The sequence below is a fragment of the Taudactylus pleione genome, unplaced genomic scaffold, assembly GCF_031769625.1.
Source record: "Taudactylus pleione unplaced genomic scaffold, aTauple2 ptg000214l, whole genome shotgun sequence".
NCBI lineage: Eukaryota > Metazoa > Chordata > Amphibia > Anura > Myobatrachidae > Taudactylus > Taudactylus pleione.
The window spans coordinates 7,907,306-7,979,394 of record NW_028284616.1 but is presented as its reverse complement, the minus strand read 5'-3'; the positions used below and the strand labels follow the sequence as shown (position 1 = coordinate 7,979,394).

Below are 72,089 nucleotides of genomic sequence, written 5' to 3'. Positions count from 1 at the left end.
GGCGTCACTGCACACATTAACTCACTAGTCACTTCCAGTGGCAGATATCTTCCACGGCTGCCCGGGCTATTAGCACTGATATGTGCTAAATAGAAGCACTGGGACCTGACCCCTGTCTCTCTCCTCCCCTTCACTATCCTCCGTTCCACCGGGAGAAGCCGAAGAGCGATCTGCCAGACGGGGCTGAGAATATATTAACAGATTGGTGCGAACATCACAATGGTTAGTAAGTAACTGTACTCGTATATAGGTTGTACTGCAGTGTAGGTTTGTAGATATGCATACTGTATTTTCACAAGAGCATTCTTCTGGCATAGTGGCCTGCACAGACAGTAAACAGAAATAGAGACTACCCTTGCAGAGAGATACAGTATTGGGAGGTTTGAACAAACAATACCTGATAAACAATACACACTCTGTTTTCTCTCTCTCTCTCTCTCTCTCTCTCTCTCTCTCTCTGTGATGTGCTTTTTGTCCGAAAGACTTCATAAAGCTGTGTTGAAGGACTTTCATTCCTCTAAGGCAGGGTGTCATCCTGGCATTTCTAGAACTCTTGAACTTCTGTCTCGAACTATGTGGTGGCCGTCCATGTCTAGAGACATTCATGAGTTCGGCCTGGCCTGTGATGTATGTCCTAGAAATAAGACCCTCAGGACTACTCCGGAAGGTCTGTTGTGTCCTCTTCCAACGCCCTCTAAACCAAGGACCCACATTGCGATGGACTTTGTCGTGGACTTTCCGTCTCGTTGTACGGTCATCTGGACCATCGTAGACCATTTTTTTAAAATGGTGCATTGCATTCCTCTCGTTAAGTTACCATCTGCCAAGGAGTTGTCTGCACTGTTCCTACAGCATGTCTTCAGGCTCCATGGGCTTCCAGTGGAGGTGCTTTTGTGCTGACCTGGGCATCAAGGTCAGCCTGTCATTAGGGTATCACCCACAGTCCAGTGGTCAGATGGAGTGGGCAAATTAGTCCCTGGAACAGTACCTCTTCTGTTTCATCTCAAATGACTGCAGCACAGCTTCCACAATGGGAATAATTATCTACATATACAGACAAAATGCTGCTTTGCTGAGCAGCTGCATTCTGAATATAAATGAAGATCCTTAATTCTACCCAAAACCAGTAACTCAACATGCTAAATTCAGACTTGAACAAGAGGCCCAGCACCTTCTTGAATTACATTGGTGCACTTGCATCCTGCATCTCTAAAGCCACCATTACACGTTGCGATATGCACCTTGGACGCGACCTGTGATCCGGCGGCCTGCATATCGGGTGGTCCCCACACACGGAGCAATCGGGTGGCCAACTGCCCGATATGCCGACACCCCCTCCCCCACCCGCATAGCGCTGCATGGGAAAGTACATCGCATCCCCAGATTAAGTGAACGTGCAGTAAGATCTGGAGGTGCTATATATGACCCCAAGGGAGAGCGCACTGTCCAATATCATGCCCACACACGGTACGATATAGCAGCGATATCATACCAGTCCGTCGGATCGGCTGCGATATTGCATCGTGTATGGGCACGTTCAAGCCCAATTTGTGTATGCAAATGCTGAATATGCACAAGTACATAGTCAGATCTGGCAAAAGTAGCTATCAGACATCATAGCCTACTGCAGTATAATAGTGATGAGTTTCATTTGTGGAAGCAGCTGTGTTACCTGAGACACAGAGGTCTCTTCCCAACAGTCAAAACTGCCACACATAACCTAATTAAAACACCAGCTTTTGACATTTCAAAACTATTTTATTCTTGTTAGGGCTGCTGCAATGCCAGTATAATTGGGTGTGGGCACACCTGAAGCATTGGTTTACGGCATTATATGTGGGCAAAGGAAGCTTAAATCAACTTGTGTCTTTAATGTTGGCTGGCATAATCATGTGCGGCACAGTTGATATTATCATGTACAGAATGGGCATGGTTTCTTTATTGATGTGGGGCAGGGTTTGTATTGTTATGTAAGCATAATTAATGCAGGAAGTTAGGGGTATAAGTTCATATTATGAATCTAGAGGTGGGATAGTTGTTGGTGCTTCCTGCCCCTCCGCTCGTATTCACTACCAATGCCAGCAGCACTCAGATACACATTCCCACTAAAAATCATTCACTACCAACATCCAGCAGCACCTAGTCACACCACCCACACATTCACTACTAACACACCATCAGCACCCAAACATACATCCCTCCCCACCTTCACTGCCAACACCCAAGCAGCACCCAGAATCATAATCTCCTCCCCCTGCAATCACTTACAGCAGTACCCAGACACACACCCTCCCCTCTGCATTCTTTTCCAACACCCCAGCATCACTCAGACATGTACTCTCCTCCCCCAACAACACTCCAGGAGCACCTAGACACTGATCTCCCCCCATCTTCATTGAATGCTACCTCAGCAGCATCCAGACACAAACTCTCCTCCCCTACATTCACTGCCAACACTCCACTAATACCCTCCTTCCTGATTTTACTGCTAACACCCTAACAGCACCCAGACACAAACTCTCCTCCCCCTACATTCACTCCAGCAGGACCCGGGCAGACACCCTCCCCCCTGCTTTCACTACTACCTCCCCAGCAGCACCCCAACACACACTCTCTTCCCCCTGCATTCATTGCCAACACTCTAGTGGCACCCAAACACACACTCTAACACGCGTCTATGCATGCACAATACCCATTCTGAGCATGTGCAGAATGGCTCCTGTGATCACGGTCACAGTGCATCCTGAGCCATAGCCTGATTGACAGACTGTCGCCATTTGGGGGTGAGGAGCGGGTGGCGCTGGACTATGTTCCTGGAAATGAAGGAGGCTAGGCTGCTCTCGGATCGCAGATACATGCAGGAGGTGTCTATTCCAGGGAGCTCCACAAAGCTGGTGAGTGTTAACTATAAAAATTATTACAATAAATAAAGAGGTTTATAAGTTATAAATATCTTTGTATTATTTTAATAATTTTTATATCAAATCTCAGGAATATGACTGCACGTCCCTGTACTGAACGGAACATACACCTGATGGCAGAGCATATGTTGCATGTTTTCCCACTGCACATGCTCCAGACCAAAGTGCACCTGAATATGAAGATGCAGAATCATGCACATTCCAGTTGCTTCTCCACCTAAGACTGAAGAGGTGTATCTTCGCTGTAGCAAATCCAAGCATACATGTGAATATACACATTTTGTTCTGTACATGCATGAGCGGGGACATATTAGGAAACATACCTTAGACAATGTGTGAAATATCTAAAAGATCCTAGACAGATGCTAGTGTCAACCAATCCCAACTAGGGGGAGATGTACTAAGCCTTGGAGAGTGATAAAGTACCAACCAATCAGCTCTTAACTGTCAGTTTACAGGGTGTGTTTGAAAAATGACAGTTAGGAGCTGATTGGTTGATACTTTATCACTATCCAAGGCTTAGTACATCTCATCACTAATAATTGCATGTGTGTAGTCATAGAAACCTATTCAAACTGGATCTCTCTCTTTACTAGTCTTTAGTCCAAATTATGTGATGTGCCATATGTTATCATTCACCTGACTGGAATTAGTCAATGATGATATCTCCATTTCCTACTCAGATGCTCTAGCATATCTCCCAACATGTCCCATTCCAGGAGGTACAAAATGCTCTGTTCCTGGACTTCCCTCTTAAATTTGTATGATTTATGATAACTAAATTCAATTATCTGGTGGGCTACCAGCTTGACTTTATCTGTTCTAACACCTCACAATATTTTTCCAATCTATACTATTGATACCCCTGATGAAGTCTCATGTGGAGATGAAACACGTAAGGTAAAATAAGCTATAATATCCATTGTGAGGAACCACAATTGAAGGGCAGCACCCTTCCATTAGGGACGATATGTAATATGTTTACAACTCTGCTATTGTGTGAAATTTTAATTTTTGTAGTAAAGTTTATAATCCTTATATTATCCTGTGGCCACAGGCCTGAATATATTTGGTGTCGATAAAGGTTCAAGTCTAAAACCCATAGATAGACTAGTTACTAAAGGAATCAATTGGAGATTAGTCCATATTGGAATAAGTAATTTTAGCTCTTTTAAGATATACTCATTTTTATCACTTTTATCACAGTCAACACTCACCCCTGATTTTTGCACACTCTCGCAGTGGATATTTGAAGCAGCTGGCACCAATGAGCATCAGGTAAAGGCCAACAAACAGATGACATAATAAACATGTGACTGTAATCAACTCAGAGTAACAAGACATACTGCGGGATGCATGATGCATCGCATTAAGGATGGCAAGCATCCCGCATTAACAAAATCACAAAGGACAGCTCTTTCGGTAAAAGCTGTCCTTTGCACATGCGCAGAATGACACATGCTCCACAGGGGGTGTAGGGAGGGATCCGATTGGATCCCTCTCACAGCACTCTCTGGATAGAAGCCCAAAGACTTCTGTGGCTTCTATAGGGTAACGCCATCTGTTACCCACCGCATCCATATGAGAAATGCGGTCAAGCCGCATTTTTGGGATTTGACCGCATTTCTCCCTTTGCTGCATCCTGCCAATAGAATGCAGTAGAAACAGCACTAGCTAAAGTATAGGGATTGCCATTGGTGTTCACCATCACCATCGATAGTTCCATCCGTGATTACAATCGATGGCACTAAATAGTCTATGGTGAATAATTGATGGTTTGTACTTCTCGAATGCCACCGCTGCAAGGGGGTTCGACATGCCGCAGGCCAATCAGCATCGGGTGTGTGGCAAAGCTCCGTGACGTCAGAAACAAGAAAAAAAACATTGGGTCCCAGTGTGTCATTGATGGCAGAGAACCATTGGATCTCTGCCATTAATGTGCCAGGATAACTGGGCTTCACTGTTGCCCTTTGCAGAATTTGCCTATAACAACTCCTGCCATTCTGCTTCCTTCATCTCTCCCTTCTTCCGCAATTCTGGGATGCATCCTAGGAGCAATTCTTTTGAGCCCTCGACAACCAGAACACCTTCTTCTCCATTAGTTTCTAGACTATGATCAGTTTGGAGAAAGGTGCATCAGTCTCTCCTTCAAGCATCAGGCCGGTCGAAAAGGTGGGCTGACAAACATCGGAGGCCCTGTAATTTCAAAATAGGAGACTTGGTCTGGCTGTCAAGTAAAAACTTGACAGCCACACTACTAGCAGTAAGCTGCACAGAAAGAGAGCTAATAGAGGCATGCCTCTGAGAATGGGGGGTGTGCCTTGAGCACTGATGGACACCTTGGATGTGTCATGTGACCAGGAAGTGCACTGCAATGTTTAGAGAACGGACCTCAGTCAGACAGTAGCAGCAAGAGAACACAATGATGCAGGTAGGAGAATCAGAATGGGTATGTAATGCCGGCTGTCGGGATGCCTCCTGTCAGAATACCGACAGCGGCATCCCTTTTGTAAGTATACTGTACTTACCCTCCCCCCTTCTCCCCCTAACCCTCCCTTTTTGTAGCTTAACCCTAACCCTCCCCACCCCATAACCTCCCCAACACCTAACCCTAACCCCGCTACGCTCCCTAAACTTATCCCTCCCCTCCCCGCAGCTAACACTAAGTGCGCCCGGACTTACCTCGTTCGGGCTGGTGTCCTTCGGCGTTCCGGCGTCGGGATTAAGATAGGCGTTGGTATTTCGATGCCTATCTTAAGTCCCTTGTTGGGATGCCCCTGTCGGATAACTATATCCCAGAGAATCAATGGACACTGAAACTTAGTGTATTGAGGGGAGAGTTACAGTGAGTAGAGGGTGAGACAGGCTCCCAGCACTCAGACCCAACTCCATGTTTGCCTCCCCAGCCATTGACCTCACAGTCACTGGTTCAGTATCAGGCGCATTAGCTGCATATCCATATCACGTATACATTTATAATTGAAATAGAGCCTTTTTAAAGCAAACAGGAAGAAATTGCCATTGACATATTGTACAATACATTACAAAAGGATTGGCTCATCTGTAGCTATATGACTTCCAGGTGACCTCTGGAATGTACTATTACTAGTTTATGGATAACTTTTAGACACTTCTCTGCATAATTAAATGTGTTTTGGCTTAGTAATGTTCATTAATGCGAGCTAGTTTACATGTTCCTCCATCAATATTTAGTAACTATTGGACTTCTAGTATTTTAAAACATACAGGCCAGCAAGCAGCATAAAGCAAGTATTTCATTATATACTTGAAAGTCTATTTGATTCCTATGGGGTCCTGCTGTTCAGAAGGCCTGGCAGCCAGAGCACAACATGTATCTCTATAAGATCTATCCGTATAGCTACATATTGATTCATTCAGGCAGCAGAATATAAAAGAAGAGGTAGTTGAAATCCCAGTGGGATCTTCACTACTGCCGGTCTTCCGGCATCGGGATTTGAACATAGGTCCGGCAGTCATTCATACCGATCTCGTTGGGAGAAGTTGCTCTTGGAGGATGTTTTGGTACCATTCCTTATTCATGGCTGTGTTCTTCATCGAAATTTCGGGTGCATGGCCAGGAAAATCACCAGAACTTAATCTCATTGAGAATTTGTGGTCAATCCTCAAGAGGCGGGTGAACAATCAAAAACCCACAAATTCTGACAAACTCCAAGCACTGATTAGGCAAGAATAGGTGGCCATCAGTCAGTATGAGGCCCAGAAGTTGATTGACAACATGCCAGGGCAAATTGCAGAGGTCTTGAAAAGAAGGGTCAATGCTGCAAATATTGACTCTTTGCATAAACTTAATGTAATTGTCAATAGAAGCCTTTGACACTTATGAAATGCTTGTAATTTTACCTCAGTATACCATAGTAACATCTGCCAAAAAGGTCTAAACACTGAAGCAGCAAACTTTGTGAAAACCAATACTTGTGTCATTCACAAAACTTTTGGCCATGGCTGTATGTTTATCCTTTCAAATTTAAATGTGAATTGTCATGCTGGAAATTAATGTTAAAGTAATGCAAATAGAGGGCTGATAATTTATGTAATTGATTTATCTAATATTACAGATGGTGTTAATGAATGAAGTACTATCAGCTGGCGGTCAATCCGCTAGAAACCAATCAGAAACAGATATATATAGCACTCCTGATCATTATCTTCATGCCTATTTTTATATCCATGCCTGAGTCACAATTATGTGAACATGTCCTTATTGATCTTGGCCTACATTTGCCTACCCCTTCCCACCCCAAACCACCTCTCATAAATATAAGGATCCATAACAATCTTTACATGGATGTATGCGTGTTTTTTAGTGTAAATGCACCATAAGAAAATAGACATATATCCATTGATTTGATATGTATTTTTGTTAACAAAATATTGATGGAGCATTTTCTAAAATATCATACTTTAGCCAACATTGTAAGGCATACACAATAATAATGCAAAGTAAAAACAAAAACATTTGGCAGCAAAAATACATCGGGCAAATATATGGACATTGTATTGTTTTTCAATTTTAAAATGAAAAAAAATAAAAAATAAAAAAAATGTATCAGAAAATACAATAGGGTCCAAAAAAACAAACAAATCTCATGCCACAGAAATGTTTCCAGAATATGCTGAATGTGTTATGTTTAATATTGGCTTATACAAAATGAAAAAATTGCTAATATTTTTAAAAAAAAAATTCCTTTATTTTTGCAAAACACAGCAAGAAACATGATAATGAGGTTACATTAAAAAACAAACACTTGGTGTACACAATGAAAAACTTTTGTGAAAACAAAATCAAGAACTGTACAAAAAGGAGAAACACATGGTTGTTTAAGCCAGCAAAAGGGTTGTCGTTTATCCAAGCATAGACAAGGGCATTCATAATGTGTTATTTTTGTTTGTTGGTTGTTGTAATTGTGGTAGGGTATAGGGAAATAAAAAGAAAAGAACAAAATTAATAACATGTTGAAAATTTAAAACTCCCTAAAGTCAAAACAGAGAAACAATGATGAATATGACAGTTAGTTAATATTTTAAACAAAATCATTTTGCAATACATACCTAAAAAAATGAGCAACATCATTGCATCTGCCCCCCCAGACAGTCTCACACCACCTACCTCCTGGAGGCCATCCTCAGGCAAGGCATCCTCTGGCTGCATGGGCACTCGACTCCTTATGGCAATGTTATGAAAAATCCCACACAGGACCACGATATGTGAAACCATAACTGGCGAATACATTAGGGCACCACCAGAGTGGTGGAGACATCTGAACTGACCCTTCAATAGAAAAATACAGCGTTCCACCACCTGCCTGGTGGCAGTAAACGCAGCATTATATTGGGTTTGTGGCCCTAGTGTGGGGGACAAAAAAGGAGTCAGCAGCCAGGGCATGCAAGGATATCCACTTTCGCCTGTAGGGAAGGAGATTATTTTTAGTAATATATGTGTTTTTAAATTTTATTTAAAAAAACAACATTTTTTGAAAGCTAAAACAAAACAAAAGTTTAACTTACCCAGAAGCCATGCGTCACCAGCTTGCAGTGTTGTTAATTTTGGCCAAATCCCTGAATGTTGGATCACATATGCATCATGAGATATGCCAGGAAATTTTGTATTCAGGAAGAGGATCTGGAGGGAGGCAGCACATAGCACCATCACATTCATGGAATGGTAATGTTTACGGTTGTGATAGATGTGTTCCTTTCGTGCTGGAGGCTGAAGTGCTATGTGAGTGCCATCCACTACCCCTATGATGTGTGGGAAGCCAGCAATCTCAAAAAACTGCTGCTTTACCACAACAAGGGCTTTCTGATCCAAAGGCTTACTAGTATATTGTGTAATATTTTTAAAAAGAGCATTCATCACACGCCTCAGGATCCTGGAGAATGGTGGCTGTGATTTGCCACCCACCAGACCCACAGTGGTCTGGAAGGACCCTGAGGTGCAGAAATGTAACACCGCCAGCAACTGTGTCAGTGGTGATATTGATATAAGAATGTGTATTTGACTTTCGAGATCATTCTTTATTATTGAAAGAGTGTCTAGGATAATGGTGGGTGGTAGCCGGTAAGTAGTTAACACCTCATCATTAGCCATTCCAAAAAGGGTGACCCGTGTTCTAAATATCTTGGGCCTTGCACGCCTCCTATGTCTACGACGAGGAGGACTAGGTCGGATAGGTGGTTGAAGCATGGTGAGGATTAACTCACCCACGTCTCTCTGAAATGTGGGTTCATAGAAATTAGTAGGACTGATGAGACAAACAAACAAACACATAAATAACTTAACTTTGTCAGAATCAATCAGAAACTTACAGGGTAGGGTAGTGCCATCTTTCCAAAAACCTACATGTTTTTTTGTTAGTAAAAAAAAATATTTTCTGTAAATGCATTAAATGATGTCGGTGCACTAAACATTATTTACATTTTAAGTTACAAATTTTCAAGCTTTAAAAACAAATTTTTTAACGACTTTAGAAACCCAAAAATTAAATTAAAATTTTTTTTATAATTTACCTCAGACCACAATAAAGTGGGCTGGAACAATCCTCAAAATGCCAAAGAACACACTCCAAAACTACATTAGGGAAATAAAGATTAAAAACGTATTTAAAAAATAAATAAAAAATAAAAAAAATACACTAATGGCAGCAGGACTCTGATACACTTACCTCCGACCACACTAAAGTGGGGAGGAATATTCCTAAAAAAAAATAATTAAAAAACAAGATAAAAAACTTAAAAAAATATAAATAAAAAAATCATGACTCGAATACACTTACCTAACTCGCAAGCTGATGATGTTTTGTACAAATAACCCAAGACACTCCAACAAACTCCAACAACCACCAACAAAGCACAAGCAATGGACCATTTAGGTGGCCCTTAAATAGGAACATAACACAGCAGAAAATTGAACAATGTAGGTTAGATGTGCAATTTGCGCAGGGAAACAGGTATGTAGGCAACATGGATGCACGCACAACCAATTCAATGATGCGCTCACATCTCATTAAAGCCCACAATTAAGGGTAGGTGTGCAATTTGCGCAGGGAAACAGGGATGGACACAACATGGATGCACGCACAACCAATCCAATGATGCGCTCACAACTCATTAAAGCCCACAATTTAGGTTAGGTGTGCAATTTGCACAGGGAAACAGGGATGGACACAACATGGATGCACGCACAACCAATCCAATGATGCGCTCACATCTCATTAAAGCCCACAATTAAGGTTAGGTGTACAATTTGCGCAGGGAAACAGGGATGGACACAACATGGATGCACGCACAACCAATCCAAAGTTGTGCTCACATGTATAAAAATGTCTCAAAATCACATTAGTACTCTTGCTTTCTCAAAATTGACCATGGAGACAGAGGAGCATGGAAGCCAGAGTCAGCCATTAGAAAGTAAGTTTTATGACCAATTCCTTAAAAGTTGTATGTTAAATAAAGGCAAACATTTTTTTTTTTAAAATTACATGTAGGTGGACAACAGCAAGAAAGGAGGAGTGAGGAGGAGCCAGGCCCAAGCAGGAGAAGGGCCAGAAACCCTCCCTTTTCGAGGGCAGAGATGGAGGCCTTGGTGACTATGTGCATGGACAATATTGTCCATGCACCCAGAAATATGGGGGTGGACAAAAAGACAGGATCTGGGAGGAGATAGCCAGGGCTGTTAATTGTGTTGGGACGACGCACAGAACCAATATTGTTGTGCGTAAAAGGTACATATTTGCTAGTGTGAATGGTGGTTTATAAATGTTTTTAGAAATGTTGAAGGAAATACATGACTAAATTAACACTAAACATTGACAGATGGACAGAGTTCAAATATCGGCTGAAAAGGAAGCTAGGAAGTAGGGCGGACCATGCCAGGGGGACAGATGGTGGTCCCATCCCTGAGGAGCTGACCTTAACAGCTTTGGAAGAACAGGCTCAGGGGTCTATAGAGGAAGAGGAGTTAGTTGGCGTGTCCAATATGGACACTGACATGGCCGACTTGAACGCTCCACATGGCAGAGAAGGTAAATAATTATGAAAAAAAAAACACAATATCTCAGGAACATTTGCCGAACAAATCTCTTTCTTTACAGACCCCGAGGAAGAAGTGCCTGCTCCTGAGGTGATGGCTGGGCCCAGCACATATGAAAGCTCTGCAGGGGATGATCCAATATTTCCATCTGGGGACCCTGTGGAGCCCACTCCAGGGTCACCACCCATCCCAGCAGTGTCTCTCCTCACCGAGTTGGTCGACCAAACTCAGGAGAATAATTCTGTTCTCCTGAGGATGGAGACCACTCTGGTAAGGATAGATGGCAGATTGCTGAGGGTGGCGGAGGCCCTGGAGACATGTGCTGGGGCCCTGGTTCGATCGGCAGATGCCCAGGAGCAGGCAAACCGAATTGCCATGATGAAGCGAGGCTCCCTTCCTCCAAGGACTACTACCTCTGGCAGCCCAACAGCCCCCCCCAAAGTATGGCGAGTCCTATGCCTAGGCCAGAGCCAATTCCATCCGGCTCTGGCCAGGCCAGTCGGCGTGTTACACGCCAGTCAGCTGTTCCGAACAAGCCTCTTCAGGCGAGCCATCCCAAACGAAGAAAATAGCCCTGGCTATCTTATCCTTCCCCTGTTGATGTCCAGTCCCCATATTTCTAGTCACCAATGCCTCCATCTCCATCATTTTTATTTTTTGTTTCTTATTTTTTTTTATTTAATTTTTTTTGTATTTTTTTAATATTCAAATTTTTCAAATTTGTGCATGCTGACAAATGCGTTTAAAAAAAAAAAATTCTTGTTCAAAAAAAAAAAATTATTAATTTGTGTCTGTTTTAATTTTGAAAAATATACATGTTTAATAAAGGTATTGACAAAGCGGAGGATTTGCAAAGACTGGTGCAGGCTTAAAAATTCAAGAAACCCCGAAAATTTGGGAAAAACAACATATAATAAGGCATCAACATGACATTAATTTAATCTTGTTATTCGCTAATGCAAACGCAGCTGAATCAATTACAAGCCAATTAGCAGTGTTAATAGCAACAACAAAGGATTAATAGCTGCTTGCATTGTGTTGTAGAAATTAGAAACATCAAACATAACATCAGTCAAATTCGATAGTATCGATAGTACTCTGGGGCTTGAGAGAGCACATACCCAACCTCAAGCTGAACGATCAGTCAGGCCTCAAACCTGCTCGCAGAGTGACGTTTTACTACTTACGTTTTTCTATGTCGGTCGTAGAAGGTAATTTATGTACGCCCCTAAAACGCCCTGAAAACGGTGAGGAACGCCTGTATTTTTAGACCACCACCCCGTCAACACCCACAAACGCCCTGTCATGTCAATCCACTCCCGGAAGCCACTTCCTGCTCGTAAGCCGTACGCTCTACAGCATTTTGGATCGCAAAGCCTTGTACGTACATGCGCACAACTAACCGTGCACATGCGTGGTTTGTAAACATCGGATGCGTACCACCGAGCGTCCGCTTACGACCGACTCTGAATGAGGTCCTTAGTGCACACTGGCACCCGGGGGAGGAGCTATCACTGTGATGCATACAAGCATGTGAGTAGTACTTCTGACTGGGACACTCTTCTCCCCCGTTACTCTCCCTGCTGGCTGTTATTCTGCGATAGCCCCTGCCCCTCCCACTCGGAGGGTAGGCAACTATGTAGCATCGTCTGATGGAAGAATGTCTCTTTCAGACAGCCTTAATTTTTTTCAGTGTCAGCAGCCGCCCCTCAGGTCCTGGCGCCCTTAAGCAGCTGTCTAAAGCTGCCTAATGGAAGCGCCGGCCCTGCATATATCCACATCTAGATGAAATGTTGATCCCAGTCTACATTCTCCAAAATGTGCTCATTTTGGCAGTCCCTATTGTTAGGACCAGTATGTGCACTGTACAGTGCCATAACAGGGACGCAATGAGCCCTGTGCTGGCCATGCCCACTAAACACGTGAAGCCATGATGTCACACCTAGGTAGGTGGGGCTGCCAGCTATGGGAAGTCCAATGGACGCTCCAGGCAGCTCTATAGGCTTCAGGGTGCCTGTCTGAAGTGTCCCTCGGATGCTCCTGCAATCCACATGCAGGTGCTGTGGAGCAGCAACAGAACCACCCCCGGACTTCTTTGCCCTTTGCGATGGCACTGGTCACACTCCCCTAGTACGGTCCTATGTGCACATAACAGAGTCATGTTAAAGGATCTTCTCTATATGGGGAATTACACAGTTTAGCTGGTTAACCCTTACTAAATTCAAAATGCATTACTATAATGTTCTAAAAATATTTCCATGTATAACTCTCGGTATAAAGAAACCAAATTCACATACTGTAATTGTATCAGTTACAAAGCAGCAGTCAGAACAATTTGCATACCATATTTGCTTCAATTAACTATTCCCCTTCTGACTGGGGCGTAAGTAAGAATTGCATTGCAGAAGCTATAATATTTGGAACAATAAGCTTAATAACCGCCGAAGCGGCATGAGCACACGTTATGTGCGCTGATACCGCTTTCCCCTCATGTATGATTTGGGGGCTGGGTGGTAAATGTACCCATCATTATCAGCGCCGATAGCCTAGGCAATGTATGTAAGGTCAGTTCGCCTGACCGTTCTGCCCGCTGCAGCTATCGATATCGACAGCTGCAGCTTGGCAATGCCCTATCCCACAGCGGCGACTGCCGGCTCCAGGCTGGATGTGGGATCTTGTGACACTTGCGAGATCCCGGGCATGCTCACTGGAGCTTGCCGGGAATGAGACACAGCGCATCAGCACTAGGCTGATGCGCTGTGGGTTCTAGCTTGGATCTCCGGCCGATGAGAGGCGAAGCAGGAAGCATTATTGTGGCATGATAATACATCTCCCCCATTGTATGGCTCTGTTATGAGCAAGTATAAGACAGTGGGGTAGATATATTATAGCGGCACGATACTTTAAGCAGGAAGCACTAACGATGAGATGTATTGTCATCTCATCGTCCGGAGCGGGGGAGTTATAACTCCCCCTTGCGGTGATCACCGCAGTCTTGGCCGGTGCAGGATCTCGCAAGTATCAAGAGATCTCGCATGCAGCCCTGGAGCCAGCAGCTGCCATAGCACGGACAGCGCTGTCCCTGCTGTGGGGATAGGCATCGCCAAGCTGCACCTGTCGATATCGATAGCTGCAGTGGGCGGAACGATCAGGCGAACAGACCATTCAGACATTGCCCTGCCTATCGGCGCTGCTGTCTTGTAGATAGCAGTGCCGATAATGACATATGCGCACCTGTCATTTACTGCCCAGCCCCCCTTTTAAACATGGGGAAGAGGCAGTATTAGTGTACATAACGTGCGCTGATACCGCTTCGGCGGTTAAAACATCTACCCCAGTGACTGTAATAAAGACAGTCAATGTTCTGAGAGTGTGCTAACGTCTAGTAAATATTTGAAAGTGTTCATGTTCAAGTGAAAATTATGTTTAACCGTACTTCTGACAAAGTGATTCCTGGCAGGGGTAGAGGTTAAAAAGACGGTTGAAATTCCCGCCCCTGCCCCCTCCTTCTTTGCCCTCTACCAAACAATTGAAAGATTCCTTCTTTTATCCTGTTGGAAACCCCAGAGTTTCCTAGAGTCTTGGAAAAGAGGTTATCCTTTCAGAACTCCCTCTCTTTTTCTACAAAAGTAGTATATATATATATATATATTATATTCCCTATAACTCATCGATTAATCACAAGAGGTAATTTTCAGGAATTCATGAAGAGGCAAAAAAAGGTCGTTTGTTTCAGAGAGTAATGAAAAGAAAAATCACAGTATGGTGAGTGACATTCATATGAATCAGATATATATGTATGCACTTTTTGTGCTGTGGGTGGTTTAGAGATAGTTTTGGTGGCAGGTTGACAAAGATTTGTGAGATGGAATTTTATGTTGAACTCTGGCTGTTTTGTATATTGTCTCCGAAGTCTATCATTCATTTAAAGTGAGTGATTTATATGTGAATATAATCAAGTTTTATAAAACAGGTTTACTGAGGACATTGCTAAGTAAATACTTCTGTTGAATTATTTGTATGTATATGCATTCCCAGTAATGTTTTAACACTATGCTAGTTTATATAATTATAAGCACGTTTTGTTACTTTTTAGATTTGCTGTTTCCCTTAGCCAATAGCTAATTATACAACCTGTTGTGTTGTTTCCTGTTAAATGTTTACTAATTAATAACAGTTCTGATTTGGGAAACTGCTTGGTATATGTGCAAAGTTTAAATTTGACAATCTGTAGAACTATTTACACCAGTTTATTAAATGTATGTATTCAATTAGATGTATTAATTTAGTATCAAAATTTTACACTTATTTTGGTCTGCAATATTGTTTTATGTTTAATTTATATAACTTGAAACAGAAATTTTACTATAATACTTTTTGTTATTATTATTTTTTCTTCTAATGCATATGATAAGTATTTTGGTGGCAAATGGGAGGAAACTTTATTCACCATATTCCCTCTCTTCTGCATACAGAAAAATGCCTTCTCACTACAGCCAGCAGTCTATAATAGTACTGGCTCTCTTTGGCATTCTGGCTTCAATCATGGCTTCGCTTTCGGTCATCCTAATCTTCCAGATTCAGACTGCAACTAAACAGGGAGATTTTGATGCCGGCCTGGGGCCAGGGGCTGGTAGGATCTTACTGCCAGCTTCAGCAGTACTGGCTGCTCTGTGTCTTGCAGTGAACACCAGTTGTCTCCTGCTGTGTCTGCTCCAATCATATTTCACTGCAGAGGTGTGCCGTGAAGACCCCGAATCTAGCAGGTGAGTGCATGGAAGTTGAGTAGTATTCAATCTCATATACTATGATGTAAAACCTAATGTAAGACTGTTTGAGATACATTTATGTATTAAATTTAGACTTTGATGTTAAGGTTTTAGATATATAAAATATACAGCCTACTAGGAATTAGTACTGATGCACACCTCATGCTATAATTGCAGGCCTCAAGTTGAATTCGCTTGTCTAAAAAGGAGTTGATCATGTCATTTTGAAGCTGCTTTTCGAGAGACTTTTGGTCAAAATAAAAGAAAAGTGGAGTTTGATATAACAATGCTTAGAACCATCGTTTAATTTAAATGCCATAACTTCCTAACAAATTTTATTATTTAAAGCTAAGTTTAAAACCACCGCAAAACTTCTGAATATGGTGTTAAGATCAAGCTTTATAATATAAATATTCAATAATTAATGTTAAGTCATGTATACGTACCAAAATCACCGATTGTCTTCAGTGTTTACAGTTTGTCTGTTAAAAATGCATTACAACCAGTGGCGTAAGTTCATCACAGACGCCCGGAGGCAAGTTATAATTTAGTGCCTCCGCGTCACAGACGCTGACATTGTAATGTAGCAATTTGCATGCAGACAGGCTATAGATAGATGAAGGCAGCAGTCGATGGTCTGACATGGAGCTCTCCACTAGTGTATGGTGGCTGCTCAGGTGCCGGGAAGGGGTGCCATGTATTGGGCGGCCGTGATGGTACACTCCAGGTACATAGTTACAGCCCTAAGTGGAGTGAATATGTTGTGGACAATGGAGGAGGTGCCCTTTCAGAGCTGGAGCCCGGCGGCAGGCGCCTCCATTGTCTCCCATAGTTCTGCCCCTGACTACAAACTACACACTACATTTTGCTTATCTCCTCCCCCTAGCCAGGAGCTGCTTGGTGCATTCATTTTTCCTGGGGGCCCCACTGCTTCTGTATTATAAATATTGCACAATAATAGGACCAATCAAAAGTTCTAATATCTTGATTGCGCTTTATGATTGGCCTCCTAATCACATTATGCCCTTCATTGTGTAACACAACCACGGTTTTCAGATGTGGCTGTTAGAGGCACTGGGAAAATACAAGGATGGAGGGGAAGGTGCGCAGGTGGTAATTCGGCTTAAAACGGTTATTTTTTTTTTAATGATGAAATTTACAAATTTGAATTTAAGTGTAATGGCTGTTATTCATTACATAAAGAACTGCCACAGGCATGGTTCCCATACATACTTCAGTATACAGCAATGGTCGCATATGTAAATAACTGTTCATCAGACAGGCTTAAGAGCAAAAGGTCAAGAGCAGCAGTGAAATCACATTATTAAAGGGTTTGTCACTTTATTTAAGCTGTCCCTCCCCTGGGACTCCCTCCATTCACCTATATTTAGCATGGCTTGGGAGCTCACATATAATCGAGACATCTGCTCTGCTCTCTCCCTAGCACGTAACATAGGACACAGCAGCATTATAGCTTTTCATTTAGATCCACTGTGTTGGATGTTCCCCAGAGCACTGGTGAAAGTGATTGGATGCAGTCCTGTCTATATGTATCCAATACAGCAAACCATAGGGAATACCTAACATAAAGTAATACTAAAAGGAAGGGAGAAGAGTTTGTAAAGATCTTAAATAAAGTGGAAGGCCCCTTTATAGTCTCACATTCTTTCTATTTTGGATTTAAAATTACAATTTAAAGTGACAGATTGCAGATAGCTGCAGACAACACAGAGGCGACTTGTTACATGACACAACTTGGTGGTGTAGCAGGATCTGGGATTGTAATGATGTCACAGCCTGTTAGAGATGCAAATCTAGAAGTCTATAATGTCATTCTAGTTTAGAGTATGGTAGGGTTTAGTGTACTCATTTTGTATTGGACCAAGGAAACTTAAACTCTTTATTTGGTTTTGGATTAAAAAATTTCAGCAATATGATTTCTGCTAACTTTCTCCATAAATGTGGGGATCCTAAAACTGAGTGAGCTTCGCACAATTGTCACTTAGATGCAGTATGGTCTGTATATAACAAAGCACTTCTGCTGCAGACGGGATATGGCCTTATTCTAATGAGACATAATAAAGTCTGCCTGGTGCTGAGAACATGTCTTCCTATCATAGTACACAGTGGCCTCCATCCATCCCCTCATTACATGTAGCTCATGTTCCAACCTTACATTTCAAGAGGCTGCTCTTTGCCTCTCTCAGTCTCTGCCCCAGATTTCAGATGCTCATCCTTTGTTCTCAGCAACTCCTGAAAACAATGACCCAGCATGGAGCAGGACCATTAACTCCTAACAGTCAGCAGCTGGGAACTGCCCCCTTATGGGGTAGGCACTGGTAGTAGTGGCAGTTACAGTTATTATTAATGTACATGCTTATGCAACACCTGTTTGTGCAATTTTTAAAAATGATTTTCGGATTTTAACTTTTTATTTTCTTAATTTGCTATACTTTTTTTAAATTTTTTAAATAATACCAAGCATTCTGACAGTATAGTTTACCAGCCAAGACTTGCTGATTCCATTGCTATGCCTTGCCAAACCTTTGAACATTTTAATTATTTAATCATGCATAAATATAGAGATAATAAATTAGAAAACATTTTCACATTTTAAAAAACAATACAAAAACTAAAAACAAATTGCCCATAAAAGCAGTGTACAGTACACTGTAAGGCTAGTTGGTGAAACTTTAACTCAGCATTGTGCTCAAGAAATCACCACTCGCTGGCATTTACAGATAAATGTGAGGGAAAGTTGTACTACAGATGTGATTTCATACACAGAGCATCTTTACGCCATACTGCACGAGACGTCCGGTGCCACTGAGAGGCTTCAAGGCGAATAGCGTACTGTATTTTTCTTTAAATTTTGCTCTTAGTCACAGCTGCTCAGTGTATTAGGGACTACGGACAATGACTTTAACTACACAGGAATTGGTATAACTCATGTACACGTACACTTGTACAAAGTCACAGATGAAGCACAATGAGGCATCGGAGACGTTTTTACAGATTCAGACTCAGTCGCACACAAATGTACAAATGTTGCAAGCTCTAGTGGCCGGCTCCATCGTGCGCATTCGCAAGACCCGGCTAGCGACGGGTGCTCCGGTGTCCGGCCATACGGAGGTGTTTCCAACAGAACGCTTGCCGTTTGGGGGCGGCCCCACTGACATCACCAGTGATGTCAGTGGGAGAGCTTCCGACTCTGTTAGAGCCAAAAGCTCTCTGGGGCTTACGTCCACGAGACCCTACCACAAGGGTCTCGTCGCAAGCCCGACGATCGCGATGGTCTTGACCATCGCGACCATCAACCTGGCCGATCGCTATAGCTGTGGGTGGTCACCCATAGCTATGCGAGCGGCCAGGAGGCCACTCCAAAAAAAACCGCCCTGATTCAGAGCGAGCGCTCTTTCAGAGCATCCGTCTCTGAATCAGGCCCAGTGTATGCTAGCAACACAGTTTTGTCACTTCAATTTGTTTTATTTATTCGAATAAGACACATTTTGAGCAAAAAAGATGCCTGGCGCAGGCGAGTCGCACAGGACCTGACCTGGTTTGAGCCACAGTATGAATTGCACACAAGTTGCTTTGAAATTCTGTGAATTTTAGCAAAGGATCTGCTTTGCTAAAATTCATATGCTGCAGGAAGCGTCTGAAGTGAAGATATGCCTCCTGTCAGCATCTGCGATCCCAGTGCTGCACCGAGGTCGCAGCTTGGGATCACCATCGTGACTATTGGTCGCATTGGCCAGCTGAGTAAATCTCAGCTTACTCAGGCTGGCTGGCTTTTGAGGCCAGGAAGTCTGGCATAGGGGGGCCTGCCAGCAATCTCGCAGGACCCATTCTGCACATGTGCAGAACAGGTCCTGCATTCTAATCTGGAATCTGCTTGAGTTGCCCCATCATCGTCCGCTGCTGATTCAGCCCCCATGACTCCAAATTGTTCCAGGTCAGCCTTCAGCTCTTTGGATGTTTGAAGTGGTGTATTTTCTCATCGGTTTTTCTCTTTCTCTCACGTCCAGGGAGGTTCTTCACAGTTCCACGAGTACCAAATTTCTAAACCACTTGCCTGGCGTGGCTGCATTATTTGTGACCATGCCAGACTGTACATTTCCTGACATGGTCGCAAACAATGCGACCAGTAAGAAACCCCCACCAGACAGCTGCCGGAAGTTAATCTTCCAGCGCCGCCAATCACAGAGTGATCTCCCAGCCCCTCACCCAGTGTCTGCCATGCAGCTGATCACTGCTGATCGGGCAGCACGGCAGTACCCCCCATGTAAATGAAGTGGTCCTCAGCCCCCCTCCAGTGTATATAAAGGCACGATGATCAGATCTAGTTAATTGATATAAAAAAATCTATATAAATGTTGTGCGTTTTAAAACAATTTTTTTTTTAATAACATCGTGTTGGATCAATTATAAATAGATGTTCTTGACCTAATTCAATCATAAAAAAAACTGGACAATTTCTGAGTGGTTCTTGGAAAATATATTAGCCTGTTAAGTGATTTATAGCATTGCACACTGTTGAAACAGGGAGGCAGAGGTCTTTAGAGATAGACTTGTACCCTTTAGAGGTCTTGTGTTTCGTGATGGTAGCACTTCTGCTGATCTTAGACAGCTCTCTTGTCATCACCATTGTAACAGGGAATAAAAGGTGGCCTTTTTATAACATTAAAGCTATCATTCATTGGTTAATTCAAATTGATTTAAATTGCTCAAAAGGGTGCCAATATTTGTGGCATTGCAAGCTTTCAATTATAGTTTTTTTTGCCTATTGCTTTTTTAAATGGTTATTGTTTATCCTTAGCTGTTCTGTGACAAACATAAGTGTCTATAGACGAAAGCTGATTCGCTACATTTATCTTATTCAAAGGGTGTTGTACCTGATGTACTTAAAGTACAAGGGTGCTAATAAGTTGACCAGAACTGTATGTTGTGAATGCCTCTACATTGGAGCAAGTCAGCACGGGGCTGTATTTCCTAGGCGGATCAGATCCATATAAAAGTTAAAAATGCGGACCCCCACTAGGATAACCAGCCCCATGCTGATAGCACTAGGGCTATTGCCAACACTACTTGGAGGTGGGTTTTGAGATGTGTCAAAAATTGATTAAAAAAATATAATTTATCCCTTGCACACTACAGATTCCAGCATACCCATGGCTGCTAGTGCATGATGGGACTTGGGGATCATAAGTGCCACCCAAGGCACTCTGGGAGCTGTAGTGCGGATAGAAAACAACACTGTAAAAAAACCACATATACACACACCGATTTAAAAAAAACAAACAAAACAAAAAACATTAGAAATAAAACCCCTTCCACACTGCCTTCTTTTTCAATTTATTGCTCACCTAAGTCCTAGGGTCTGGAAGTGTCTTCTTCGTTCCATGTAGGTATACATGATCCTCTGCTTTCATGGCGCTTTACTCTGATTGGTCAAAATATACTGTACTTGTATATTTGTAATATACAATGACTCAGCTTGACTTGATCATTCATGACCGAAACATCTCACAAAGCTAGTCATGTGGTGTTTTTTTGTTTTTTTTTGCCATAGACTCTTCATGGACCTTGAATATATTGATGAGTATTAAAGTGGTAGACGAGGGATGTGTGGGTCGTTGTTATCTCCATAAAATGGTATATTCTTTGGTGTGAGTTTTTTTAATTTATTATTACTTTTTAGCAGGTGAATTACAGGTGCTAGTGGGCAAAGGATGACAGGGCATGCTGGCACTTGTGGTTCTCCAAATTTAGTAGTGTTCATGCTACTGGTCTTACTTGGCAGACCCTGCCCATTTTGTAAAAGTTGAGGTGCGCCCTGCCCCTTTTGCAAGTGCTGACTTGCACCCTGCACTTCCCCAGAAGCATGTTGCCGGCGCGCACAGGCAAATACACTGAATCTGGGAGCCACCATGGAACAACTGGAAATAGGAGGAGCAAATGGCCGAACGCCCAGCCGCAACCCAGCCCCATAGAGATGCACACTATGTAAAGAACAAGAGGGAGGACCAAGGAACTCCCCGTTCAGTGTTGCCGCCGGCCCACCACCATACACAAGCCCTGACTCTGTGGCTCTTGAGGCATGCAAAGAAGAGATTACCGGCCCACAGTCCGCTGAGGTGAGACAGGGAATTAGCTGTGGAGCACTGAACATAGTAAGTTGGTGCATCATCTGTTTGTGATGTGAGGGTGTTTGGCAGACGCATGATTTCCTTTGGAAAATGTGGTCTTTTTTTTTTTTTTTTACTTTTAATTGAAAATAAGTCATATCTCTCTCTCTCTCTCTCTCTCGTGTTGACATCTAGACATGCACTTCAGTGTGTTTCTGATAACGGGCACATTTGCACAAGAAAAGTTGCAAGCAGGCCCGGTGCACAATTGTATGCCACATAGCTGTGGTTCCAGTTCATAATTATGCCACACAATGCCACCAATACATATGCCACACGTGACCCAAATTCTTACTACGCCATACAGTTATGCATCCAATACATTATACCACACATCATACCATTAACCCACCCCCACACACACATTCACCCTGTCAGCACTCATTAACCCACGTACACTCACCCTGCCAGGACACACACATTACCAGCAATCATTAACCTCACACACTCACTCTGCCAACACCCATTAACCCCTGCACACTCACTCTGCCAGCACTCAACATACTGTACGCATTACCAGCACTAACTAACCCACACACACTCACCCTGTCAGCACTCACTGACCCACACATATTGCCAGTTCTCATTAACCCCCCCACATATACAACCTATCAGCACTCATTAACCCCCCCACACTCACTAAACCTTTCTCCTCACCAAAAAGTAACAGTTATGCCTTACCAGGCTTTATTCAGTGTTGTCTAGGGAGGTAGAGCTTCTTAGGCGAGTGACAGGCTGGTACCCGGGAAAAGCAGAGAACTGGAGGAGAGGGAAGGGGCAGCCTCCGCTGCTACTGACCCTACCGCAATGACAGGTGACAGTGCAGTGTCGGGGCTGGGGGAGTTCTGGAGACTTGCCACTTTGGCAGCGTCGGGTCTGGTCATCAGTATTCCCGTCTGGAGCTGAAAGAGACATCCTTCTGTGGCCGGCACCCTTAGTACCGGGCATGGTTGCATGGCACTGTTTTCCCACATCTTTCACACTTTTATACCACTGACTGCAATAGATCCACTTAGAAAAAGAATTCAAATGGCCAAAACAAGGGCATTGTTAGGGCATGTGGAAAAACATCAGAAACAACCTGCTCTTGGAATTTGGTGCCATTTGGTAACTATTTGCGTTGTTTGTGAAGACCTGCCTACATGCTGTACTTGCTTCAGCTGAATATAGTAAAATGCTTAACCGTCTACTATATACAAAGATTGAAATTTGCATATAAAATACATTGTTCTAAGTTAACTGTATTCTTTACCAATATATGTGTACATACTTTGAAGATCCAAATTATTTACCATAAAAAAACAACCCACAAATCATATAAAGACCTGTCAATTATAACTACAAGAAACTGATCAGGACTGTACAAGGTACCACTGAACCCTTTTCACTGCATATTAATCTATTGGTTCTGACAATGTGATCTATTATCATCTGTGCAGGTGTGACTGGTTCCTGTTAGATAACAGAAGTATTCGTCAATCCGCTGTCTGCCTGTTCTGTCTTGGAATTTCATTATATTTAGCAGGTAAGTTTTACTTTAGTTACTCTCATTTTTACCTACAGTATACAGTTAAATGTACACGGTTCAGTATTTTATTATATTATGAATTACCACGAGGTCTGTTGTGAGCAAAAGGGTTAGATGAATTTATCACTTCTGCATACAACACACTGAAGACCTGCAAGCACAGGCTATTTTAACAGTGATACTGCGCTGCTGAAACCTGAAATGCTTTATTAAGCACTCAAAAGAGTCTGGGCTATTTATTAATGTCCACATTCAGGGCCTGATTCAGCAAGGATCGCAGTTGCAAAGCTGCACGCAGGCTATAGATATATGATGTATGCACGCAGGCTATAGATATGATGTATGCACGCAGGCAGCTTTGAAATTGCGATTCTTGCAGATCTGGTAATGCAGCAGGAGGCATCACGTCACCCAATGGCGGGCTGGGCCGGGGGGCAGGGTGCCATATGCCCCCCGGGCCGCAGCGTCATGCGGGCCGTCTGTGTCACTGTGACAGACTGCACCGCGTGTGTAGCGCTGACCGGAAGGAGTTCAGTCAGCGCTACACAAGTGACAAACACACAGCCGCCGGCTCCAGCAGCTGTGTGTTTGTTGTAAGCAGCAGCCAATGAGAGTCTGTCAGACTCTCATTAGCTGCTGCTGCACCCACTGCGGGAGCCGCTCCATCTTCTGACTCCCGCAGTGTGTAATGGGAGAAGCGTCATGACGTCATATGACGTCTCTCCCATAATACAGAGCAGCCCGGCCCGGGAGGACAGGCGGAGGAGCAGATGGCGGCGGTGGGAGCGGGGATTCAGGTTTTTTTTTATATTACGTGTGTCTACTGGGCGGGGGGGGGTCTGGCACTACTGGGGTCACTACAAAGGGGGGGACTACTACTACTGGGGGCACTACAAGGGGGGTGGGGGACTACTACTACTGGGGACTACTACTACTGGGGGCACTACAAGGGGGGACTACTACTACTGGGGGCACTACAAGGGGGAGGGGGCTACTACTACTGGGGACTACTACTACTGGGGGCACTACAAGGGGGGTGGGGGACTACTACTACTGGGGGCACTACAAGGGGGGTGGGGGACTACTATTACTGGGGACTACTACTACAGGGGGGACTACAAGGGGGGGGACTACTACTGGGGGCGGGGGACTACTACTACTGGGGACTACTACAAGGGGGGGACTACTACTGGGGGCACTACAAGGGGGAGGACTACTACTACTGGGGGCACTACAAAGGGGGGGGACTACTACTACTGGGGGCACTACAAAGGGGGGGGACTACTACTAGTGGGGCACTACAAATGGGAGGGACTACTACTACTGGGGTCACTACAAGGGGGGACTACTACTGGGGGCACTACAAGGAGGGGGACTACTACTACTGGGGGCACTACAAGGAGGGGACTAATACTACTGCGGGCACTACAAGGGGGGGCTACTTCTACTGGGGGCACTACAAGGGGGGTACTACTACTGGGGGCACTACAAGGGGGGGACTACTACTAGGGGCACTACAAGGGGAGGGGACTACTACTAGGGGCACTGCATAGGGGGGAGGGGACTACTACTAGGGGCACTACATAGGGGGAGGGACCACTGCTGGGGGCTCTATATAAAGGGCAATACTGGGGGTACTGCATAGGGGGGAGACTACAACTGGGGCCACTATTTAAGGGGCATTGCATAAGGGTTACCACTATTGGGGCACTGCATAGGGGTACCACTATTAGGGGCACTATATAAGGGGCTTACTACTGGGGGCACTAGGGGCACTGCACAGGGGGGACCATATAAGGGGCTTACTACTTGGGGCACTGCATAGGGGGGATCACTACTGGGGGCACTACTGGAGGCCTGCATAAGGGTGTTCTCTCCTGTGGCACACGGGGGCACGGCCTATGGGCACTACGACAGGGGGCTGCCTCTAATCTTTATTTTTACCTTACATTAATCCCATATGGACCCGCCTCCTCCCTGGAACACTTGAGGGGGGGGACCCATAGCACGCACATTCTTCGGGCACCCTGGCAACACGCTACTCCTCTGCCAGGGCCGCCTGCATGAATTTGCCCCCCAGGCAAAAAGTTGCCAGCCAGCCCCTGACGTCTCCTGTGCATTACTTATCCGAGCTGCGTTGTCCAATGCAGCATTGGATACTCTGTGGAAACATCGTCCGACTAAGGTGACCCATGGGGGTCACACAAGCCAGCCGCCACAGATGAGAGGAAGAGGCTAGGAAATCTCTCTCAGCCGATGGAGATCCTAGTCTCTTCTCTCCCCCCAATGGCGTCGACACGCCTCCATTTCGGGAAACGGAGGCCATCGCCGCCCCCTCCACGCCAACAAACGGTAGCAGATTGTCAGTCAATCAGTCTTCTTTAAATTGCAGAAATATTCGAATCATGTGGAAACTATTGTTTCCATATGAATAAAGGGGTGGATAAACTTGATAAGTAGGCCTGTTTTTATTATATACAATTAGTTACTGTACACTAGTGTATCTGGGATGTAGTTTAAATCCCGGCTGTCCGAATGCCGGTGCCAGAATCCCGACACCAGTCAAAATCCCAGCCCCGACATCCTTACTGAAGTAGTGTTAGGTTTAGGCTTGGAGGGGGGGGGGAGGGGGTTTCTATGGTTTAGTATACTTAAAGACAGGTGTCAGTGTCCTAAGACTGTCGGGATGCCGGTATCAGGATTCTGACAGCCGGGATCACGTACCCAACCTGTGTCTCTATTGTATCCTTCAGCTTGCTACAAAACTATCAATTTAAACCCTGTTTAGAACACGAGTCCAAAGCTGAACACACATGCAGTTCTGTGTGGCCCTAAAATAATTGCAATGCCTGATAAAATAGGGATCACTAATGCTTGGTACACATTTGTCAATATATTGTTCGTTCGCTGCATTGGCAGGTATGTACACCCGATATGTCTGTGATCTAAGGGCCTGATTCAGAGCCGCTCACTAGATGCGATCGCTCACACGATGTGCATGCAAATTGCGTAGGCAGTGCTATCGCACAGCAAAGCATTAGAACGCCCACATTAGCGATCACATAGTGTATGCAGACACCCACTAGCCTGTTTTAAGATGCCCACTTGTGCACATCATGTCCAGGAAGTGTATGCAACCATCGGTACATCGGGTAACATCGGATGATATCGCAGCAATTGAGGTTGACCATACCCTGCCGCAAGCACTGCGAGCACTTTAGTGTAAAAACAAGCCAGGTGACGTGTACTATGATGCTGTCTTATAATTATGCACCCCTATAAAACGCCATTGAGATGCTCAGGCACGCCTGCGTTTGCACCTACACTCCCCCGTTTTTAATGGCCAGCCCCTGTTACCACCTACAAATGGCTTCCCCTGTCACTCACTCTGATGGGCTGTCTATGCGCAGCGAGCGAATGCATTGTGAACTTTCGCTAAGGTATGCACATGCGCACTGCGATGCATACACCGCATACCATGGGCAGCAGCGAGAGTATGCATCTTAGCGAGCGGGTCTGAATCAGGCCCTAAGTCATTCACAGACATATCAGGTCGCCCTGCAGCACAGCTGATACCGATGTATCTGAAAAATATATTGGTGCATCTGCATGTGTGTACGGGCGACCCGCCGACTCCCCGTACACTGGCTGCAGGGACCCCCGACTGGATGTGCAGTTGTGATTGTCAGGCCAGACATATTGAGCGGCTGATTAGTAAACTATACACAATTACCAATCAGCCACTTGGACAGCAGATCGGTCTGCTGACCAATCCGTTGTGTAAGTGCGTACCCAACACAATCATTACTGTTAAGTTATTCAAGCTGCAGATAATGTAGAGCAGACAAACAGCAACTGAGTAACCTATAGCATTACAAATAAAAATATATTTAAGCATATAGCTACATGTCAGACTGCAGAAGAAAATAAAAGGGTTTTAATTTAATTTATACATTTACCACTAATAGAAATTTCAACTTCCTCCTGGAATTAATTAATACATAGACCCAAAAGGATTTATTTCACAATTTTCAATAATCAGTTTAATTTAATGAAAGCGTTTATAAATCAGTTTTAAAAAAATTTATAAAAGTCTGTGAGATCCTTTGAGGTGTCTTAATGCAACGAATGGGCTTGATGAAAGGATACCAGTTTCCCAAGTCTAATGTTACTTAGCAGAAATCTTACATCACAAAGTACAATTACCTGGAGTGGGTCACTCCATCAAACAGCGGGCCTTATTCATTAAGGACCGCTACTGCGATCGCAGTAACGTAGTCGCACGCAGGTCTGCTGCAAAAATATGCTAATGAATGCTATCGCACTGCCAGAATAGAGATGCCCACTGCCTCCCACTACCACTATCTCACAGCCCTGTGTATACATCGGTCACATCGAGTACCATCGGCCCCTCACGCACAATTACAGCAGCCCTGACCTTATTTAGAAGTTGATACCCTGCACGCAGTAAGTACTCAAGCTACGTATGCCATCACAGTGGCTAATTTATGCACGCCCATGTAACGGCATTCAAACAGACTGGCACTTTTGCATTTCTCTCGTATCACTCTGCCGTCACCACCCCCAAACGCTGACTACCTGTCACTCACTCTGCGATGAATTACCATGCTCTGCGTGATCGCAGTGTAGCCTTCACCCACTCGCACTGCGGTGCAGTACGCAACAATCAGCCACCTGTGTGCGCTATTGCAGTTATGATCCTTAATGAATCAGGCCCGGAATCATATACCCTGCACTCCCTTTACTGAATATGCCGTCAACCACCAGATTTTTAAAAAGTACCAGTGAGCGCCAGAATACAACCACAAAAAGCAACTAGCATTCCCTTTGCCTTTTAATTATTTTAATGTATTTGGTTCTCAAAAAGAAGCATGCTGTTTTTTATGTTCTTATCACGCTCCATGTCCTAAGGATGTACAGGTTGAGTCTCCCATATCCGTTATTCCAAAAACCGAAATATTCCAAAAACCGGAGTATTTAGGTGCATCACTAGTAACGGCCAATGACTAGCGGCGTGGGCATGGTCCACACGCCAGGCCACCTCCCGATCACCCGCCGGACCCCTCGTTACAGCTGCAGCACCCGCCGGACCCTTCCTCCTTACCTGCCGGACCCTTCCGCCTCAGTCGCCGGACCCCTCACGACACCCGCCGGATCCCTGTAGCACCTGCCGGACCACCGCAAAAACCCCGCCGGACCACTGCAACACATTCCGGACTCACCCGCAGCACACGCCGGGGCCTCCCGTGACACCTGCCGGGACCCCCCCAGGTATTCCGAAAACCGGAATAATCCAAAATCCGAAATGCTCGTGGTCCCGAGCATTTCGGATATGGGAGACTCAACCTGTACTGACATTCATCTTAAAAATGTGGAGCCTTATTTTTATTCTCACATTAAATTGTGATATAGGGCTGAGGTAACATATTTCAATAATGCAAATAAACAGTAATATCCGAGAATACTAGCTGTTAGCAAATGGAAGATGCATGCTGAACTTGTAAAAGATGTTAGAAATGATCTCAACATATCAGAAGTAATACATGCTGCATAGTGTTTCTATAATGTCAGGCTTCATTTTATGTCCCATCTCTGCAGCTCTCTCCCTCTACATGCTGATCCTGTTTGAAATTGAGACGGGAATTGCCAGCTCCTGTATACTCAGCTTGGGCTCTATTTTTATGATAGTCACCGTAGCTCAAACTCTACACAAAGCCTCCCAGGTCACCTGCCAGAATCATGACCATGTACCAAGCACTCTCTATGAAAATGACTCTGCCCACGAGAGAGACCTTAATGACTCTACACCCTCTTCTGACCTCAACAATGATAAAGATATGTCACCAGTGCGTCCACGCCCCGAGATCCATCGTGAATTTTCCTACCCTCCATTTCTCCAGCAGCAACAAAAACAGCAGCAACAGAAACTGCAACCTCTTTCACCCTCATTCAACAATGCACAATGTGTGGTGAAACAGAGTGGAAGTATGTGCAACAGCACCAGAGACGAGCGCTATAACATCCCCAGGATGCAACGGACTCTCTCTGTTGAATCTGGTCTTATGCAGCCAAACTCCAAGCCCTGGAACGGGGTAACCCAGGAAATGAGAACAATGGTATTAAGGAAACCAGGAGTGGTAGGGAAAGACTCCACACTAGTATGAACAAATCATACCTCTATCAAAGTACAGTATGTACAGAGACATTTACATTGTGCGTATTCCCAGAACATTAGTGTACACATGGGGTTATATTTACTAAGTTTTTCAAAGCAGGAAACTTTTGGTGGTTTTGAGGGCTGGGTTTAAAAAGGCAATAGTAATACACGTAAAAAGTCTAATTTTGCTTGTATTAATACTGCTCTTTTAAAGCCAGCCCTAAGAGTCACTGAGAATTGTCGGCTTTGAAAGTACAATCTTTAGCAATTATACCCTATGATATTAATTTAGTAAATGTGCTACATACAATCTGCACACATGTAGCATGTGCGACCAAAAATCTTTATTTATGAAGCTTTTAAAACTAAAGCTATTCCAACAATTCTAGGATTTGATTAAATAAAAAGGTCAATGACAAGGTAATGCTTGTTTCGCCACTGGGGTTATAATCACCACTTTTGGAGATTCAATTATAATAAAGTGTATTAAAGCACTATTCACTAAAGTGAATTATATGAAATAAGTCAATTTAAGTGAATATACACTGTATTACCATCTGCATTTATAACAGTTGGTGAAGACTAAGTTTCTCAATATATTTATAAAGAAAATAGGAATAGGGCAGAGGTTCCCAAACGCGTTCCTCAATGCACCCTAACAGTCAGGTTTTAAGGATATCTATGCTTGACCACAGGTGACTTCATTAGTGCCTCCATCAATTATATCCAACCACCAGTGCTCAGCCATGGATATCTCTAAAACCTGAACTGTTGGGGTGCCGAGGACAGCGTTTGGGAACCTCTGGAACAGGGTGTAGAAACAAAGAATACATTAGTTTACAGAATTAAGGCCCTGATTCAGAGCCGGACGCTCTGAATCAGGGCGTTTTTTTTATTTATTTTTTTTGTGCGGCCTCCTGGCCGTTCGCATACCTGTGGGTGACCACCCACAGCTATAGCGAACGGCCATGATGATGGTCGCGATGGTCAAGACCATCGCGCTTGCGACGAGACCCTTGTGGTAGGGTCTCGTGGCCGCAAGCCCCAGAGAGATTTTGGCTCTAACAGAGCTGGAATCGCACCCCAAATGGCAGGCGTTCACATGGGAACGCCTCCGTTTGGGCAGAAACACCCCCCCCGGCCCGCCCACCAAAGGGGGTAAGCTGTCACTCCACATCAACAGCTCGCCCCTTTAGGTGCGAAACCCGGAGCGACGGATTGCCCGTCGCTAGCCGGTTCTCGCGCATGCGCACGATGGAGCCGGCTCCGTCGTGCACGTGCGCTGTGGGCCACCGTCGACCCGGTTGCGAGCGCTCAGCGCTTGCGACCGAGTCTGAATCAGGCCCTAAGAGTACAATGGATTTTTATTTTCACTATGTTTTACAAGTGCTATAAATATGTAATTTAATCGTGCATATAGTAGATTACTGCAAGTGAATTTTTAAATTGCAACATAATTTTGCAGCCTCTTTGCATGAGGTCATGAGACAGGAGGGCTGAATTTATAAAACAACTCCAGTAATATCTTCACAGACGCATATAAGGCAGAGTTTCCCAAACGCCACCATTACAAACCCAGGTTTTAAAGATATCCATGCTCGAGTCCAGATGGTTAAATCAAATTGACTGAGTTACTAATTAAGTCATCTGTGCTCAAACATGGATATCCCATCAACGTGGGCTGTAATGGCAGAGTTTGGGAACCTGCTATAAATCACTGAAATCTACAAGAATGGATACAAATGTATGTGGTATGTATGACTACAGGGTAAAAAAAAATAAAAGGAAAACCCTTTAAATAAAAAAGAAAAAATAGGTATTAGCCATTTTTATGGTTCAAAAAGTAAAACCACATTTTCTCTGCAAAGATATTGTCGCTTGACCACTGCACACCTGTAGAAAACTGCCAAAATAGAAAGGGTAAAACATTAATAAGCTCCCTAACTCTAAAATTCTGTGTAGGTAAATCTCATCAATAAAATCATCATTGTTACAAGACAAGGAAGAATTCAGGGAATTGATTTTAGACACAAAGAAAGAAAAATTGTGGAATCTGGTACTACACTAAACAGAAATCAGCCATAGAAGCGCCTGCATTGCAGGAATGATAATAAATGTGTATATATTTGCCTGTATACAGTCATACGAATCTTTGCTGTGCGCCCACTCCCTATCCTCACTCTGTGTTTCATACCAGTCCTCATCAGCGCACACTTGCACCACCCTATACAACTGGAAACAGATACTTACGCTTCCACGTAGTGCAGGCCATACATCTACAGCCTCAACTCCCCGTTCTGCCGATCCAACCTGATCCGCAGCCATCGATCGCCGATCAGTCTTGGATTGAGAAAGTTCAACATGTGAAAAATCCCAGACTGGCAGATTACGACGTTTTTTGGTCAGGATTGGGGAATCAAGATTGTTCAACATGTTGAATATCTCCGATTCCCTGACTCTGGCAGAGCGATGAATTGCAGCACTCAGTGTCAGATTTATGAGCATCTTAACTCTTCATATCCTGGCATGCTCACTTTGAACTACGCCTACATGGGAACGCACCATTACAGTCAAGTTACACCACTCTGTTTGCGCACAACTGCATCACCCATACTCGCAAATGATAGGTTCCAGGGCAAGATCAATGTGAAACCACACAAGAGGAGCTCTAAAATAAGGCGTATATTAAACTATCAGGTACTAAATGTACGATAACTTGTTTCCATAGCTTGTGAATATGCAGTAATGTTACATTACATTTCAGACTACTGCCCATCAACATCCCACGTGTAACAACTTGGGTTGAGTTTGGTATAAAATTGTGTACAGCACTTTCCCTCACTTTTGCCTTAATTCTACTTAAGTGAATTTTGTTAAAAGCAAGCATTGTAACATTCACAAAATTGAGGGTAAGTAGCTCACTGGCGCTGCCCCTTTTGAATACATGCAATATATGACAAAGATGAAATAAATCACTTTAATGTTTTGCAAACAATCCTTCTGGTAGGGGTAAAACGGTCACAATGACTCAAGAAAAAAATAACAAAGATAAAACGTAAACAATGGTATCAATGGAAGACGAGATGCACAAAAAAAAGTGTGATTGGTATAAATGTGAATAAAATATGTAGTTTTCTTTTCATCAAATACTTGCCACAGAATCACTGAATAAATAAAGTGTACGTGCAAATGGAACAGTTTAGCCTTGATAAAGACCCAGGAGGTGGTCAAAACACGTTGGCTGCAGTGACTGAGGATTGTAACCATCTCATACAAGCATTTGGGCCTCATTACATCTATCCCCTTGCTCAGCCGTCCGGAGTTCCTAGGTCCGGATGGTCAAGGGGCCCCATTCTAACATTGATGGTATGAATCCAACTTATTATTAATGTATTCCATTTGCACAGACACTTTATTCAGTGATTCTGTGGCAAGTATTTGATGAAAAGAAAACTACATATTTTATTCACATTTATACCAATCATATTTTTTTGTGCATCTCGTCTTCCATTGATACCATTGTTTACATTTTATCTTTGTTATTTTTCTTGAGTCATTGTGACCGTTTTATCCCTACCAGAGGGATTGTTTGCAAATCAAAGGTGATAGGACCCAAGTAGTTCTAGGCTGCGAGAGGACTATTTTCCCTCATCCCCAGGAACGCCATTACACATATCCTTAAAGTATTTCAAGCATTGTAACATTGTTCATGATAATTTGGTCAAGGTCACCTAAAGGAAAAAAGATATAGGGTCTGAGGTGGACACAATATCGATGTTTGCGGATTTCAACGATTTTTATTGTACTGCGCATGTGTCAGAGTTGAACTGCACATGCGCCAAGTTTGAGTACAGACAGTGGTCACAGCGAGGATTTGGATGCAGAGTGATTGACAGTCAGTAAGCGTTTGATGGAGGCAAAGGGAGGATGGCAAGTCAGACGCAGTTGTGTCGCGAATGTTTTGGTGGCATCTTGGCCAGCAACTGTGTATGTATATGCAGTTGTAATGGCTCCAGCGACTGACTTCTGACGAACATTCTGAGCAACCATAGAGCTACCCAGAGGATCAACGGTGCATCTTTGTATGCAAGCGGCGGATCAGAGACGCATTGATGAGAGTGTCTGTACAAATCATGGCGTGGCACCTGCTACATTTGCATATTTTGGCAGAGCTGCTGTGTACTGAATCACAGTCTCAGGGGATTTGCCTGTACCTCTGAATCAGGTCCATTGTCATTCCATTAAAGAGACAAGTTTTAAGTAAATGTAACGTAAATAAGAGGGTTCATATGCAAGAAAACAAAACAAAAAATTAAAATAAAAAATAAAAAGAGGGAATGTTGGTCCACCTAAATATTTTTTAGATTGGCTTCTCATTGTGTTCCAAATCAAAGATATCTTCCAATTTTGTACTGTCATTTTAACCAAAGATTAAACAAAATACCACAAATTAATGCAGCAGTCTCTCAGTCGGGAAAAAATAGGCAAGTCATTTTAAAAATAAATCATATTTTATTTGCACTTCTAAACAAATTATTCTCCGTGAGGACATTATGGATAAATGTTAGTTGTGATTGAGTGGCAGATAATAAACTAGGCATTACAGGGATTCCTGAATTTCCAATGACAAGCGACATGCTTGGTAATTAAAAAAAAAAAAAAAAGTTTATACCCACTTATATTTTAATTATACCTAAAAAAATAATGCCTAACCAAAGTATTTCATCCTGCGTTAAATCTCTACTCTCCCATCATATTTAAAAAAGATATTTATTAAAAAAAAACAATAAAATAATTTAATAAAACATATACAAATGGCAGCAGAACATGGTCTGTACTTTGATGTAACATTTACACAACAAAATGACAGCATATAGTTGGTTTTAGGGAGTGGGTGGAAAACAAGAAATAGGAAAAAAAAAAAAAACATTTTACCCAACTAGTTTACACATTTCTATAATCAGGATTTTGAGAGTAATATCACACATAAAAGGCAAGTTAGCACGGTCACAAAGCTTACAAATAATGTTTATGTGCAGTGCTTTGTTATCACTAGAGCAGAACTTCATGTTACAATCAGGTAGTACCTTTTGGTTATAAACATGTGGTTAGAAAGAGTTTTTTGAAACATAACACAAATACAACAGCTCCCAACTGTAGGGGAGTGTGCAGATTGCAGTGCAGTCACAAACCTCCTATTAATTAGCACAGAAGACCTCAGAAAAAGACATGAATTGTTCTTTCATGAGTAACTTTATACCGCATGGAGAAATACTTTTTACCAGTGTATTACACATTTCTTACATACAATCACAATTGCATCAGAATATCACAGTCCAGATCCTTCTGTTGTGGTGGTATAGCGTGACAAGTCCAGCGTAAAAGGACTGCACAGGATTGTATGTATTGTATGGATATGTACAGTATTCCTGGTACCCGCATTATTGAGTGCTGTAATCTCAATGCTATAGGTGTTTCTGCAAACTCTTCATTACGCTCTATAAACTACTCTTTATATTAATTATACAGCTTCATAATATTTGTTCTTATAACCACGCTTCTTGCTTCAGATATCCTTCACCATTATATCATAAGACAAGGGCATACATTTACTAATTATTCCATTATTCAATCCAGGAAGTAGAAGGATTTCCCTCTGACAGTCTTTTCTTGCTCAGAACTTTGCTTCTATGCAGGAAGATCACTAGACAGACAGCCAATCAGTATCCTGTACACTACCTGCGGCTCTGCACTGTGTTTAGCTGATGTTTCAGGTTGATGGCTTGTTTCAGGAGCCCATCAATACTCTTGAAGTGCACACTGCTGAAGGTCATACTTTTAACTGCACTGGGAGTAGAATATAATAAATTAAACATGGTAAGCATATTAAATAGGGCTACACGTTCTCTCTATATAATTTGTATTTATTTTTAAGTAAGGGCATATATTACAATGTGACCTTTCACCATTAAACAATATATGCATGTAAAAGCTTCTGAAACCAGACAGAGGGGGGCAGTATAGCTACACATTTCCTACTTCCTTTTTATGATAGGAGGCTATTGTAACATAGCAGGGGATTATTTTCAGATCCAAATAAATACATGCCTGCATAACAGTAAGGGAGTCTTCCAAACACAGGAACAAGACATGGGGCCTGATTCAGGTTGGATCACAAGGCTGCGGACGCATGCAACCAGTCGATGTTTGCGTTCTGCGCATGCATCGCAGGGCGCGTGCGCTAGCCGGCCACTGCGATCGGGTCTAGATGGAGACAGGAAGTTTCGCAGTCTGTGAGTCAGGGTCAAATCAACCACAACAGTGCGTATGGGTCCGATGTTACCGATGTTTTCACTGACTTGCGGATGTATGTAATGGGAAGTGGGCGGCTTTATACAGTGATGGGCGTCTTGGTATAGTGCTGCGATTGCACTGCAATCACATTCATTTGCATATTTTCGCAGTGAGCGGGTGCATGCGGTTGCAGACGATCTGTGCTGAATCAGGCCCATAATACAATGTCAATGTCGGACTTCTTAAAATGTCATAAGTTTGAGACAATTAGCTACATTTACATGCATCTCTAAAGTCATAGTAAGCACATCACTGTCGAGTCACCCATACTTGGTTACAAACAGTGAGGTTTGGGTTACAACAGTAGGTATGGAACCTATGGAACACACAGGCTTGAAGGGAGGGAGGGAAGAGAGAGGTCTGGGATGGGAGAAGAGAATGTAGCAGGAAAGTGCTTTGGGGAACAGTTGTTAGCATGGAAAAGACGGCGCAGTGTAACAGTGTGTTAAAGAGCTGGAACTTCTTTTCTTCTGTGTATGGGAGATTTCAATAATGTTTTATTTGCAGATACAGGTGGGTGGAGGGAATAGTGGATTGCGGACCTCTGCCCAGATGGTAGGGGATTTTAGCCTAGTGGATGTTTGACATTTGAGGAACCCAGATGAAATTCAATTATCCTGCTTCTCTTTGTCTTATTATATACTTTTCAAGGATTGATGTAGCACTAATCTCTCTTCAGTTAGTTCCTGCAATACTCAATGTGGAGTATAAATCAAGAGGGATTTTGGATCACTCTCCTTTTTTCTTGACTGCTGATTTTAATACAGGCCAGGACAAAGCATCCTGGAAATTTAATCCATTTTGGTTGGCACTGATGAGAGAATATACTGAATTAATCAATTTATATGATTGTTTCAGATCTGCTAATGAGCACTCAGCAGCAACCCCTATTACCTGGGACATCTTTATAGCATACATTAGGAGTACTCTAATAAACAATGAGGTCAGGGGCAGATTTCCTCATTAGTCCCTGGCACTATGCAAGAGTCTACTGCGCAGGCACCATTTTCCTGGTGATTTCTGCAGTGTGAATGAGCAGACCTTTGGAAAAATGGCATTTGCACAGAAAGGTAAGATCTGGAACTTAGGGGGTCATTCAGACCCACTCGCAAGCGGCAGTACGCTCGCAAGTGGGTCGATGTTCCCCACTGCGCATGCGCACGACGGAAGGAGTTCCGTCGTGCGCATGACCGAGACCCGGACTGTGACAGCCAAGCTGTCGCTTCGGGTCTCGCACCAAAGGGGGCGTGCTGTCAATGGTGACTGACAGCACGCCCCCTTTGGTGGGCGTGCCGGGGGCGTGGCGGCCAGACGGAGGCGTTCCCATGGGAACGCCTACAGTCTGAAGCCAGCCACACTGACATCACTAGTGATGTCAGTGGGAGTGATTTTGGCTCTGATAGAGCCAAAATCACTCCAGGGCTTGTGGCTGGGAGACCCTACCGCAGGGTCTCCGTCGCAAGTCCGATGGTCGCGATGGTCAAGACCATCGCGACCAACTTTTTGGACGCTCGTATATGCTGTGGGTGGTGACCCACAGCTATACGAGCGTCCAGGAGGACGCTCCATTTTAATGGAGGGAGGCCCTGATTCAGAGGGAGCGCTCTGGTCAGAGCGTCCGGCTCTGAATCAGGGCCTTAGTGCATAAGATGTTGGGAAAGGAGTTGCCACTAGCTGAAGGAAACAATCTTTGGTTGAAATAGGTGGTGTCTAAAATAAGACCGGTATATAAGAGCAGTGTCATGAAGACTTTGAACAGATTTGTGAAGAGCTTAAACCACTATGGTCAATGTATTTTACCTATCTTCAATTGAGACATGCACTGAGTGCACAATTTGAACAAGGCGCTACACTTCTTAAGGACGCTCCTAAGAAAAATATTTTAGTCTAGGAGGTTAAGTAAACTTATTTCTGTTCTATATGCATATTTGATAAATAATTCTTGTACTGGTGACATTAGACACATCAGGTTGAAATGAGAAGAATATTTTGGCCTCCTTTTGGGCGATGATTGAGATACTCTTTAAAATTCCAGCAGATTCCAGTATTTATTCTCCATAGGGTATATCCGAATCTTGCTCATATAGAATACTTTGGCAGAGGGCAGATTTCATGTTGTATGAAATGTAAAGCTGACACAGCTACATTTTCCCACCTCATGTGACAGTGTTCTCAAGTCTATAATCTTTGGAATGGGCCATTCCATAATAAGTGAAACCAAACTGAATTTTTATTTCCTGCAAAATCACTGGTTTTTCAAGGTAAATTTGGTCTAACAGATATCAGTGCTTCCTATGCTGGTAAAGAGATATGTAGCAACACAAGTATTTCTGTAAATGCCAATACTGAAGCTAGTTACTATTGGAAACAAATGCAAGTGAATACCAGTAGTTCAAGAGGAAGTTTAAAAGGTTTCTTATGACTCAATAATATAAATTTTTGTTCACATACTTTAGTACAATTACTACTTATATACACTATATATATAAAATTATTAAAGGTGTGACTTACGTTCATGCTACATTAGACAATGAAAATGCATGTCCCTTTCCGTCACACTGGATGTCCCTCTCAGTCACCAAAACAATTGTTTTTGCTTTTACAAAGAACAAATGCACAAATATTTAAATGAATATATTATTAAATCATTGGGTCTGCTTATCCTGCACATTAAAAATCAGAGCCCAGTCTGGTCTAATTTCACAGAACTTTAATGTTATGATATGTCGAAGCTGGATTATTGGCTGAGACAAGATCAGTTTAAAATTGAATCGCAGCAACACCATCTTGCGACTGGCCGCAAGACGCCATCTTGGAAATGAGATTGCAAGACGCCATTTTAGATAAACTCACACTTTAGGACATGTGGCGATATTACTATTAGCATCATGTGATTGCATCTGTGACCATCGCCATAAGTTACGGCGATTCACCAAAAGCCCATTTCATGACTTTACGTAGTTTGGGTGCTCTGGATAAAGTGTATATTATAATTCCCCTAAAGGATATATTGCATTAGCTAAACAGAGCAAATGGCCACGTGACAACTAGCCTGTGTAGACGAGCTTCCTGAATATAACGTCTGCTCTCACTCCAGGTGGCCCTGCTCGAATACACACCTTACATTAGCAGGCTTCCTGCAATAAAATACCTTCAACGCCAAGAGTGTTATCTTAGGTTTTGGGTCTTGTAGCTGTGCTAATTTGCATTTACACAAGAGCCTGGGAGAACAAAGGACTTTACTTTTGAGCCTGGGAAGGGTGGGGGCTGCCGAGAGAGGGGGGCGTGTGGAACTATAAGGCTCAGCATTCCACACTACTAGGTGTTCACTTAGTTTAAGTGAGATTTAAGTGCACCATTTCTCATACACACATTAACACGCACAATTGCGCTGGTAACTAATCGCATATTAGTGAATGCATAAGATCCTATATGAAAACGCTGTTCATTAGCTTTATGCGCACGCATCTGCTCCAAGTTAACTAGCGTCTTTATATCAAACCCCGCATACTCACACATTACATATTTACATACAAGGTTCCATAAGCTTTAAGGTATAAGATTTAAGTTTGTTCATTTAGTATAAATGCTGTGAAATTAAGATTATTTGGTAACTAAGGTTTTATACATGATAAGTGAACCGTGTTTGGTATTATACTGATGCGTACTCTTTCAACAGAATTCTGGTATTATCGGTGTGGAGATTGCATCATGCATTTTCAACTTATGGACCGCAGAGACTTCAAGCAACAAAATGTATATTATATGAACAACTGTTAGGATGTTGCATGGGGCGGGAAACCAGAGACCCTCAGTTGTTGGAGGCTGGGTTTTGTCTATTTGAATCAGCCTGTTAAATGCTCTGTAACAGATGCATCCCCCTTGAGGACCAATGGCATCAGCAACAAACTTCTCTATTGTGTTGTCTATTTCTGGGGGGTATAAATATGTGTGCTCCAACACTGGGTCTTAGTCTTCTTGCTGACTGACGAGGGGTTTCTTGCTGATGCCTAACATCTGGACCAGAGAGCGCTGCGTATGTATAATTGTACTTGGGTCTGTATAATCTCTTTGCGCTTAGATTATATGAGGATCATAGCGTGTAACTGCTGTACTTTTACTTGAATAATACTTTGTGCTTTGGAACCACAGATTCTAGGTCTGAAGTCTTTATTTACTGTATGACTGCGTACGCAAAATAGCGTCATCCATAGAGGTTTATAGGTAGGATATTAGAAGGTATAGGCAGGGGTATATAGAGGTTCAAATATAGATTCCTTAGTCACCTCAGAAGGATTTTGTATTTTGTACAAGTCTCGTTCTATCACAAGTACATTTCATTTTACTTTTTTGCGACAAATACCATCTTTTTTTTCTTTTACTTTTATTTTACTAGAATCAACTTGAAGCATTAACTAATTTATGATGAAAGAAAGTTCTAGATTAATTTTTCAACCTTATTCATGGAATGGGACTTAAAATTTTAAATGTATCCAAATGTCCCATTTCGTCACATGGAATGGCCCAAAAGCAGATTTTGACTAGATCAGCAAGACTGTTCTATTACAATTATCACTGCCTACAGCGCCCAAGGTACCTGAAGCAACTTCTGAATCCTTACTATCACGCTCGCTTACTGCAGTCTGTAGATCAAGGTCTATTAGCAGTACACAGAATCTCCCTAAATTCATCTGGGGGTTTGCTTTTAGCTTTGTGGCTCAGACTCTGTGGAACTCGCTTTTCCGCACAGTACGAGAGGCCTCCACTCTAGAACCCTTAAAAAAACAGACTCAAGATTCATCTGTTTACTCGAGCATTCACTAATGTTTCTCTTTTCTGTTAAGCTTATTTTCTAATTTGTGTTTACAATGCAAATGTAAGGCACTTTGAGTGCTATTGGGAGAAAAGTGCTACATAAATAGCATTATTACTACTCTGTTTATTTTGGATTCAAATTGGAAATGGGTTCAACTAGTCAATGCAACAGCATAGTATTAATTTATTTATACTAGCAAAATATGCATTGCTATGGATGTCAGATAGGAGAATAAATCAGTCATGAGAAATTTGTTTAGATGGGAAATGTCACGGCACTAGGAGCATTATAATTTGGGTCAGGTCCCCATGGGCTAGCTGGGCATACTGGTGTGAAAGAGAAGCTAGGTGGCCTTATGATGCTGTTCTTCATGCGGACCACTAGAGGCAAAAGAGGTGGGCTGGTGCAGTAGAGAGGGCATCATGGACGGAGTGCGCGTGGTAAGAACAGTGTCAGCTACTCGGGAGAGATTAGCTGAGGAAACAACACTGGGGCAGTATACAGGTTTTCTGGGTTGCGAGTATGCTGGTATACTAAGCAGAAGCAAGTTTTCATGTTTTTCCCGTATGCTAGTATACTAGGCAGGTGCAGCTTCCACTGTTGGAGCGATAGAGCAGGGAGACAGGGTTTCCAGTAATGGAACAGGGGGCTTGATTCAGCGTGCACTGCTGAACACACATTCTCAATATTCGGGAATCTACACAGGCGCCTGACCCGTAGATGCGCATGTGAAGTATGGGTCCTGCATGATCGCACACAGAGTGGCAGCAGACTGTCAACGATTGACAGTCTACTGCCATTTGTGAGCGGGAGGGGGCGGCGATGGCCTCCGTTTACCAAAAGGGAAGAGGCCAGGATCTCCGTTGGCTGGATATTTCCTAGTCTCTTTCCCTCATCTGCGGGGGCCGGCTTGCGTGACCCCATGGGTCACTTAGCCAGCCAATTTTCTCAAAGATTATCCGATACTGCGTTGTACAAGGCAGCTCGGATAAGTAATGCAGCAGGAGGCGTGATGCCTCTTGCTGTATTATCATAATTGCAAGGACGGGATTGCAAAGCTGCTTGTGTGCAGCTTCACAATTCTGTCCTAAACTGAATCAAGCCCAGAATGTTGAACGTAATACAGAGCTAGGAGCCAAGGTGCTTCGTCTTCTGGGTGAGACGGTATACTGGCAATGTTTTGCCAGCACTTCCTGCTTTAACCATTTCACTGCTTAAGGTTCTCTCACCCTCGTGCTGAAGTCATTTTCCCACGTCAGCAATTGTCACATTCCAACATCAATGTCACTTTTTATGCGATACCCACACAAATCTTACCTTGTTTTTTTCAGAATAGACTTAACTCATCAAAATAATTTTTACCCAAATTTCAAGAAAGGGAACCAAAAAGAAAAAGTGTTCTTTTTGGTCTTCTAAGCACCACAAAGAAATACTTTGTTGTTCTTGTTTCACCAATAATCCACCTTTCCAAAATAGTAAAAGCAGGATTCTATGTGAGGTTTTGACATAAAAAAATCTGCACTTGAAAATAATTAATTTTTTTTTACATTTCAGTCTTGAAATAAACGCTTCCTATGTGTAGGAAGAATATGGTTGCCTAACAAGCCTACATTTTATAAAGTAGACAACCTACCGTATGAAATGAGGGACCAGAGTCTGACGATGTGCCTCAGTAGTTATCGTTTGGTCACCAGACGATAACTACTAATGAGGCATATCGTCTGAAAGAGGAGACTCCCCTTTCAGGACGGGGTAGAAATTCTCTGTCCAAATTTGACAACGTTTGGCATAAGTGGTAACATCGAGCTGTGTAATCGGGCCAAAGCCTCTTTAAGGTTATCCATGCTCGAGCCCAGACGGTTAAATCAAATTGACTGAGTTACATGGCTATCCTTAAAACCTGGACTGTAATGGCAGAGTTTGGGAGCCTCTGCTCTAGCCTAACAAATTTATTAAGACCTGCGAGCACCCATTATGCTTTATCTTATTGTTTCTGGTTGCCCCCGGTAAATATAGAATATTAGTATAGTCTCAGAAAATAGATAACTAACTAGGATATATTTTCATTTTCTTTTAATGCACAATGCTTATATTAGATTTTCTTGACATTGCATTGTGATATGATGTATGAATGTTTTTGTGGATATGTCCATTCTATTTCACATACATATCAAAAACTAACAAAAATGTAGAAAAAAACAACAATGTATCCTGTATTTATGTGCTTAGGCAGCAGCTTTCAGTGCTGTGTAAACTGGGGAAAAAAAAAAAGAGGTCATGATACAGCTGGGGTTCTAGATTATTAATATTCTTTAAGCACATTTGGGGGACCTCAGAAAAAAAGGGATCCCTGTGTTATGGCCATTATATCTGAACTTTAAGATGGAAAATTGCATTTTTATACGACTTTATAACAAAAACAAATTACCCAACCTCCAACTCAAACATCAAATAAACAACAATTGGCGGTATAACATTCATGGGTTTAGCTTTAATGGATGCAGCGAGTGCCGTTGCTATGGGACCCAGAGGGTTATGCCCTGATAACATTGTATAACACAGCAAATGAATCATACAATACCTGCATGCATACTCTACAGTGTATATAGATCCCTGACTTTGTTCTTCCCAATTCTGCATGTCAGCCTACAACAAGAAAAGATTTGCTTCCGTTATAGCACATCAAAGATGCAGACATCATGGTACGGCTAGTACACAGGCAGTTTATGCTAGCAACTTAGGAGAGGAATTTATACAATTTCTTAATAATAATAATGTCATTCTTAACAGTTAATCTGGCTATTAGAACATGCAGACAATTTATTAATTAATATTTATTTATATAGTGCATTGTCTGTATGCAATATTCTGCCCACCGATCACAATATATAGGTTTGGTGACATAAGGAGCTCTTTATACAATGATTGGCATTTCCACAGTTCAGAGAGCAAAACCTCCAAAATAATACGCTATTATTGTAGCGGCATCAGTATCATATCTCCTCAGCTAACACATCCAAGCTTAATATAAATAGGTTTCTGTTACACTGGAGACAACCACTTACCTGAAAACTGTGCATATGCCTCTGTATGGATTTATAATAAAATAACATGTTATTACAATACTATGCTAGCTCTGATTTTTAAGCTTTGTAAATAACAGCTGACCTAGAAAACATTACTTCTACTATATTAATCATAAAATATACCAATTTGCTAATTAATTATGGTATCCATGCCAGTAACATATTCAGATAATTTAACAATAAGGCTATCCAAATATTATTATTATTATCCTTTATTTATATGGCACCTCAAGTGTTCCGCATCGCCTTACATAGAGCATAAAACTGATAAGTGAACAAGAAACAAGTAACTTACAGTACATTACAGAGCAGAACAAGGACACGATTTATATACATAGCTGTAATAGCGATTAAAGCACTCACAATAAGCAGCAGGGAGTTGGCAGTCACGTGGTAGGTGGCCTTGTGGGGAGTAAGGAGTAGAAGAAAATGTAAAGAGAAGCACATGAGGGAAGAGGTCCCTGCTCGTGACAGCTTACATTCTAAAGGGGAGGGGCAGACAGACAGGCATGACACAGAAGGGGAAGATAGGGAGGAAAGAGCATGAAGTGGGTTAGGATGAGAGTTGGAAGGCCTTGATGAAATAGTGGGTCTTGAGAGTCCGTTTGAAGATTTATAGAGAGGTGGAGAGTCTGATAGGGAGAGGGAGAGAGTTCCAAAGGTAGGGAGCAGCACGGGCAAACTCTTGGATGAGGGAGTGGGAGGAAGTAATCAGTTGGCAAGAGAGGCGGCATGCATTTGTTGAGCGAAGTGGGCGGGAGTGTGAAGGGAAAGAAGGTCAGAAATGTATGTGGGGGAGGATTTAGTGAGGGCTTTGTAGGCAGTGGAAGAACCTTGAATTGGCATCTGAAGGGGAAGGGGAGCAGATGTAGAACGACTGGAGAGGAAGATGAGCTGAGCAGCAGCATTGAGGACCGATTGTAGTGGAGAGAGGTGAGAGACTGGGAGGCCAGCTAGAAGGTTACAGTAGTCCAATGTGGAGATGACCAGCGAGTGGATAAGGGTTTTAGTGGCATCCTGGGTGAGGAAGGGTCTAATCCTGGAGATATTCTTTTAGGTGGAAATGGCAGGACTGCGAGAGATGCTGAATGTGTGCTTTAAAAGGAGAGGGAGGAGTCTAGAATAACTCCAAGACAGCACACTTTGGGGCTAGAGGAGATAGTTGTGCCATCAATAGATAATGAAATTGTGGAAAGTGAGGTAGTGGAAGAGGGTGGGAAGATGATCAGCTCAGTCTTAGACATATTAAGTTTAAGAAAGCGCTAGGAGATCCATGTAGAGACAGCAGAGACAGTTGGAGATACGGGTAAGAAGCGAGGGGGGAGCTCAGTGGTGGAAAGGTAAATCTGAGTATCATCAGCATAGAGATGATATTGGGGATCAAAAGAGATTATGAGTTCACCTAAAGAGAATGTATATAGGGAGAAAAGGAGAAATCCAAGAACAGAACCTTAGGGAACTCCTATATTAGTGGAAGTGTGGGGGGGGGGGGAGGTGTGGAAAGGAGTCATGAGAAGAGATAGAAGGAACGATCAGAGAGGTAGGAGGACAGTCAGGAGAGGGCAGTTCCACATAAACCAAGAGAGTGAAGGATTTGCAGGAAGAGAGGGTGGTCTACAGTGTCAAATGCAGCAGAGAGGGCAAGGAGAATGAGCAGAGAGTTGTTGCCCTTGGATTTTGCAGCAAGGAGGTCATTGCTGACTTTCATGAGGGCAGTGTCAGTGGAGTGGAGAGAACGGAAGCCGGATTGAAATGAGTCAAGGAGGGAGTGGGAGAAAAGAAAGGTGGTAATGCGGTTGTAAAAAATACGCTATAGGGGTTTGGAAGCAAAACTCCTAATATATAAAATATAAGCAGGATACGGTTGAACAGGGATAAGCAACAGTTGTCCTCCATTTATTCCCTGCAGCTCCCAGCTACTTCATGCTTTATGGTCATATATGTTTATTATAGCTTGTAACGCTGTTTTGAAAGGTCTGCCACAACAGGTGTTTATTTCATTGGTTAAATTAATTCATTTACTTACTACTGAAATTAAGAGTAATGTGCAGCTCTTTTGAAGGTTAGATTGCAACCCAATCCGACCCCCAAAGTGTGTCAGGTTTCCTATCGCTGCTGTAGAAGCTCTGGAATTCTCACATACCTTATGCTGGGCGAGCTCTGGAAGAGACCTGCGGACATGTTCCTGTAGCCGATACAGAGCCACTGAAGGCTCATTGGCGAGGACATACATGCTCTCGGTAAACTTGTCTGTCACTAAGGTACAGAATATAAGGTTACAGTCACTCCTTGGGAGATTAAATGAACAAAGATTAATGGTGCGTACACACTAAACGATAGAGGCACGACTGTATGATTACGACATTGTAATCGTACAATCGTTCATCTTCCTTTGCAGTGGGATAATGTGCCTACACTGAACAATATGTCATTCAGTGCAGGCACCCTCCCTTATGCCCAAACATGCCCAACCTGTCGTTATCAGCAAGTTGGCCTGCAGGTTCAGGCGATGAATGTTGTCGAAAATGACCAGCGGGAGCATGCATCACTGGTCGTTTTCGAAATAATACTGCACTGAACAATTATTGAGCGATTGAACGATTACGATGTTGTAATAGTTCAAGCGCTCATTTTAATTGTCTAGTGTGTACGCACTTTTACAGGTCACTCCCATTAAGTACATCATGTTGGTTATACTGTGTATAATCGTGACATAAATGCATTATGCTACGTATTCAGCCTTTACTTGTAATACTTTTGTTATTTTTATAAGAATTTTCTAAGAAAATGTATCAATAGAATATGTCCAGCAAGTGTTAAATGCAAATATACATGCAAATATAAATCAGCCGATATTAATTTGTTAATATTGGAAAATACTAAGACTAGGAGGCACACAATGGTGAAGTACGTTTAAAACCCAATTCTTTAATGAAAACAAGAAACCACTCGCACATTAAGTTGTGATGTATGGAAATATCACAAACAGTGCATAAAGAAATAGGACCTCCGGTCATCCCACATCAGCCGGCATGCCTGGCGTCCTCTCCAATCTACCAGCGCTTCCTGGACCGATGATGCCATAGGGTCTCAGTCATAAGCTAAGTCCAATGGGCTTGGTCAGGGGTGCTGGCTGATGTGGGATGACCGAAGGTCCTATTTCTTTATGCGCCTCCTATTCTTTTTATCCATGTACAGAAGAAACACTGACCTTTGGAAAGAGGTATTTTAGGAGAAGCTGCACAACAAAAATGGACAATAACTGGACTTTCACATATTTGCATTTATTACAAAATACTATGTAACATTTTCCAAACTTTGTGCGAATTTTGAAACTGCATTTGTTTAACATGTGATATATTATATTATATATACATATTATATACATTATAATAGCCTAAAATAGCAGGTGGTTCGCATAAGCAGCAGTAACACCATTTGGAAGGTAGGCTATTGTATTCAGTGGTTAAATAGTTAATCTCTACATAAGCATATAAGTTGAAGTTGTAACAAACACATATACCCCTTGCTAGGCCTCTTTGAGGTTTGAAATGAGATTGTCTTAATACAGTGCAGTCTTTCCATAGAATGGTCAAATAAGCCATAATTTGAGGGGCCTAGCCCTACCTGCCATTTCTACTACTAGAAGTATAATGAGCCTTTCATGCCTTATATGTCTTATCAATAGCAGCTACATTCCATTGGAATGACCATCATAAGCTGTGTAGAGATGCTAAGCATTATGGGTAACTGTTAGTGATGTCCATACTCTACAAACAAAGGAGTTTTGAAACAGTTCATCTCCATACATACTAAGATACGTCATTACTGTATCTCTTTGAGTATATCTTAGTGCTTACGGAGCATGTGCAAGAGAAATAAGTTTGGTCAATGCTACGTTGGACCAATCAGTGCTTGATACCTAGCACTGTATGTAACTGATATGGGCTTGATATCCGGCAAGCCAACACCCTAGACTAAGGTATATAATCAGGAAGTACACAAAGGACCCTTTAACTCGTGCATGGATTTAAGTCTGCAGATAGGATGCTTGCAATGTAAATTGAACTACCTGGGCGTTGTGAAACGAGGGCTCCGAATGAGAAGATAAGATGAAGTAAATCTTATGCTGAAGAGGATGAATTACCGGTGTCATCTGAATACATAGACAAAAGTTAAGTATACAGTATACTTTGTATGTTGTTTGTTTATTCTTTGTTTCTTACTTGTAAATAAAGTGTGTTAATTTGTACCTCATTCATATTGGTCACATGTGTGTAGCTATTTCATTTCGATCAGAACGAAATCCACCGTTATGCAGCTATACAGTACAGCACATTGCTTCTCCACCTTTTGGCTAAGATCAAATGTTGTATGTTTTAGGAGGGCCTGGTAACTCCTTCCATCATGAACAGAATGATGTGGGGTTCTGACAGGCAGAGAGTAAGGAAAGCACAGGATATGTGTGTACAACCCATAGGTGCTGGATCATTACTGGGGAGCGGCAGCACAAAGAGAAAGGCACTGTGCACATTATCCCTATTTTTGTTGTTACACAATTGCCTTCTTTTCTTTAGTGTTCTAGCTGGGAATTTTACAGCTCTAACCAGTGGTTGGGGATATAACTCACTGTAGTATTTACTATCACAAAATTTCCACTTTTGCTTTCTTCACGACTGGCTTGAGAGAGTGCAGTACATATGCCTTTATGGTGCGGCCCTAAGATTTATTGACTGGATGCAGCTCCTGTGACTCCTAGGCTAAATAGATGCTCCAAGCTTTGCAAGCAAAGGGAGGGTATGAAAACTCTCACTCCTTTAGAGGAAAGGCCTAAAACATTTTAAAGCACAATCCAAGGCCTTCAAGAAGAATGAATACAATTACAGCACACCCCAGAGCCCCTTATGCCGCACAGAGATGTCAGTGACAGTACAGAGTTTCAATGACAGAACTACAATGGAATTCAATGTCGGGGTCAATTTTGCCATATTTGGTCATAGTGACTAATGTATAACTTCCCCTAAACTTTAATACACTTCCCATATTTCGTAAGAAAGGTATTATATAAGCCAGGGAAAATAAAAGACTATTTAAAAATGTTTCCAGGACATACTATATGTAAAATGAACAGAATATCAAGAGTGATCATGCTGAGCAAAGAAATGTGTGGGTCCCAGGGAAGCCTCACTTATAAAAAATACACAATCATTAAAAATTCAAGACTGTAACCCAGAATTTTGTAATGTAACATACCTGTCACTCTATGACATACGATGTAACCCATTACATATATGACATCAGAAGGTAGCATGTTGAGAGTAATTAGCACGTGTGGCGGTCACACAATCTGTATAGAAGCAGCCTGTGGAACTACAAATGCCAGTGTGTTCTGTCAGGGCATTCTGGTTCTTGTAGTTCTGCAGCAGCTGGGGGGGACATAGGGAGTCCAGTGATACATTACATCCCGAAATCATTAACCGGTGTGGGGCTGCTGGGCACGGTCAGGCTGAGCACCGCAACGCTTCCTCTCCCACTCATGAACGTGTTCCTGCTGGCACTGCAGGGCAGCCATGAGCCTCTGACTGAGAAAAACAGGCGCTTCCAGCCCACGCAGGGACTGCTGGGCAGCCACGAAGCTGCCAACTGAGATGGAGAGCAGGCGCTTTCAGCCCCCGCGAACTCAGAACAGCCCCCAGACGGGCACCCTCCACCACACTTCTGGCACCGCGACGCCATATTGGGTTCTGGCACAGGCCATACGCCTCCATGTAGGATTGTTATTGGCTGCTATGCCGTACACTAGTGAGTGACTGACAGCGCGTCCTGCAGGACCCGCTCACTTTTAAAAACTGAGTTCTACAACGCCTGTAGCGTATAAAAACATGCTGGTGGTCAGGATGCTGGTGGTCAGAAACCTAGCAGCAGTCTGAATCCAGACTCCAGAATCCTGACATTCCGATGGTGGGTATTACGGTTAGGCTGCTGGGGGTGGGGGTAAGGGTTAAGCTAGGTACATACTGGAGGGAGGTCAGGTTGATTTGCCATTTCATAACAACAAATCGCCTACATTGCTCAGTGTGTAAGGGCGCTTGTGCGCTCCCGTGGTCATCTGCGACAGACGCTAGGTTTGATGTGCTGAACATCAAACCTAGTGATATCGCTAGCGACCTGTGCTATGCTTATGAAGGACAGAGCAGTGATCTTTCCGTCGTTCATTAACTCGTTCAAGTGAGTATAGGCATTCCCAATTCAAGGGCATTCATTGCGATGTCAATGCCCATCGCTCTAGTGTGTACCCAGCTTTATGGTTAGACTGCGGAGGATTACGCTGTGGGAAAGGAGGGTTAGGGTAAGTGTTAGTATACTAACAAATTGCTGTTGGTGTTCTGACCGTCAGCATCCTGACCTCTGGGATCCTGTACCCAACTTGTACGTATCACTGCTAGAAGCAGCAATACATAATGAAAGATACCGCCATTGTAGCAGACCTTAATAGTGTATTTAGGCCCCCATACACAGTGCGCTATAGCAGCCGATCAGACGGATTGGTACGATATCGGTCAGTGCACGCCCCGTGGGTTCATACATCGCTCCTCCAGATCTTACATGCTGCACATAAAAGATCTGGTGATGCGATGTACTATCCCGTGCAGCGCTATGCAGGGGGGATTGGATATCGCACCGTGTATGGGGGCCTTAAGGGGCAGGGACTGGTGTGAATAATTAACCCTTCTCTGTAAAGTGCAGCGTAACATAATGGTGATACATAACAGTTAGGGGTATATTTACTAAGCAGTGTTAGGAGACAAAGTGAAATGAGATAAGGTACCAGCCAATCAGCTCCTGAAATCTCCCCTACAGATTGTAAGCTTGCGAGCAGGGTCCTCTTTCCCTTATGCATGTGTTTTATGTATGCATGTCTTTTACAACCCAGTATAATGTTAATTCAAATTGTAAAGCACGACGGAATTTGCTGCGCTATATAAGAAACGGTTATTAAATAAATAAATAATAAATCTCACAGGCTGGGTTTGAAAAATGACAGTTGGGAGCTGTTTGGCTGGTACCTTATCTTCTCATTTCAGTTTGATCCTGCTTAGTAAAAGACCCCTTAATATGTAGAAGTAATTGAATAAATAAAAAAGTATATATATAGTATACACACATTACACCGCCTCTTCCTGTGTAGGTACGCATGAAGTGTGCATCACTGTATGTAGCCGGTCCCCGCAGCCCTCTCACCTTTCTTCACCTTTATCTGCATCTCCTGCTCCTCCATGCCCAGCTCTCCCAGCATGCAGCGCGCCCGCTCTCAGGGTCTGGCCACACCAGGGACACATCCACTGTTGCGCAGCTACAGACAAAACCACAGACCTAGGCCTAGGTCCATCGCCAAAAGCAGTCCGGGTGAAACTTGACACAAACGTTCCGCCTCTTACAGCTGAGCTTAGTCAATGTGTCTACAGATTACATACACACACAGCTACTACTACTAATGTGTACCCTTTCCAATCATGACATGCACAACATGCAGCCTCACACTGCTGCATATAACCAGTTATCGTGGCACTGCAGGTCCCAGCAAGTCTTAGAGGATGGCAGTATATGCTGGTAGAGCCACAGGTTGCCACCTGTACAGGACTAGGGGCACACTGATTTACATATGTAACAGCACTGTACTGTGCACTGACGGCTATCAGTTAACGCTGTCCTGAGACTGCACGCCTGGCAGTGGTAATACAAACAAACAATACAACTTATTGGCGAATCATAAAAGAGCTACTATCCGCCAATCGAGAGCGGTGTTTTGCTGTCCTATCAGAAAACAAGTTTCTCCCGTGCTGCAGGAAGTGTGAACGCTGTGCAGCAGCAGCGCAGGTACCCGGCCGCCTGTGTGTAACCCCTGCAGTGCTGGAGAAGCAGGGGGAATCTGCGCCTGCAAGAGCTCGGACCAGACGTACTTTCCGGTTCATTGCACGGGTGTGTGGCTGCTGAGCATGCACTGTACATGACAGGGCAGCTGTAGATCCTACAAGGCGCATTGAGCTGGCATTAGAAGGCTGATATGTAAAAAGTGTACAAAAGGGTGGTAGATTGCAAGCTCATAGGTACAAGGATGAACACTGTATGTGTAAGCAAAAAGAAAAAAAAAGTGTATGTAAAGTAGATTTAAAATTGAGCAGAAATTGCAAATAATGTGTCAGTATGGGAATACTCAGGGTGACTTAATTAGGAAAGAGTTGGCATGTCCATATATAGGACCTTAAAAGCTAACACCATCCCGCAGCCACAGGTTTAGAAGCTGCATACATTTGGTACAGTTCCTCATGAATGTATTTACAAATAGCTCCTACTGTAACTGAGCATTTATAATTGGGATATTGTAGGTGTTAATTTTCTAATTGCCTGGAATGTTAATAGCATTGTTATTTTTTACCTTTGTCTTTTTGTAAATTAGTACAGCTATTAAGTCATCTCACATCTCTGTGCCCTGTATAAAAGCCTAATCTATGGTCACATAACTCTTAGGTAACTTCTAATATCCCTTTAATTTACAGCAGTGGGATTAATTGTCGCTAGGCTTGCCAAATCATACCTTTTAATACGGTACACATGTGAATTACATAGGTTCTGTGACTGATTTGAAACCAGGTGAAATGGTTGGGACCATCCTGGCGGTCGAGGACACCGGAGCTTCGAATACCTGCCTCGGTTTCCTGACAGCAGTCGGAATCCCGGTGCCAGAATTCTGACCGCTGGCATCTTGTTGGTAAGTATTAGGGTTGGGGGAGGGTTAGGATGAGGCTGCAGGAAAGGTGAGGGAGGGTTAGGTTTAGGGTTGAACTTATTTTCCCTTCACCCGAAGAACCTGGAAGTGACGAGGAGTGAGGGTGAAAGTGCGGTTCCATGCCCATAAAGGCCAAAAAAAGAAGAAATTTGTCCCTTTAGCGGGCTCGCCACGCTTCTGGCACGTTTGCTCTCTTCACTCGCCACCGGTTTATACTGCTTCCTCTATGCGCACGTGGATAGTAGGGAATGACGTGGGACAGTAACTGATTAGATAAAGGTCCGCTCAGTGAAGGGCATCTAGACACTACCTTAGGTTTAGGCTATTTACCTTTTAGGCATCGGGATTCTGACCGCTGGCATCCTGACCACTGGGATCCTGTACCCAACCCAAAATGGAGACATGAAGCCAGCCAGCCACATAATCTGTGCAATTGATATGTGTCCCAAATTTAAGGGAAACCTAATTATCACATATATTATCAAATTATACAGCACAAATCTTTTCATAATAGAAAACTGTCATATTTGCTATGTGCTTGATAAATCTGGTCCCAATTTTTTTCTTTTATAAGTAGATAATTTTAGAGCTCAGATTGGCCAATATTACTTTAGCCATATGTGTATGTTGCAAATTCAAACAATAATGGTTTACAACTGAGGTTCTCAAGTACCACCAACAGGTTATGTTTTGTGGATTACTTTAATCATGCCCAGGTGTGTTAATCTATTTTGCCACCTGCTCCCACATGCAGAAATCCTCAAAACATGACCTGTTGGGAAAACTTGAGTGCTGAGGTTGAGAACCCCTGGTTTATGATATTAGGCAACACAAAACAATTGGACTCAGCTATTGTGTTCTCATTCTTTACCTGCTCCAATATAAAGGAATATATAAATTATGTATGCAAATGCTAAGTGTCACTTTTTGATGGCTTTAAAACTCACAGGGTGTTTATAATGTATAATATATGCATGGTGAAATCTCTTTCTTGTTACTAGAAATGGCAGATAATGTGGCAGACACTGCTGCCTGCTCCATCATGGAAGATGGGACCACTGTTATCTTACATCTTTACCCTGCAACCCATAGTGGCTCAGACACGGAGGAAGAGGTGACTCATTTGAACGGTAAGTATTCCAGGGAGCCAGCTCATTTGTCATTTTGCTGACGTTAGGTTTGTGATGCCATTTATCATTGTGGAGTTTCACAAACAAAACCTAAAATCAAAAATTAACTGTGTGGTATGTACATACTGAAAAAGCAAGTGAGAAGACAACTGCCAGGCACTATTGTGTTGGATCATGAGGACAGTGGAGGGAAGTCTGTATTGCTTACAGACAGTACATACTTAAGTTTTAGTTTTACAAGGAGAACTCTTTCATTTTAAGGGCTCAATCTAAGTAGGTGCTATGTACTCGTGTGTTGCGAGTCATCGCGTCACTGGCTGTGCTTGACGGCTGCCCGGATTCACCTGAAAGTGCTCGCTGCCCCATAGGGCAGCGAAGTCAGGCGAATTCAGTGGCGAGACGGGCTGCGAAGGGTGCGATTGGCCGTTGCCGGCGTTTTAACGCCATTGCAACGGCACATCGCACCTAATTGGATCGAGCCCTCAAAACGGAAGAGGGCATTCAGCATTGAGACAGCTGGCATATGATTGGTTGCTTGGTTGTAAGTCACTTATATCAAAATCATGTGACCCCCTTCTAAGGCACTGAGGGCCTGATTCAGACCCGCTCGCAAGCGGGTCGATGGTGCCCAAGTGCGCACGACGGAGGCGATTACACCGAAACAACAAAATGTACTTCACCTTCATTTGCTCTAAGGGACTTAATGGTTTGGTCTTTAACCTACATCAGCTAAGAAACCTTGAAAATCTAAAGAATGTTAAGGACTTGTGAGATAGATGTTGGAGTTATGGTGATAAATGCATGAGCAAAGTTACACTACATAATAGGTGGGAACAACATTGCTATGTCTGTTACTGTTCCTGATAGATTTATGGCTCGGATCTTGTACGTGTGTGTGTGTGAGCAAACCTTCTGAAACTCTCTTCCTTCCATACAGTTGGCCCTTTGAAATACTCCACTACTCTAACAAACCGGCAGCGGGGAAACATGGTATCTGTATTGCCTGCAACACTTGACTGTGAGTACATGGGTTAGATGTAATGCTTACTTATCCTACAGTTAATGTTTATAATATTTCTTGTAACGGTGCAGTTTTGCAATTACTCAGAATTACCCACTGTGGTCCAATGTCAGCGAAGTCCCAGAAAATATATACAAACAATATTACAAGAAGAAGTATTGCAAGATTTATGTTGCTGGTACGTCTGCATCAGATTTCTTGATAGAAATGAAAACTGTGTTGTCAGAACAGGCATGTGGGTTCATATAATTTTAGCTTTTAGCATATAGCATTACCTCACTTAACTATTATCCCACTTCCATATTCCACAGCAACCCTACAGAAACTACGTAGTTAAGTGATATTTGCACTATGTATCAGTAATCTATGTATTGTTTAACACTTCCTGTACTGTACAATGTATTTTCTGTGTTATACAGGATTCTTTGTAAACACAGTCCTGCCACTCAGTAGTGGTAATATACTGTGCTCTTTATTTCTCACTGCCTGGTACTGCGCAGTCTTTAGTTAGGGGAGTACCTTAACTATAACCTCAGCTGTGCTCTAGGTGTACTGTATATCACTATGTTGAGGTCTACAGCCTCTTGTTTTTTGGATTCAATCTGTAAACTCCAGCATTGAGGATGCAGCCTTTTTTTTAATTTTTTTTATTAACCGCTCCACCGCATATTGTTGTACAGGTTGAGTCTCCCATATCCAAAATGCTTGGGACCAGGGGTCTTTTGGATAACGGAATAATCTGTATTTTGGAATAATTGCATACCATAATGAAATATCTTGGGAATGGGACACCAATATCCCCACAGAATTTATTTATGTATAATATACACCCAGCCTGCAGGTCATTTTATGCAGTAATTTTGTGGCTCAAGCAAACTTTGTGTACAGAAATGAAATAAATTTATGTCTCATATACACCCTATACACACAGCCTGAAGGTAATTTTATACAATATATTTAATAATTTGTGTCTTAGACAAAGTTTGTGTACATTGAACCATCAAAAATCAAAGGTTTCATTATCTGAGTCATGCCAAGATTATTCCGTATTTCGGAATATTTGGATATGGGAGACTCAACCTGTACATGCTTTTCTATTTATAATCTTATGAGTATGGGCTATAATGGCATACAATGCTAATTGAAATCTGTGTTATGATTGAGCAGTAACACCGGTGGCCAGCTGCATATCTATGAGCTGAGAAATACAACAATTACCGTTGACAGCAAGACCTATATAGTAAGCCCTATATTTGCAGCAAGTAGTAAACTCCAGTTTTAGCTACAGATAGGGGCTTTTTCATTCCAAGTTCATGGTTTTCCATCAATATGATGTTTTTTGTTTTTAATATGTTTCCCCACAATAGTACATTGTTTGGAGATCCTCAACTTATGTGAAATATGAAAGCTATATGTACACTTCACCACATTTTATTCACTTCAAATGAAAGCTGTTTTTACACATTGTCAGGAAATTACAGGTTACAAATTCTCCAGTCTTCTTTGATAGGTCATATATATAGTTACACTCATGCTGAACTTAGGAGTGTCCTGGTAGGTTCATTTCTGAGGGATTCTGAGCTCTGATTTCTTCTCTCACCCCACCTTAGCCCTGTCTGTACAACAGCTTGCAGCCCAGGGGGAGCTGACTCAGCTAAAGGAATATCTTCAAAAAGGTATATTACTCTCATCTAATCCCAATGTCACATGCATGTTTGTGGTACGAGGGGCAGATTGATTCTATTACTTTTTCCTCTCAGATGAGACATTATTAAACCGACCAGACGAGAGAGGCTTTACTCCTCTAATGTGGGCTGCTGCTTTTGGAGAGATAGAGACCATTCGTTACCTCTTAGAATTGGTAAATAAGGGACCTTTTGTTTTTTCTTTTTTTTTTAAGAATCTTTTTAGAAAATCATTTATCAAGCAAGCGGAACAAAATTAATAATGAGACAATCTAGGAAACATTAATTGTCAAATCTGAACCAAGGGAGAAAAACCCCAGAATAGTAAACAAACTAATCAGAGCACAAGCAACAAACTGAGCTATAACCGGAAGAGAATGAAACCATAATATTACCTAAACACAGATCATGTATATTGAAAGAAATCAGAGATGTGCCCAATTCATAACTCAAAGTGGGAGGGGACGATATTATGCCGCTGTACCGTAGAACTATTAAAGGGGCATTCTTATTTAAAGTTAAACAGTAGATAGTGGGGTTATGGCCTCAAAATGTGTAGTCCCACCCAGGTGGCCAAAGTGTCCAGGTGGGTTATGCATGGAAGCGGTAATGCGTTTCATACGGTACGACAGTTTTATCATGTGCCTAGTGGCAAAGAGAGTGGAAGGTGCCGTTTCTGTCTAAGGTGAGGCAATTTGACAGTGTTTAGGGACCATTTTTTAAATGATGTAAGCATGAATGCCAGGGGCTGATACAGAGGTGGAAGTAAACCAGGAGCGCAGTATTCAAAAAGAATCATGTGTGGAAAAAAAACTATATATTCACCCATATGTAGATCTGTAGGCATCTGCTGTAGCACATGGACCTGCTTTGCTACTCCTCATCTTCAGTGAGTACTTGCACATCTCCTATACTAGATGCACAAGATACACCTACCATAGCCTGTAATTTAGTTTATGTCCATGTCGGCACAGCCCGCAATTGGCTAAGTACACTTTCCCTGAACTTCGTGAGACGGCCCTGCGACACCCCAGTTCTGCCTCTTCGATCATAAGCATAGATGCAGACGTAGTACATATGACTCTGCATATCCCCTACTTGTGTGCAATGATTTTCAGGGCAATTCAAGGAAGATACTCTCTGCAAATGGTCATACATTCAACTCTCTATTTGATCCCCTCAATGCAGATGTGAACTCTTTATTAGAGAAGATTTATAACAGTGATTAAAATATTTAAACCATAAAATAAAACAATTGTAGGGTTTTCATTGAATTAATATGGACGGACCAAGCGGTTCCATTCTAAGTAAACAGTTGTTAGGTGGGAGATTTCCCATGGCAATAATCAATAGGATATTTGCTAATTCTATGTAAGAAGCATATATATTTACCAAGAGTACCAAGTAAGGGAATACCTTTTGATGGCTCTGTTTTTGTTCATTGTATAATTTAACAATATATACATTCACCTTTAGGAACAACAGATTATTTATAGCTATGTATTGCAGTGCTGGAGCGATTATGAAACCACTACATTGTATGAAAAATAACAATCACAGTCTACACTACAAAGATTGATGACATTATTTGTCCACAGGGAGCTGACCCGCACGTCCTGGCCAAAGAGCGAGAAAGTGCACTATCCCTAGCAAGCACCGGAGGATATTCAGATATTGTCACTCTGCTCCTCAACAAGAAAGTGGACATTAATATATATGATTGGGTAAAATAAGTGTTAGTACTACAAGGGTAAATATATAGCACATAACTGAATAAGAGATGGTTTAACACATTAGTTGTCAAAACAGCCTCCAAAGGTTGATTTTGTTTTGAGAATTTCTCAGTAAGAACCCGTGAGCTTATTATGGACCCAATGAAGTATGTCCAGTTGTTTCCCCATTTAAATAGCATTAACGCCCTCATTTACTAACAACTTTTATCACCAAAACGAGTGATAAGTGTCACTGTGTATGATAATGGTGCTCCAGCCAATCAGCTCCCAACTGTCACTTTTCTAACAGTTGACAGTTGGGAGCTGATTGGCTGGAGCACCATTATCATACACAGTGACACTTATCACTCGTTTTGGTGATAAAACTCGTTAGTAAATGAGGGCCTAAATCTGGAAACTCTCATAAGCAGAGAGTTTGTATAAAATAGTACATCCTTGGACAGTATTTCCATTATTACTTCTCTGCTCTAAGTATAAACAGCAGAGAAACTCCCAAGTTTAAAAGAGATCATTAAGTTTGCTTTCAGGTACAGCTGAAATTGTAGAATTAATGTAATACCTATTTATTTATTTCCATGTGTATGATTATAAATCTCTTACTTTGAATATAAAACTAAGCATTTCCTGATCATCATGTAACTGAAGGTGAAGTGTATTATTTGAATCTATTAGGATTGGTCAGTATTTAGGCTGTGGATACAGTGATATTTTGACAAAAATCTGCATGTAAAATAAGCCTCCAATATAAATGCTATTTTGTTACAGAATGGAGGGACGCCATTGCTGTATGCAGTGCGAGGGAATCATGTGAAATGTGTGGAGGTGTTGCTAGGTACCTAAATATTTTCTTTTTATATGAACACGTTCAGTGTTTGGCAGCCATATTAAAAATATGTTACAGCACCCTTTTTGTATATTGTAAAAAGTAGCAAATTTGTGTGAATCACTCACTTTACACAATTCTCAGGAGCTGAAAAGTAAGATCACCTAAGGTACTCTTATGTGCTGCAAGTGGAGGAATTCGTGCCAAGGATACAGAAAGAAAACGATGGATTATTCTACTGCGCTGACCCAAAGTATCAATAAATTAAAATTATATTCAGCTTTCAGTCAGTCAACTAGTAGGCTTCCTATAACCAATAACATTTATAAAATATTATAAGATTTTGATATTTTATATCAATGGGGGCGATTCAATTCAACAAGAATTGAATAGCGCCGGCAGCGAGCTCCCGGAGCTACTCAATTCAGTGCGCCGTGTGGTCGGAGAATGCCAGTTATCGCGTTCATCGCGCCTTAACAAGGGTGTTAAGGCGCGGTAACCGGCATTCTCTGACCAAAGTGCCGGGTGCGCGGCTGTTAGCGCCGCGCTATGTAGAAAAACAGCCGCACACCAGGCACTTTGTTCGGATTTCTCTTCGCATCCCCAGGGGGAAATCCTTAGCGCGCACAAACAGCGAGGTGTATTGAATAGCTGCGGGAGTCCCTCCCGTCGCTATTAAATAGCGCGTTGAATTGAATTCCCCCCCTATATAATTTAATAATGTATATTGTTTTATATGTGTATTAGTAAATAAATGGAAATGTTATCTGCGGAATCCTCTCAGCCCCTTGCCCCTCTCTTCCCCGCCCCCTTCTCGGTCCTCTTCCCTCCTGTTGGTGCAGCACACAAATGTATGTCACATCTAACTAGCATGGTGTGCACAGTGGGAGCATGGGGCACGCACTGCACGTTAGGTTTGACGTGCATATGCCAAAGTTGCAATTAGACCATCATGCAAACGTGTGATGACCTAATTTAGTTCAGGGACCAATTTTACAATGATAGATTAAATGATAGATTAAAAGTTATATTATGAGAAGCATACTAGTTGATTGACTCAAAGTTGAATATCATTATGTGGTGTTCTAAGGAGCAGTATAGAAGCAAACCTTAAGGCGGGTATCCACTTATAGATATATAAACGAGAGCATGATTACGAAATTGCAATCGTGCTCTCGTTTGTATATCTAGTGATGTGCCTAGACTGAACGTTCACTCGTTCAGTCCAGGCACATCACTCATCCCCGCACAATTCTTTCTAAAGCGACTTGCACCGCAAAATAGCAACTGAACGACATGGTTGGCATACGAAGGAGCTAAGTTCGAACCCATAGCCGTTCCTGACGTTTGCAAATAGAATCTATCTTTATATTGAAAGTGATTCTTACATAATACAAGAGTCGCAAGCTCAACCAGACGAGAACGACAGGTTGACCAGCATGTACGGGCGATGTCGGAAGTGACCAGTGGGCATGCGCATCGCTGGTCGCTTCCGACCAAAACATGCCCGATGCATGCACGATTTGCAAGCGATTGCCCGATAATGACGTCGTTATCGTGCAATCGCTTGGTTAAATCGTTAAGTGGATACCCCCTTTAGGATCACTTATGAGAGTTATATGTTAAATCCTTGTCAACAAGAGTAGAGATTCTAGCCTGTGTGATGGTAGAGTTCAGATTATACCAGTAAATGGTCAGCAACACACTATGCCTTACAATATCACTGAGCTATACTTGCATCTGAACCTATTAACCAATAAATATATAAGCTTGTGCATTACAGTAATTGTACCTTGTGTGCCTACAGAGCGAGGTGCTGATTTAACCATGGAGGCAGATTCTGGATACACCCCAATGGATCTCGCTGTGGCACTGGGTCATAAAAAAGGTATATACAGCGGACCGTAAAGTTTGCGTTTAGGGCAACATTGTTTCAGTATGGCGGTGGACACAAGCAGGGGCGGATTGGGACAGAAAACCAGCCCGGGAAATTTATGGAAGCAGCCCTAATGGGGGCGGGGTTTGTTAAGGAGGGGAGGTCTGTCAACGGGGGCGGGATCCCTTCTCATAGGGCCTGATTCTGAGTTGGACACAGTTGCAGTCGTCTTTGCATCTTTTGCTGCAGTTGCGTCTGTGGCTTTAGGCTAATGAGCCTACAATGCCCTTCCCTGGTGTACAGCCCTGCGTCCGAATATGCAAGGACTGAGACCCCCACTGTCCGTGTCTAAAGACGCTGCAATCATGCTTTCTGCATGTTTAGATGTCACCATCGGTTGCACCATTGGAACTTTCATCAGCCCTATGCTAGGTGCAGATCATCCATCTGAGCATGGCCTCCAATGTGAGCAATTCAGCATCTCTATAGCCAACCCCCTGTAACCATCTAGGAACAAGAAGTGTATTAGAACACATTTCTAATACACTTCTTGGTGCATGCGACTGAAACCGCACTGCAACTCAGACACATGCACAGATGAAAAACAATGCATAAGAAAAACATAAAACACATTGGTCCTCACAGGAAAAAAAAACACAGTTTGGCCCCTACAAAAAAACAAACACACTGAACCCCGACAAGGAAAAGGAACAAAACACACTAGCCCCCACAGAAAAAAACAAAAACAGACACATTGAGCCCTACAGGAAAAAATGTAAATAAAAACACATTGGCCTCCACAAAAAGATAACAATAAAACACATTGATCCCCACAGGAAAAAAAAATACAAACATTGATACCCGACAGAAAAAAAAAAACACATTCGCATCCACAGGAAAAAAACACATTAACCCCCACAAGAAAAAAAAACACATCAGCCCACACAGAAAAAAAATTAAACACATTGGTCTCCACTGGAAAAACAAACACATTGACCCCCGACAGGTAAAAAAAACAAACAAAAAAAAAACACATTGACCCCTGGAGGGAAAAAAAATAAAAACACATTGGCCTCCATAACAAAAGTAGTGTACGTCCCTACAGGGGACAGGATGGGTGTAGCAGTAAGAAGTGGGGGCAGGATGAGAGTAGTGGTAATTGAAGCAGGTGGTTGGTTTAAAATAGTAGTAGTAGTAGTAGTAGTGCAGATCAGTGCCAGGAAGGGAGTAGTAGTAGGAAGTGGGGGCAGCATGGGGATAGTAGTAGTGGGAAGCAGGGGTTTGGTTTGACGTAGTAGTAGTGCAGATCAGGGGCAAGATGGGAGTAGCAGTAGTGCGGATCAGGGGCAGGATGGGAGTAGTAGTGGAAAGTGGGGGCAGAGTTGAAGTAGTAGTGCAGATCAGGGGCAGGATGGGAGTAGTAATAGTGCGGATCAGGGGGCAGGATGGGAGTAGTAGTAATGGCAGAGCAGGGGCAGGCCTGGAGTAGTAGTGTGGGGCAGGCTGGGTGTAGTTGTTCAGAGCAAGGAGTAATAGTGGAAGGGGCATGATGGGAGCAGTAGTGTGGAGCAGGGTGGCTGTAGTGGTGGGAATAAGGGGCAGGATGGAAGCGGAAGAAGCTGAACAAGAATTGCCTCCACATTCCAGGCTCAGCTCACCGCAGCTCATGGGTCCCGACTGCCGTCCCTCTCTCAGCGCTGACAGCCAGAGTATGTTGGGAAAGCCCCTGCCACTTTGTCCCGCTCTTCCAGCTCCTACTCCGTCCCAAGCAGAGCTGCACACACCCGACCCCACCGACCTCCCTGTGTGGTCCACGTCATCTTCCGCAGCCCCATGAAATAGGATGGTCCGGCCCGGATCCGACCATGCCACAGAGATAGGGAGGCTGATGGCGGGCGGCTGAGGGAGGGAGGGGACACTGCAGATTGATGATGGAGGTGGGAGCTTCCGGTTTGCGATCCATAGCGGAACGCAAATCCCAGAAGCATGGAAGCCCACAGTCAGTACCTGCCCAGCCCTGCCGGCAGTGTCGGCCAGCTCAGAAAAGGGGTTTATGGGGCCGGCCCAGAGGGAACTTTCCCAGCGGCCCAATCCGCCCCTGGACACAAGCTGCTGTCTACAAAGAAGAACATCTTGTGACCACTGTGCTTCATTGTAACTTGCAGGAGAGCGGTCATTTATATTTTTGGAAGCTGAAGATGTAAATCTCCATGTTATGGAAATGCAGTGAATAAGAATAGCTCCAAAACATATTTTTTCTAGTGTTCTCCAGGTAATATTATCTCTGCCTTTCTAGCTCCCGTGGAGCTGCAAAATAGCTTATCTAAGAAAAATCCATGATCAACATAGTTTATAATGGCCGAGAAATGTTAGCATTTTCTAGCCCTATGTGACACTAGCCTAAGGCTAATTTAGTACAGGTATTTTGCAGCTAATTTTATCCTGTCTTGCAACGATCACTATTCTCTGTATAGATCAGCTAAAACACTCATGTGAGAGGAACCCAGTGTCTACATAAATTCTAATGGGAGATAAATAGTCACTCTCTGGCTTGGCTTTTAACAATTACCCTAAACAAAGCATGCCTAAAAAGGGCAATTCATTAAAATGGGTTGGAAGTTTTAATGCATTCAGGCTAATAAGGGGGGTATCCAATTTGCTCAGAAAAATTTTCGGGCATAAAAAAACATTTTTTATTTCGTGCTATCCAATTAAACCCTGTTTATTACGCCCGAAAATTTTTTGTTTTTCTCACGAAAATATATAGGATCCGCGAAAAGTAGTGGATCTATGTATTTTCTCTGCCGCGATTGGGAGAAAAACAGCTTCCTATAAGGGATTTGGTTTTACCTGTCTGAGGCAGGTGAAACAAAATCCCTGATAAGTGCCGGCTTCGGGGCTAATTGGATAGCCCTGGGCGAGGTAATTAGCCACAATAATTTACCGCAGCTAGGAGTTTACCGCTAGTTCGGAGTCAGAAACTATTTTTACCTGTTGTTATTATAATAACTGTATTTTTTCACTTTCTCCAGTTCAACAGGTCATTGAAAATCACATTCTGAAATTGTTTCAGGACAAAGCGTGACACACAGTGGATGGAGAAATTGGGTTTATCAGATGAACACTGCTGTAAGGTCATGACTAGAATCTCTAAAGGACCATAGGCTAGATGCTAAAGCAACACCTCATTTTTTTTTTTACTCTTATCCCTTTGTATATGGAAAGACTTTTTATTCAAGCATTCCTTACAGAGAGGCGTATATTCAAAAGCTAATCAAAACAAATGGTTTATGATAAATTACAAGGTCAAAAAGTCTGTTGGTGAGAAAGTTATGCTGGCCATACACTAGTACGATGCGATTCATTGTACATTTTCCCTTGAACTCCCTGCCAGTCCCGGCCACACGATTTGGTGCTTTTTTTCACACACTTTCTGCATACGATTACAATAGATAATATGGGCTGCACATCTGATCATACGATACGATAGAACAGAGGCAGGAGTGCACATCGGATAGTATCCTACCTAAATACTACACGATTTCCACACAATTCATTGTACGACGCTTCTAACATCGAGCATTCAGCCCGAAATCGCGTTAGTGTATGGCCAGCATTAGGTCTTGCCCAAACAGAGAGTATGAGTCCTGTGTAGGTGGGACATCAACATAACTAAATCTCAAGCAGTTGTAATCAAATTATTGGGTGAGTTTCTTACTGATTGATGATTCCTTCCTCAAAAAGATAACCCTTTTATTTGGGAAATGCGGCCTTATCATTTATAGCCAAATGTTACTAATTCAATTCCTTTATTTACTGAAATATTTTTACCTTTTAAATATGATGTTTAAAAAAAACGTAACGCTACTATTTGACATTGACAAAAGTATTGACAGGCAGTTTTTTGACCTGTGTGACATCCTGTCCTAATGATGTGGGAGGAGCTTAAGGGGTGCAGTTATGAATGACACTATGGCCATTAGGTTGTGCACTTGCTAGTATGTTCTTAACCTAGTCTCAGCTAATAATTAAAGCCACTAGAAGAATGCTCATGTAAATCTACCTAAAAATATTTGAATGTACTCTTCACATGATTTGTATTTTACCAGGAAAAGCAACATTAAGCCGTGTTGTGCACTAACTGAATAATCCCCTTTAAATACCATGTATTGATTTCTGTCATAATGATCACTATATAGCAGGGTAAACTAGATTGACAGTCTGTAGTTATAAGCACTAAAACTGGGGCTTTGAACAGTAAACACAGCACAAGTTTGTATTTTGGGCATTATTTACAGTAAAGGAGAAGTGGAGCTTTTTAGTTTGCAAAAGCAGGTCATTGGCATATTATTAGACCTAAACATAAAAACAAGTGAGAATTTCAGAAATTGGTAAATCTGTAAAACTATAACTATACGTACACACTGGGCGATTAAAGTGGACGACTGATCGATATCGTTATCGTTCAGTCGTCCACTTTATCGTCCATTTTTAACACCAAAACGATGAACGATAACGACGATGCGTGTTCCCGCTGGTCGTTCGTCATTATCGTTCATCGAGTAAACGTGCAGGCCAACCTGACTATGTCGTCAGGTTGCTGCATGTTGGGGAATGGGGGAGAGAGCCCGGCGCTGAACGATATCGTTAGTGATACTGTTCAGCGGGTGTGCTCAATGTCATGAACGACATTGAGCACATCATGCCGGGGACACACTAGATGATATCGCTCAGGGAGCATATCGTCTAGTGTGTACGCTCCTTTAAACTAAGCAATGTGCTAAAAATGATTGCAAACAATCAAATACTTGCCAGAGGCTGCTCAAATGTAATGGTGCATGCACACGGTCAGATTTTTTCTTCAGATCTGAACGATAACTATTTTAGAATTCGTTCATATCTGACATGTTTGCAACGATGAACAATGCGCATTCCCGTTTGTCAGATAATTATATCTGACATCTGATGTGTTTGCAGTCAGTTTTGGACGATTTCCATTCATTTTAATGCAGTCACAAATCGTTCAATCGTTTGCAAGTCGTTCATCTGACATATCGGACCGTGTGTATGCACCAAAGCACCTGACTGCTTGTACATACAGTATATGCTTTTGCGCTGTTATTCAGTAAGATGGCATATGCATGAAGAAATAATATTCCGATGGAAGATATTTTCTATGGAACATGTTCCCCTTGATATATGAAGGAGAGACTTCTGTATTCATTGACAATATTGTGGTTTTCTACCTCCACTTGTAAATAATCTGCTCTACCTTTGGTTTGTCATAAGGTCAAGATGGTTACCTTATATTTTATGGTGTCCCTTCTCTGGGCCGAATGTAGTAGGGTGTGAGATTCTGAAACTGCCAAGATAGCAGTCAAATTTAAAGTGGTAATGTTTAGTAAGGCAAAACCTGGTAGATTTTGACTTACTAGACATTGCTTTAAATTTGACTGCTAAGTCAAAATCTACCAGGTTTTGCCTTACTAAACATTACCACTTTAAATTTGACTGCTAGCTTGCCGTAATCTTGGCAGTTTCAGTATTCTGCACTCTATTACATTTGGACCTATGAGTTCTTCAATGGTTGAAGTAAATTTACCATGGTGCCAACTTTTTGAGATGGATTGTATTACTACATGGTAATCTGGGATTTTTAATGATCTTAATGTTAGCTTTTATGTATAATGGAAAAGAAAAAAAGAATAACTGGATTTACCTTTTGTCTCCTTATTAATAATAATTTTAACCTTTAAAAATAAAGTAATTGATTTTTTTACACTGTTGTTGTTTACAATTTGTAAGAAATAACTACCAAATTGGAATCTGTTAAAAATACAGGTTTACAATTGAATTAACTTTTGTAAATACGGAACTGCAGTACAACCGGTTAACCCTTATAGGATAGCTTCTGGTATCGCCGAGCTCATGATCTGAATAAGCAGGATAAATCCTAATTTCTCTTGTTTCTAAGAGGCAGGGTTAACTATGTTGCTGCTAGACGAGAGGCTGTTACAGGAAACCAGCAATAAACAAATAATAGGAAATAGTTTTCAGCAGTAAAGGTGCGTACACCGTAGATGATATTTTGCATGATTTGGCCGATTCCGACGCATCAGAACGATAAATCATGCAGTGTCCACAAACGATAATGATCCTGATGCGCGGTCCCATGGGTTGTCATATCCTCAGATCTTACCTACATGCAGTAAGATCTAGCAATCTCCTTAACGAGATTAACGTCGTTGGTCAGATCGTTTGTCAGATTGCACAGTGTATGCAAGATATCGTTTGTCCAGGAGTGCCGGGGGACTTCAAGGGAAATTGTTGACGACATTGCATCTATTGCGAGTCGTCTGGTGTGTAGGCTCCTTAAGTTTCTGAAACGTTGATGAGAGCTATTTAGCATTTTCATTGGATTAGCCCAGAGATTCCCAAACTCCGCCATTACAGTGCAGGTTTTAAGGATATCCATGCATGAGTGCATGTGACTTAACTAGTACCTCTGTCAAATTGACTGAAGCATGGATATCCTTAAAAGCTTAACTGCAATGGCAGAGTTTGGGGTGCTCTGGAATAGCCACATTTTCCTTCTCTTTTCTCCCATTATTAATGGGCTGATCCCTGGGTCATGGCAAGGATAGACAGTAAATAAGTCACACCAGATATAATATCAGCACCTTCCTTTCTGTCTAAGCTAAAGATAGCCAGGAAACTGTACTTAGTTTTTTTTCATTTGGTTCTTTGGAACATACATGCAACTATGTTCCATCTGGGGAAAGCAACATTTTTGCCAAAAACAGGGGAACTGCAAGTCTTCAAGGTGGAGCATCTGAGCGGCTATGGTGGATGGTGCATATGCTGTTTCAGCCTCAAATATGGCTGGTTCCAGGATGCATATGATCCGCATGTGCACCTCTCCGAAATAGACGCCCGCATTTCCCCGACGCCGGGAGACCGGCGCCCGGCATACCCATTCCGCAAGAGGCTGTCCAGTCTCTGCAACAATCAACTGTGCTTGTTCCGGTTCCAGTGCATCAACGTGGTATGGGGCTTTACTCAGACCTTTGTGTGATGCCCAAGCTGGATGGTTCAGTCAGACCCATCTTAAACCTGAAGTCTATAAACTAGTTTTCACAATCCGGTGAAAGTGATCCTCTGTGGAGGACGGTGAAGGATTTAGCACAAAGCAACAGTGGGAGTAACACAGGCACTTGCAATAACGAAGTTGAACAGCGTCTTCCTGGAGTTCTGGAGGCGGATTTATACCCAGGGGTAGCAGATTACTGGAGCACAGCATCAGCTGACTGAAATCATGCTACCATAGGTTAGGAGTACTGTCACATGAGAGGAACTGTCATGGCGGCGCCCATGATGGGAACTCCGATCCCCAGCATACACAGCCGACCATGGAAGCTCGCAAAAAGCACCTAAGGCAGAATACTCAGCCCACATCCATCACTGCACCAGACGTCTGACCGCAAGGAAGTCAGGGGAAGCCGGCAAGGAGGTGAGAAAGGCCGATCCTAGGCTGAACCCTGACAGTACCCCCTCCTTTTAGGGTGGGCACCGAACACCCATAAAGGCTCAACTGGAACTCCTAAGAAAGACACAAAAAATATATTTGAAAAACACAGGAAACTTGAAAATCTTGATTGAAGATACAATAAGAACTGGAAAATTTAGAAGAACAAGGTTCCCAATACCAGATGGATTCTGAGACTAATAATTGGACGAAATAGTCAACTTGGTCCAAGAAAGGTTGGTCACCAGGAAGTCATCGATTCTTCTTCTTTTTCCGAGACTTTTTCGAACGACTTGAAGAAGACTTAAGTTGCAAAGTGTCATTCATGGTAACTACCGCAATTGTTTTTTCATCGTACTCAAGATCATAGTCAGAATCTGTGTTATAATTCATCATCCTTATGCCTCCTTTAGTCTTATCCTTCTGGACAGGTTGTTTTTGTACTGGATCTTTTTGAGAAGGACTCAAAGAAATGCATCTGAGCTTAATAGCAGAGGGTGGTACCCCAGAACTGGAGACTTTGTTGAGATGAGTATCCTCGAGAGAACTGTAAGGATAAGTTGGACCAAATTCTTTAATGACTGCCGCAGTAAAGGCTACTAAATCTGACAGCATCGGATCCTTTGAATCATAAATAGGCTCAACCCAGTCCCAAGCTTTACCTCGGAAAGATGAAATAATAAATTTTACTACATTAGTAGGCTTGATTTCAGACCATGGCGAGGATTTCATAATAGCGATGAAATGATCCACCAAGGCATAATACTGCGTTATATCTCCATCAAAAAGAATGGGCCTAGAAACATCAGATGGATCCTGAGGGATACCCATAGATATAGTGGTAGCGTCATTTTGTGAACCTCTTAACTGATGGGGCACTAAAACATTTGACTTTGACTAGAAGATTCCTCCTTGAGTAAAGAACCGGAGATCTTTCCTTGGGATACAGATTTTGAAATCCTTTTTTGAGATGTAAAACTTGAGACTTTCCCCTGGACTATGAGACTTGATACCCCCTGCCAGGGTACATAACTAGAAACCTCCTCTGGAGGTATGATGCTTGACCCCCCATCTTGGGGAGTAAAACTTGGAAACCCTTGTTCTTGGGGTACAAGACTTGAGACCCCCTCTTGGGGTAAAACACTTGAACTCTTCGGAAATGTAATACTCGATATCCCCCCTGGGGGATGGCACTAGGAATCCCATCCTGGGGTAAGACACTTGAAGTCCCCTCCAGAGGAATAGCACCACGAACCCCATCTTGGGGCATTACACTGGGAACCCCATCCTGGGGTGAGACACTTGAATTTCCCTCCTGGGGTATAACACTGGGAACCCCATCTTGGGATGAGGCACTTGAATTCCCCTCCTGGGGTTTAACACTGGGAATCCCATCTTGGGATGAGGCACTTGAAATCCCCTCCTGGGGTATAACACTGGGAATCCCATCTTGAGGTATAACACTTGGAACCCCATCCTGGGGTGAGACACTTGAGGTCCCATCTTGGAGAATAACACTTGAAATTCCCCCTTGGGGCACAACACTGGGAACCCCATCCTGGGGTGAGACACTTGAAATCCCCTCCTGGGCTGAGGAAACTGAAACCCCCTCTTGGGGTGCGAGGCTTGAAACCCCCTCCTGGGGTGAAGAACTTGAAATAAGGACTTTCTCTTGAAACGTAACACTTGAAATCCCCTCCTGGGGTATAACACTGGAAACCCCATCCTGGGGTAGGATACTTGGACCCTTGTCCTGGGGTGAAGAACTTGAAACAAGAACTTTCCCTTGAAACGTAACACTGAAAATCCCCTCCTGGGGTATTACACTGGGAACCCCATCCTGGGGTGAAACACTTGAAGTCCCCTCTAGGGGAAGGACACTAGGAACCCTCTCTCTGGGTAAGAGGCTTGAAACCCCCTCCTGGGGTAAAGAACTTGAAATGAGGATTTCCTCTTGGGGAGTGACACTTGAAATCCCTTCTTGGGGTATAACACTAGAAACACCCTCCTGGGGGATAGCATTTGAGGCCCCTTCCTGGGAAACAAGATTTGAAACTTTATTTTGGGGTGAGAGACTCAAGGCCCCCTCCTGGAGTACAGAACTTGACACTCCCTGTTGGAGTATGGGACCTAAAACCCCCTTCTGGGGAAGCTGACTTGGCTTTTCCTTTCGGGGTACGCAATATGAAACCCCCTTTTGGGATGCAAGAACACAGACTTCCTCCTGGGGTGAGTGGCTCAGAACCCTCTCTTGAGGTATGGAACTTGAAACCCTTTCTTGGGGAGTAACACTTGAAATTACGGTCCGCTCCTGGGGCATAACACTCGAAACGAAGGCCTCCCCTTGAGGCATGAAACTCGAAATGAAGGCCCCCTCCTGGGGCATGAAACTCGAAATGAAGACCCCTCCCTGGGACGTGAAACTTGAAATGAAAGCCCCCTCTTGGGGTACAACACTTGTAACCCCCTTCTGGGGTGAGAGATTTGAAACCCCCTCCTGGGGCATGAAACTTGAAATGAAGGCCCCCTTCTGGGGCGTGGAACTTGAGACCCCCTCCTGGGGTGCGAGACTTGGGACCCCCTCCTGGGGTGCGAGACTTGGGACCTCCACTCGGGGTAAGGAAGTTGAGACCCCTCCTGGGGCTACTGACTGGAGTCCCGTATTGGGAAAAACAGAATCCGGACTGGGACCGATGGAAATGGAATCCGGGCCGTGACCAGTAGAAATGGAATGAGTAGTGTCCCTGACTTTAGAAGGTTGAAATATCCTCCCAATATTTCTTAGACGAGGGTTGAAGCATCTTGTAGCAGGGCCCCAATCGAAAACTTGAACTTTCTTTTGCTTAGTGGACATCACCTCCTTATCTGTAACTGAAGAAACGGGAATCACTGATGGATGATGGGGAGAACTGAAAACGCAGACATTAGGAGTCACACACTTGTCCCCACTTCTCAGTGGGCGCAGAGTACAGTCCTTAAGAAAGTGATCGTCATAACCGCAATATAAACACAGATGCAGTTCCCGGCGTCGCTGACGTTCAACCTCAGTAAGTTTAGGGCGCAGGTAACTTTGATGCTTTACTTTAGTTTGCTTGGAAAAGCTGTTAGACAAGTCAGGAGTAGCACTAGAAAGCTTGGAAATAACTTGAAAAATTTTGGGACGGAGATTTTGTAGTTGTTCTAGAAGCCAGTAGAAACTCTTGAAAGGTTCAGGGTCACGAATATCAGAAAATTGGGGAACCAGAGGACACTTGAGAGGTTCACTAGTTTGCACAGAAAATGTTTCATCTGTAGGGGTAATTGAAACTTCGGAACGGAACTGTGGAGAATTCACTGGCGGAACTTGTGGTGTGTCTGGGGACAAAGCAGCTAGAACTGAATGAATAACCATCATTTGACTAGAGAGTTCTTGCAGCTGCTGTCTGACGGATTGCAAAGCTGTCTACTGTGCAGACACACAAAAAAGTAAATCCTGAAAACCTGCTTCAACCTGGAACCCGGCGGCTTGCATATTAGGCTGTTCAAACTGTCACAATCCGGTGAAAGTGATCCTCTGTGGAGGACGGTGAGCCGGAGGGTTCAGGTGACTATCGGAGT

General features: G+C 42.9%; 3 protein-coding genes across 6 annotated transcripts; 2 read left to right on the top strand and 1 right to left on the bottom strand.

Moving 5' to 3' along the window:
* The first annotated feature begins 14,605 nt into the window (after positions 1-14,605).
* TMEM221 (transmembrane protein 221) lies at positions 14,606-39,804 on the top strand. 2 transcript variants are annotated; one of them, XM_088478427.1, is made up of 5 exons: positions 14,606-14,757; positions 15,468-15,758; positions 23,389-23,474; positions 29,097-29,711; positions 39,689-39,804. In XM_088478427.1, exons 2-4 carry the CDS (start codon positions 15,472-15,474, stop codon positions 29,660-29,662), a joined length of 939 nt encoding a protein of 312 aa, XP_088334553.1. In that variant the 5' UTR covers positions 14,606-14,757; positions 15,468-15,471; the 3' UTR covers positions 29,663-29,711; positions 39,689-39,804. The 2 variants fall into 2 exon arrangements, with proteins under 2 accessions (XP_088334553.1, XP_088334552.1); XM_088478426.1 differs by lacking the exon at positions 39,689-39,804 and having other exon boundaries at positions 29,097-29,803.
* On the bottom strand, positions 34,148-51,636 carry BORCS8 (BLOC-1 related complex subunit 8). Its single transcript, XM_088478428.1, has 4 exons — positions 51,154-51,636; positions 46,055-46,167; positions 43,407-43,471; positions 34,148-35,502 (listed from the first exon to the last, which is right to left on the bottom strand). Exons 1-4 carry the CDS (start codon positions 51,206-51,208, stop codon positions 35,391-35,393), a joined length of 345 nt encoding a protein of 114 aa, XP_088334554.1. The 5' UTR covers positions 51,209-51,636; the 3' UTR covers positions 34,148-35,390.
* A 125-nt stretch (positions 51,637-51,761) lies between these two features.
* On the top strand, positions 51,762-66,377 carry RFXANK (regulatory factor X associated ankyrin containing protein). 3 transcript variants are annotated; one of them, XM_088478424.1, is made up of 10 exons: positions 51,762-51,891; positions 52,540-52,681; positions 53,701-53,829; positions 54,767-54,847; positions 56,461-56,526; positions 56,611-56,711; positions 58,134-58,259; positions 59,034-59,100; positions 60,899-60,979; positions 64,000-66,377. In XM_088478424.1, the coding sequence occupies exons 3-10, from the start codon at positions 53,703-53,705 to the stop codon at positions 64,050-64,052; spliced, it is 702 nt and encodes a 233-aa protein (XP_088334550.1). In that variant the 5' UTR covers positions 51,762-51,891; positions 52,540-52,681; positions 53,701-53,702; the 3' UTR covers positions 64,053-66,377. The 3 variants fall into 3 exon arrangements, with proteins under 3 accessions (XP_088334550.1, XP_088334549.1, XP_088334551.1); XM_088478423.1 differs by lacking the exon at positions 52,540-52,681; XM_088478425.1 differs by lacking the exons at positions 51,762-51,891; positions 52,540-52,681 and adding an exon at positions 51,987-52,019.
* The last annotated feature ends 5,712 nt before the right edge of the window (positions 66,378-72,089 follow it).

Excerpts from the sequence above, each read along its gene's own strand:
- TMEM221 (XM_088478427.1), top strand. The coding sequence starts at position 15,472 with ATGCCTTCTCACTACAGCCAGCAGTCTATAATAGTACTGGCTCTCTTT. Across the intron at positions 15,759-23,388 it reads GAAGACCCCGAATCTAGCAG|GTGTGACTGGTTCCTGTTAG; the intron begins GTGAGTGCATGG and ends TCATCTGTGCAG. Across the intron at positions 23,475-29,096 it reads AATTTCATTATATTTAGCAG|CTCTCTCCCTCTACATGCTG; the intron begins GTAAGTTTTACT and ends CCATCTCTGCAG.
- BORCS8 (XM_088478428.1), bottom strand. The coding sequence starts at position 51,208 with ATGCTGGGAGAGCTGGGCATGGAGGAGCAGGAGATGCAGATAAAGGTG. Across the intron at positions 46,168-51,153 it reads GCAGATAAAGGTGAAGAAAG|TGACAGACAAGTTTACCGAG; the intron begins GTGAGAGGGCTG and ends TCTGTACCTTAG. Across the intron at positions 35,503-43,406 it reads ACTGTAGAGTATGCATGCAG|TGCAGTTAAAAGTATGACCT; the intron begins GTATTGTATGAT and ends TTCTACTCCCAG.
- RFXANK (XM_088478423.1), top strand. The coding sequence starts at position 53,703 with ATGGCAGATAATGTGGCAGACACTGCTGCCTGCTCCATCATGGAAGAT. Across the intron at positions 53,830-54,766 it reads AGAGGTGACTCATTTGAACG|TTGGCCCTTTGAAATACTCC; the intron begins GTAAGTATTCCA and ends CCTTCCATACAG. Across the intron at positions 54,848-56,460 it reads ATTGCCTGCAACACTTGACT|CCCTGTCTGTACAACAGCTT; the intron begins GTGAGTACATGG and ends ACCCCACCTTAG.